Below are 71929 nucleotides of genomic sequence, written 5' to 3' on the forward strand. Positions count from 1 at the left end.
ACCACCACCAAATTACATCACACTAACAAAATAATACGAAAAGCGATATCCCCCTTTTTCCAGACAGCTTTTGCGAATTTAAATAATTCAGGGGAAAAGTTATTTTCACTTTATACGCTCCTTCGACACTTTCCTTGACTAATTTTGTTTGTTACTTTCTCTAGACACTTTCTAGTGCCACTTCCGGGTGTAGGGACTTGTTTGGAGACAATTAAACTTTTCCGGTTCAGTGTTTAGACAGGGAAGAGTTAGTTGACTTTCCTTCAGAAATTCTAAAGACATCGAGTGACAGACATTAATAGGAATTTGGAGCCAATCGAAACCACTTCAAGTGCCTTTACGTGGCTTTAAGTAGTTTTAAATGGCTTTAGGATCAGTTAAAGCATTAACAGCGACTCTAAGAAAATTTAAGTTCATTTAAATCTCTTTCTTCAGGAATGATAAAAACATATGAAATATACTTTGTTTTTATTTACATGTGTATTTATTATATCTGAACTTACAATGCTTCACGCTGTGCTAAACGTCATATTTGAAGTGGTTAAGTGTAATCAAATGCGTACAAATATAGTCAGCTCTTCTAACCTATAGTGTCCAATACTCTTTGTTCCACGGATCCGTCGATATTGCGGTGCTTTAAATTTGACTAAAACATCAAAATTTCGATGCTGAGGTCAGTATCGTAAAATTTGTGGCGCATTGTGTGAAAGGACTGATTCTAATGCTTATAAGCACCCAGACACTCGGGCACGTACATACGTGCATAGATCCATACACACATTCGCAAAAACGAAAAAAAATGTTGTGACAAATGGCCTCACGAGTTCAACTTTAGCAAATGTAAAGTAATGAAAATCAGTAATGGGTTCAGGAGGCACGAAATAAGGTACCAAGCGTGAATATATATATATATTCCAGGTATAAATTTCCTTTCCGAGGGTAGTGTGTGTGTGTGTGTGTGTGTGTGTGTGTGTGTGTGTGTGTGTGTGTGTGTGTGTGTGTGTGTGTGTGTGTGTGTGTGTGTGTGTGATATCTAACATCATACCAAACTGTTAAACACTACTTGAATTAAGATTTCAAGTTCACGTATTAACTCAGTAGGGAAAGAGACGTGTCTTAGCTACAAGGTACCGGACGAAGAGTTTAACATTGCGACACGACGGCCAAGCAAGAAACAACGATACATTTGTTTGGCATCGAACTGGCGTTTCGAGTTTGTGATAATGGCAAAGTCTTGCATCCAAGTTGTTGTTGTTTTAGATTCAGCTTCTCGGAACAAAAAGTTCCCAGTAGCACGGGCTATGGTGAGTCCGCAGTGGACTTACTTGGCACAGGAGCAGCGGGGCTGTAACTGCCTCCACCGATGATTGATTGATTGAAGATTAAACCACCCAAGAGGTAGCACGAGCATGAATAGCCCGTAAACATTATATATATATATATATATATTATATATATATATATATATATATATATATATATATATATATATATATATATATATATATATATATATATATATATATATATATATATACGTCTTACGTTTCCAGATATACTCCCTAAATAATGAGTAATCGGATTAAGGAGATCTGGTCTCTCATCAGCACCTATGCCCGAGAATCCAAAGCCGTCCTTAATCCTCTGCACAACCCAAATCATCCAATTTCCGAGCATCTAATGCGCCCCCCTGCATCCCATTTCTCATTTCCCGACCATCACATCATCTCCCACCTCCCGACCCCCTTCCGGTCGTGGGGGAGTATATATTCCGTCCCGTAGTGTCAAAGGTCAGGTCAGGTCGGAGCCCGCAACACTTTTATTTCAACCCCCCCTCTTGCTGGTCAAGTTTACCAGCCCTCTCGGCGTAGGGATTCATCCCTGAGGTAGCAGTATGCGTCCATCCCCTTGTCAATCCAATTCCAAAAGAAGGTCTGTTTCACAAACTTGGACCCCTGACGGCACCGCCTATTCTCGTTGGTGGCGTTCCTGGTCACCTTCCGGACACCCTCCATGGCTGCATTATTTGCTCGTGGCTTAACTTGTGGCCACACTCAGACGTCGTGGTTAACTCTATCGGATGGTGGTATTCCCCCGCTGGGTCACTTCCTAATGCTATGTGCAGCGGCGGTATTTCTGGCTTTTATGAGGTTGGCTTCGATGTGTTCCATTGTCTGGTTATTTTTATATTATTTTTAATTACTTTTATTTATATAGCTGTAGTTACAATTAGTTATGTTAATAACATTCTTATTTATAGTTATATTAATCATTGCTAATTTTTTTTAATTTAGTACAATATTGGCTTGTTGAATTTAGTTGAAATATTTTTGTGTGCAGGAACGTTCGGGCTCGTGAAAAGTATTTCTTAATGCAAATTACAAGACACATAAAGTTTCTTCTTGCCTTTCAAACTAAGTTGCAACTAATAAAGTTGACTGAATTGCAGTACCTTGAGCAGTTACCATATAATTACCAAGGAGTTAAAATACAATATACCATTATATCCTATTAAGTCTGATTATTTAAGGAAAGGTTACGGTAGTACTAGCAATGTTAGTTGCAGATTTGAAGAGAAGTGATGTCTAATTATTTGTAAATGTATACATAGCATTTACACTGAATTATATAATTGGTAAGTTTCACATGTTTGCTAATAGATTCAAGAAAAAGTATTGAATCATATATGTGAAAAGTTTGCCTTTAATTTTAAAGCCATTGTTTCAAATGATGTCAATGAAAATTAAAAAAAAAAAAATAAACTATTAAAGAATGTGACAATCTCGACCAATACCCTTAAACTGCTTTATATTCTTATTTTTTCAACGAACGAATAAATTATTATCTTTCAACGAGCTTCCTTTGACTTGTGTCTAAATCGACTTGAGAATGGTCCAGGACGGACCGAAACGTCGTCGTCCCTTCAATTTCTAGTGTGTGGTCTGGTCAACATACTTCAGCCACGTTATTGTGACTCATCGCCTGCTTGTGACTAAATCTTGGGTAAATTTGTGAAGTTCAGCGCTGAACTTCACAAAAACTTAATATGTGAGAAACAATTTATCATTGTTTCTCACATACGGTGACAAAAACCGTACGCAATATTCTACAACACGAAAAAATATAACATGAGATAAGTGATACAAACTACATAAGTTAAGTAACGGTTTGGGAATAATAGTGTAGATTTGTGGAACAGGTTGCCGGGTAGAGCACATAAAGAGACGAAGCGTCAGTATTTTGCAAGCGAAGGCGAGATATGTATGAGCGAGGGGGATGTAAACAGGGAGTCGCCTCACAGAGGTCAATAAAACCTTCTGTAATGTCGTCTGTTGTTGTGATCTTAAGGTAGTAACCGCAGCAGGACCCGGAGTTGAATCGTGGTCATGGTAACACTACAACACTACAACATGGAAGCAACATTAAAATTGTAATTACAATTTATATTATGACACCATTTTCAAAAATCTAATGAATCCGTAACTTGGGTGAAGTCCTCGTGTGCCGTTCTGTCTGCAGAATTTGTTCCCAGCTTCATATATTATTTATTTTCTAATACTCAAGAGACTTATAATACGCAGGCGATGAGTCACAATAACGTGGCTAACGTATGTTCACCAGACCACACACTGTTAGTCGTCCCTTCACCTTCTAGTGTGTGGTCTGGTCAACAGACTTATAATAATTTGATATATCTAACGAGACAATGACTAGAGCAAGACGAGGATCATACTAGCGTCCTGGATAACCCCTGACGAGCCTCGCAACCCACGTCGTGGTCCGTGGGTTGAGGGACGTGTCTGAGGTTACCCAGGATGCTCGTTCGATCTCCGTCCTGCTCCAGTGTATTTTTAATTATTCATTCTCTCTCTCTCTCTCTCCCTCCCTCTCTTACCCTCCTTGGCTTCCCTTGTTCACCCGTCCCCTAAAGAAGGGTCCTTCTTTGGTAGAGGGGAGGAACCACTGCATAATTTCTTCAAGCCAGTCTGACGCTCCATCTCTTTTGTAAATACTGACTCTGCACTTTCCCTGACTAACATTATCTAGTTTGTCATCACTGTGTGTGTGTGTGTGTGTGTGTGTGTGTGTGTGTGTGTGTGTGTGTGTGTGTGTGTGTGTGTGTGTGTGTGTGTGTGTGTGTGTGTTGATCTAGGGGCGTGGACGTTCGACCAAGATGTGCAAGTAGGGTTGAGAGTCCGGGCCCTGGCTTTCGGCCATCAGTAGTTCAAAGTGCTCTTTTCAGTCGTTCTACCCTATTTCCATTTATTACTGCGTATCTGAAATTTGTATCGAAATATGTGTGTGTGTGTACGTGTGTGCGCGTGTGTACGAGTGTGTGTATTTGTACATCTACGTAAATGTAAGTGTGTACATGTGCGTTAATGTATTTATGTATATGTATGTTCCTCTTCATCTTTACATGTCTCACTCATCTTTCTCTTCCCTCCTCCCTGTCTCACTTTCACCCCCAACTCACAAAAAATATAAACACCGATTTGCACTGCCCTCCCACTCTGGCCATCCCTCTCTCTCTCTCTCTCTCTCTCTCTCTCTCTCTCTCTCTCTCTCTCTCTCTCTCTCTCTCTCTCTCTCTCTCCTACATATACACACAACACTCACTCTACAACACTGTTTGTTCTGCCTGGATGTGTGTTGACTAAGTAAATAACGCAGATGAACAGTGCTGCGTGTTGCTGTGTTATGAGAAGCCATCGTTAACACAGAAGGGAAGGCCAATACAGCCACTCTGTTGAAGTTCAAGGTGATCTCCTATTGTGTCTTTAAATGGGCGATTATATATATATATATATATATATATATATATATATATATATATATATATATATATATATATATATATATATATGCGGAAAATCCACAGAGAAATATGAAATGAGGTGAACGTTTCGGCTTTGTTAAAGCCTTTGTCAACACCAGACTGACTCATCAGTCAGTCTGACTCAGACTTTGAGTCAGTCTGGTGTTGACAAAGGCTTTAACAAAGCCGAAACGTTCACCTCATTTCATATTTCTCTGTGGATTTTCCGCATAAAATGATCAGTGTTTTGTGATCGTCAATTGCATATATATATATATATATATATATATATATATATATATATATATATATATATATATATATATATATATATATATATATATATATAAAGAAAATTGAAGAGGACACAGTTGCTATCAGATTTTCCAATTCATCACAAGCCAGAAGAGAAACACCCACTTCATGTGACGACAGTGTTCCACCAGTTATTTTCGACAGAACAGAACCTCCGTGTGTGATGAATCTGTAGTCCTTAAAGCAACCTTGTCCTTTCCAGCAGGATCAAGAGGCAGCTTTACAGGACTGAGACCCAACCACAAGCAAATGCTCAGTCCCTGCACTAGATGACACTAGGCAGGGCCTCCTGGTAGAACCAACTAGGTTCACCGAAAAATGCTAGATTAGTATGGGTAAAAGTGCCACTAGATGTTTGAAGAATCTGGTTTCTAAGATAATCGAAATAAGAGAACCCTACGGCTGACAGTCTCCCTTTCATGCGCCTCAGCGTGAAAATATAGATGGGGCAACGCATACTACATATATGGTTCCTGTCCTCATTATCCAAGGAGTTTTAGGAACTCGATAGCCTATGACAACAAACTTAGACAACGAAACCCTTCTATGAATTAAGGAAAATGTATAAACACAATGCAGGCGATGAGTCACAATAACGTGGCTAAAGTAAGTTGACCAGACCCCACACTAGAAGTTGAAGGGACGACGACGTTTCGGTCGGTCCTGGACCATTCTCAAGTTGATTGTGAATAAGTCAATAAGGTACTTGTTTCAATAATTCTCTTTAAGGTCTTTTCATTGTTCCAAGTTCTTAACACCTTGTTCATATCATCTCTATGCCTTTCATCCATTTGGATACGTCACCATCCCTCGTCCTATGACGTTATCTCCCCCCTTGTTCTACACAATCTTCCCACAATCTTCACTTTCATGTCCCCTTGTTCCACATCTTTCCCCTTTTCACTACACCTTTCACAACCCAACTTCAGTGATCCTAATCTAACTCCTTGAAGACGATTCCCGACACGGAGATTTGCTTTGTTATTTCTTCATTCTCAGGTTATAAAGATAAGTCAAGTTCACGCTGTAGAACAGTGACCAAAATTTGTAAAATAGTGATAAAACTGTAGAATGGTGACGCCAAACGGATATTATGGGGTCATCTCTCCCTCCCGGCCACCATATTCTCCTCCCACCATGGTGGAACAGGTGGTAATACAATCCGGTGTTCCTTCCCATCCTCCACCCATCGTGGTCTGTTTACTGAGTAAGCGCGATGGTTGGCAGCAATGCGATGTCTGGAGGGTTAATGCAGCTCCACTTAAGTCATGCAAACATGTGAATATTGATCTTTATGCTGCTATAAAGGAGTCTAGTTCTCTTCCTGTATGTATTAGATTTGTCAATGTCTTTTGAAGGCAAGACGGTCGTTGTCCCCTCAACAAATTACTTAATATCTGGATCATCATTAAGCATCAACAATAATATTAACAATATTAACATTATAGTAATTCATATGTCGTTAATAATTACAATATGTAAATTGCATGTCATTGCAGAGAGGTGAAACGTTTCAATTCGTCTCTCTCTCTCTCTCTCTCTCTCTCTCTCTCTCTCTCTCTCTCTCTCTCTCTCTCTCTCTCTCTCTCTCTCTCTCTAACAAACACCTAACCCAAATATAGTACCCAAATGAGCCACAGGAACGTTAGAAAAAACTTTCAGTGTCAGAGTAGTTATCAGATGGAATGCATTAGGCAGTGATGTGGTGGAGGCTGATTCCATACACAGTTTTAAATGTAGATATGATAAAGCCCAGTAGGCTCAGGAATCTGTACACCAGTTGATTGACAGTTGAGAGTCGGGACCAAAGAGTCATAGCTCAACCCCCGGAAGCACAACTAGGTGAGTACACACACACACACACACACACACACACACACACACACACACACACACACACCTTCCAAACTAATGCCCTAAAACACAATAGATGCAAGACAAGCTAGAATAGAAACAAACAATCGTTTCATTACATTAAGAGTTTGAGCTCCTGAGAGAAGGAGGGTTTAAGAAGAGATTAACTGTGGTGCTGGTTAAGAAGAGAGTTAAGAAGCAGGGTTTGGACGGTTCAGAACCAGGGTCAAGAAGGAATGTTTAGACGAATTTGCGTTGCTAATACTTAACGTAGAAGGAAGCGTTCCAAGTTGTACCGTAATCCTTCCAAGTTAGGGCGAATTGAGAACTCTAACTTTCGAGGTTAGGTTGAAATGTTGCGGGTGTTTCACAGAGATCCAAGCTATATTGAGGTTAGTATAAGGGAGGGGGGGGGAGGCAGGGTCTGGAGGTTTGGCCTGGGGGTACGGGATTGGTCAGTGTTTTCAGGTTTAATGCTAATGTTAAGTGGATGACCTCCCTGCTTTGTTATTCACACACACACACACACACACACACACACACACACACACACACACACACACACACACACACACACACACACACACAAACACATTAGACAACAGGAGGTTAGGGGCTGGCTGGCTGAGTGGACAGCGCTCTAGACTCGTGGACCTAGGGATCGAGGTTCGATCCCCGCAGACGGCGGAAAAAACAAATGGGCAGAGTTTCCTTCATCCTGATGCACCTGTTACCTAGCAGTAAATAGGTACCTGGAAGTTAGTCAGCTGCTACGGGCTGCTTTCTGTGTGTGTGGGGGGGGGGGGAATAGTAGTTAGTAACAGTTGATTGACAGTTGAGAGGCGGGCCGAAAGAACAGAGCTCAACCCCTGCAAGTACAACCAGGTAAATACACACACACACACACACACGCACACACACACACACACACACATACACACACACACATACACACACACACACACGCACACACACACACACACACGCACACACACACGCACACACACACACACACACATTAGACAACATGAGGTTAGAAAGGTGGGATCCAAGAGCTAACAGCTCGATCCTGCTGGCAAAAATAAATGCAAATAGTAAATACACACATGCTAAATTGGATCCTTAATTTCAGAGATTGCCGATGATTCACTACTAATGAGAATAACAAATGAGGACAGAGGCATTATAAATTTAACTCTATAAATCTGAGGAAGTCAAGAAATGGTTATTGGCCTCTACCCAAACAGTTACGACGATAGAAATAAGAACTGGGAAATCATTAGAACAGTAAAAGATAAAGCGGAAACAGCTTTCTAGTTTCTGAAAAAAAAGAGGCAAGAGTTCGAGGAATATCTACCCCCACAGCATAACACCAGAGGCATACATGAGCTGGATATCGTCGACAGTATATATCAAGTTTGTTCAATGTTCAGATATCTTGAATGATGGAGTCTAACGATCACTTTATACATTCTATTTGAGACCTGATGATAGCCAAACTATAACTCAGATCATGACGAAACGCAGACGTTTCGGTCCGTCCTGGACAATTATCAAATCGTATAAAGCCCTAATTATCAAGTCCTAATTTTAAGTACGCAGTCCCGATATGGAACCCGCATCTAAATATACACAAGGTTTAGAAGGCTCGTTTCTAAGCTAACGGAACTAAGATACGAAGAAAGACGAAGGGACTATGACCTCTCCACACTCGAATGAGGCTATATTATATAATTAACGTCCATATGGGCGTATATTTGGCGTGAGTCTTGGTGAATCTGAACTGTCTATCAGGACTCGACCTATGCTAACCAGTGTCTAGAAGATGTTGAGAAATATGATGAGACTCAACTTGATTGACAGTGAAAAAAGCTTATACTGATGTCAATTAATATTCCAATTTATGAAAGATAGAGTTTTGGGAAGAGTGGTGTTGCATTGTGTTATTAATTTCACCTTGTGTTGCAAATAGCAGTTGTTCTTCTGTGTCGTGCTGGGAGTCTAAAAGATAGTTTGTCAATAGAACCAATACCTTAACTGCTGACGAGATCAAATGTAAGGTTTTGGCATTGCAATATCTCTTCTCTGATTATATATTTGTGACTGACGTTTATTGCTATTCATTATTTAGGTTTGACTAAATTTTCTTTGTACACGACGATGGGGAGCCGGTCGGCCGAGCGGACAGCACGCTGGACTTGTGATCCTGTGGTCCCGGGTTCGATCCCGGGCGCCGGAGAGAAACAATGGGCAGAGTTTCTTTCATCCTATGCCCCTGTTACCTAGCAGTAAAATAGGTACCTGCGTGTTAGTCAGCTGTCACGGGCTGCTTCCTGGGGGTGGAGGCCTGGTCGGGGACCGGGCCGCGGGGACACTAAAGCCCCGAAATCATCTCAAGATATAACCTATGATCCTACAGTCACAAAACGTAACGTTTTAGGAATACCGAGATGTCCAAGCGTTGCTTAGTTAGTGAACTTTACATGTAAACTAAACACTCAAAATGGAGAGTAAAATGTATACTCACAAAATTTAGCTCTGCATATAAAAAATTTCCATAAACTATTCATCCTCTCGTGAAATTTTCCAAGAGGCAAACTCAGCCACGCGATACCAGTAGTTAGAGATCATAAAAGTTTTGTTGGTAAAGGACGTCCACCTTCCCTATCCCTTCCTGCACGCAAACAGCAGCACGCCCACCTTCCCTATCCCTCCCTGCACGCAAGCAGCATAACGCCCACCTTCCCTATCCCTTCCTGCACGCAAACAGCATGACGCCCACCTTCCCTATCCCTCCCTGCACGCAAACAGCATGACGCTCATCTTCCATATCACTCCCTGCACGCAAACAGCATGACCCCCACCTTCCCTATCCCTTCCTGCACGCAAACAGCAGCACGCCCACCTTCCCTATACCTCCCTGCACGCAAACAGCATGACGCCCACCTTCCCTATCCCTCCCTGCACGCAAGCAGCATAACGCCCACCTTCCCTATCCCTTCCTGCACGCAAACAGCATGACGCCCACCTTCCCTATCCCTCCCTGCACGCAAACAGCATGACGCCCACCTTCCCTATCCCTCCCTGCACGCAAACAGCATGACGCCCACCTTCCCTATCCCTCCCTGCACGCAAGCAGCAGCAACCTTAACAAGTTCTTTCACGCAAGCACACGGTTGGAAGGAAGTGTTAGTCTTTATCGCTATTTTCTGATTTACGACTAGACAAAAGAGCCACGACGAAGCCCACACGCAAATAACAACTCAGACAATAATATTCCCCACTTTGCTCAGTGCAACTCCGGAAGGTGAAGCCTTCAAACCAGTTAAATTTAATTAAATAGTACACGAATCTTCTAATGTTTTATGCTGACAATAAATTTGTTAGGAATGTCGAAAATTTCAATAAAAAGAACATCTTTCACCAAAACTAATATATTTACTAATCCTTATTTATGGAATGTTTCGAGAGTGAATTGTGACCATATATCACTTTTATTAGAGTTAATCTGGTTGAGATTTGATGTGTTTTCGGTGTGGCCAAAAGGTTAAAAAAAAATAATTGTTGCGTTTAGGGATATTTTGAATAATTCAATCATATATATATATAAGTTTGTGAGGGTACCACCTCTGGTGCCAATGTGGGGACCCATAGCCTCGGAGAAGAAAATAAAAAGTATTCAGAGGATATATATATATATATATATATATATATGGGCTTGTAAGCTTTCACTTCATCTCATTTCTCGACCTTGCATATTCCGCCAGCGATGGCGTGAGAAAGTTATGATGTTCCACGACTTTCTCTGGTTTTCGCTCTTTTTTCTCGAATTGAATTTTGAATTTCAGTCATGAATTTTGCCAGTCAAAGTCAACAAATAAACAAAAGAATGAAATATTAACCTATTTATCAAAATTTATCTTTTCATGGACTTTAATAAGTATTATTTTCCACAAATTATTGGCCATTAAAACGTATGTATCATAATATAAATTTGTTTAATGTATTAATGCAGCATACTGTCTATAATACTATATAATAATATACTCCCATGCCTACTTTACTAGTCTCATTATTGAAGATATGAAATGTTTTCAAGACAAAAATAATTACGCAGTTTCACAATTCGTCGCACAAATATACTTTAAAAAACACTGACATAATATATAGAATATACACTATGTCAATATATAATATATGCGCATATGTTATATATTGAAACAAATATATATATCTTCTATACCATTTTCCGAGCGAGAGAGTATGCGATACAAGACTTCCTTCGGTTCACATCTGGCGAGAAACATTCCGGAAAGGCATAAAGTTGTTTATGGGTGGCGTTACGATGCTGGAGCTATAGTGGCCGTGTCAACATGCACGTGCCATGGTGCGTGACACCCCGAGGACGTCACGTACGGCGAACTGTGCCTTTTCCTATTTTCCTACGGACGACAAGGTACAAAAAAGCCAGTTCGTGGCTGGTATAGCACGGAGACACGGCGTGTTCTTTCCTCATGACAAGGGGAAGACGACGGGTTCTTGACGTGATCCGGTCCAGTAAGACCGCACGCGAGTCTAGACGGGGTGTTCGTGACACTGTTGGGGAACTTACGCGTGGTCCGTGATGCGAATTACTCCCTTTGGAAGACACGAATAGGCATTAAACAATGCTGCTATCAAGGGTGACACGAAGAGCCCGTAGCAGACTCCCCTGGTACCATACTGCAGATACACACACACACACACACACACATACACACCGTGGAGCCGGTGGCCAAGCGGACAGCACGCTAGACACGTGATCCTGTGGTCCCGGGTTCGATCCCAGGCGCCGGCGAGAAACGATGGGCAGAGTTTCCTTCATCCTATGCCCCTGTTACCTAGCAGTAAATAGGTACCTGGGAGTTAGTCAGATGTCACGGGCTGCTTCCTGGTGTGTGTGTGTGTGTGTGATGTAGAAAAAAATAGTAGTAGTAGAAACAGTTGATTGACAGTTGAGAGCCGGGCCGAAAGAGCAGAGCTCAACCCCCGCAAGCACAACTAGGTGAATACACACACACACACACACACACACACACACACACACTGCAGAGATGGTCAGAGAAATGGCTACTGGAGTTTAACACCAGTAAATGTAAAGTTATGGAAATGGGATCAGGTGACAGGAGACCAAAGGGACAGTACACAATGAAGGGGAACAGCCTACCTGTAACGATTCGAGAAAGAGACCTGGGAGTGGATGTGACACCTAATCTAACTCCTGAGGCACATATAAATAGGATAACGACAGCAGCGTACTCTACACTGGCGAAAATTAGAACTTCATTCAGAAACCTAAATGAGGAAGCTTTTAGGGCGCTTTACACTGCCTACGTGAGACCCGTCTTAGAGTATGCCGCGCCATCATGGAGCCCCCACCTGAAGAAACACATAAAGAAACTGGAGAAGGTTCAGAGGTTTGCGACGAGGCTTGTCCCAGAGCTACGAGGGATGGGATATGAAGAGCGGCTGAAGGAACTGAACCTTACGACACTAGAGAAAAGAAGGGAGAGAGGAGATATGATAGGGACATATAAAATACTCAGGGGAATTGACAAAGTGGAAATAGATCAAATGTTCACACGTAATAATAACAGAACGAGGGGACATGGGTGGAAACTGGAAACTCAGATGAGTCACAGAGATGTTAGGAAGTTTTCTTTTAGCGTGAGAGTAGTAGAAAAATGGAATGCACTTGGGGAACAGGTTGTGGAAGCAAATACTATTCATACTTTTAAAACTAGGTATGCTAGGGAAATGGGACAGGAGTCATTGCTGTAAACATCCGATAGCTAGAAAGGCGGGATCCAAGAGTCAATGCTCGATCCTGCAAGCACATATAGGTGAGTACATATAGGTGAGTACACACACACACACACACACACACACACACACACTCTACAAGCAGCTTTTTCGTCTCATAACACACGCAACCATTTTCTCCCATATCTATTCACTCGCAAACATTTGATCCACCCACCTCGAAAATCCTTGTTTTAACCAAACAAAACAGAACCGAGACACAACAAATATTCTCGTATTGACCCAAAACACTCATATAGAAAATCGTAGACACACATTGACAGACACATTAGGCCAGACCCACGCACTCTCAGTCCGAATTACAAGCCCACAAATTCCCAAGATCCGTCTCTTGTACCCATCAACAAAAACCTCAAATTTATTGTAAAAAAAAAATAAATTCCAATCTTGTCCCTCACCCATCCTGTCCCCATCCCACCCGCGCAAACACACTATCCTAACTACTTTCACATCCACAAACGCCCCATAAAACCCACACCTACAAACATGATTTCAATCGAATGAGTTCACAACTTCAGATTTGAAGGTTGGGTGTCGATGTTATCAGTTCGTTGGAAGTGCGCACCATAGATCATTCTTCAAACTGTCCACATTTCCAGGCTGTGGTGGGGGTGACAGAGAAGATGGTGGTGGTGGTGGTGACAGAGAAGATGGTGGTGGTGGTGGTGACAGAGAAGATGGTGGTGGTGGTGGTGACAGAGAAGATGGTGGTGGTGGTGGTGACAGAGAAGATGGTGGTGGTGGTGGTGACAGAGAAGATGGTGGTGGTGGTGGTGACAGTGAAGATGGTGGTGGTGGTGGTGACAGAGAAGATGGTGGTGGTGGTGGTGACAGAGAAGATGGTGGTGGTGGTGGTGACAGAGAAGATGGTGGTGGTGGTGGTGGTGACAGAGAAGATGGTGGTAGTGACAGAAAAGATGATATTGATGGTGACAGAAGAGAAAGTAATCATGGTGATAATTTGTGATAATAGAAGTAGTACATAAATGAATTACAAACTATTAAAGACTATCATAACTTCAGGTCAGAACGGGGGTGGGAGGAGGATAGTGATAGAAGTCAAAGATAGAAGTAAGAAAAAAGTATAAACGCTAGAAGAACATAGAAAATAACTTTCCTCCGAGCACAACTGCTACTGCCATCCACTACCACCCTCACCACAGTCACTATCAGTTATTACTAATGTTATCACCGTCACTATCAACACAGGCTCCTCACACCAACACCGTCGCCCTTGCCAGGATATCAACCCTTCGCTACACAAAACTCATTTTAGCGATAACACCCATTTTCTTATATATATATATATATATATATATATATATATATATATATATATATATATATATATATATATATATATATATATATATATATTGCGTACAGTATGAACGCAATAATTACGTAGATATTTACTAAAGGCGTCATTAATATATAAGGAAAAACTTGCTTAGAGCATTCTAAGTGTACGTTACTGTGTATGTGTGTGTGTGTGTGTGTGTGTGTGTGTGTGTGTGAGCGTTAGTGTGTGTGTTAAATATATATTATCTTTTCTCATATTTTCAACAAAGATTAAATCATGTCATGCTACAAGTAAATTAGTCGAATGGCAACGAAACAAAAATGAAACATTATGGGGGACTTAATAATAGGAACGCATTATATAATTCACAGTAATTAATAGCTTAATGAGGAATTCCATTATTAACGCTCACATGGGCCTAACCAGATGTTGGCGCCTGCAGTATATATATTATATGAGTGTATCACAATTACACCATGTACTAAAATGCGACTATACATCACAAACATCATTTGTCGCACTTTCCACCCACTTTGACCAGTATAGCGCCGGCCTTGCATCTTGCAGGGTCGTTGCTCGATCCCCGATGGTCCAATTAGTTAGTTCCAGTTCCGTCACAGCGTTCTCATCTCTCTCCCAAGCGCTACATAGTCATACTGGCTTACCACATTCTCTTCATAATTACTTAGCTATCACACTGACAGAAGGGAAGGGAACTATCAGGGGGAAAGCGCCAAGCCATTACGACTATATATAGCACTGGGAAGGGGTCAGGATAAGGATTTGGGATGGGACGGGGGAAAGGAATGGTGCCCAACCACTTGGGGACCGTAGGGGATTGAACGCCAACCTGCATGAAGCGAGACCGTCGCTCTACCGGCCACCCCAAGTGGTTGGGCCACACTGACAGAGATATACTCTCTACGGGCTATTCATGCCCGTGCCACCTCTTGGGTGGCTTAATCTTCATCAATCAATCAACTCTCAAGCCACATTGTTGTGACTTATTATCAGCGGATATCTTCTCAAGGAGTCCGCTTATCCGAATTTGTGTAAAAGTTAAGTACAATCACAAATCTACAGTGACAGTGGATATAAATGTTTCGTTAAGTCGTACCTTCGTCTGGACACGTACTGTCTATCTCTTTATCGCACCTGCTTCATTTAATATGCATTAGCTCCACTCACGTAATACAAACATGACAAATGCTAATTCATCATCTGGTTGAGTTTGCGATTCTTAAAATGGATTTACCCAGAGGACCCGAAGGATTAATTAGAATAAGCCTCCCATGTTACAATTAATGGTTTTATGATGCGGGAGCTGAGCTCTGGCTCTTTGGTCCCGCCTCTCAACTCTCAATCAACTGATGTACAGGTTCCTAAGCCTATTGGGCTCTATCATATCTACACTTGAAACTGTATATGGAATCTGCATCCATTTGTCAACTACTCTGACACTAAAAAAAAAAAAAAAAAAAAAAACGTTTTGAAGTCTCTATGGCTCATTTGGGCACTCAATTTTCACCTGTGTCCCCTAGTGCGTGTGCACCTTTTGTTAAATAATCTGCCTTTATCTACCCTATCAATTCCTTTAAGAATCTTGTATGTGGTGATCATGTCTCCCTAACTCTACTGTCTCCAGCGACATGAGGTGTGTGTCTGTGTGTGTGTGTGTGTAATTACCTAAGTGTAATTACCTAAGTGTAGTTACAGGAGGAGAGCTACGCTCGTGGTGTCCCGTCTTCCCAGCACTCTTTGTCATATAACGCTTTGAAACTACTAGTGTGTGTGTGTGTGTGTGTGGGTTTTATTAATTCCCAATAGCTGTATACTTGAGTACAAAGACAGAGATAAACAGATTATCAACACATAATATTTCCACCTTTAACCAAAACTGTCAAATATGCCAATGTGTGTCGAGGACAATAAAGGTGACAAAAAATATGATTAAAAAGTCCAATTTTCCTTAACATCATTGGACCGACATTTAATTTCTCCCAAATCAAGATTATATTACCCTTCAATTATGTTCATTGACATTTATATTTTTGCTTAAAGAAATGAATTGACATTATAAAAACCATATCCAATTCTTTATATATATAAATAATTTTTAAGCTGCCTCTTAAATGCGTTTCATTTATATATTTTTTATTTCTCTTCTGATTGAATGTATAAAATAAATTATTTAAGTTTTTTGGATTCCCTTGCAATATATTCATGGATAAAACACTCATTTGAAATATTCCAGGTCGTCGTTCACCCGGATAGGCCATGAACCTCACAATCAGGGGTTCCAGAAGAACCTTACTGTCTGAGTTCACCTAGTAAGTTCACGTTTAAGGCCTATCAACAACGGGAGGTTTAGTTTTACTGACACTATAATAGCTTACTGACCAGCTAACAAGTTTACTGTAGTTCTAATTAAGGCAAATATGCTGTACACTTCTCAGTTCTTGCATCTTTATATTATATATATATATATATATATATATATATATATATATATATATATATATATATATATATATATATATATATTATATAAAATCAGGCAGAAATTTGATAAACGTCGAGTTAATTGATTAAAAAACGAGTTAATTTATTAAAAAAATTATTAAATTTTATCGAGTTAATTTAAAAAAGAAGGTCAAGTTAATTAATTGTAAAGCTAAATGAATACCCATATTTCACACCATCAGACAGAAGTTTGAACCCCAGCCGAGGTTGGTGAAATTTCGAGCACATATGTATACATACATGTATACATATGTATATGTATACATATATAATATAAATCGAAATATATAAACTACTGTAAACCAGAAGAGTTTCCGAAGGAACGCCGTCAGACGTACTACGAGCCGGGGTAATTATCCACAGGGGTTTAACTACAGATGATGACTGAGTGCGAAGGGCAGTATACTCTCCGGCACTCAATGTCATAACAGCTTGGATTAAGCAAAAGCCTCTCAACGATCATTCCAATACCACACCAGCAACCATAATGTGCATATCAATACCGTAAATGTATGCTCAAATGCACGTACGTACGTGTGTGTGTGTGTGTGTGTGTGTGTGTGTGTGTGTGTGTGTGTATATATAATTACGTCTAATCGATTGAGACACGTACACACTCATACACACACACATACACAAATAGGCAGATACAAAAACACGCCAAAAGGCCATCATCTCTAATCCCTTTAACACCAACCCACTCACCCAGACCGCCATTACGAAAACAACATTTGCGAGAGCTAAAGTATAACAATATCTTGAGCAACAATAGCGGACTCGCGCCCCTCTCCCTCTCTCTCTGGGCGCCGGGGCAGCCAGCTCTAAAAATGTTAATATCTCACACGAACGACTAAAGCCCCTCAGTTTTATCTTTTAGTGCACGTTTTTCCTTAATATTACGAGTGTCTAAACGACCTCTTTATTATGCTGTTTGTAGACGCTAGTGATCCTTAAGCACACTATCAGCGTAACATTATATTGACGCGCAAAACAGTTACCTTACCCTGATTTGAGCGGATTAAAACATGGGGTCTGTGTCCGGTAATGGGTGTCTGGTTTGACATGCTAATGTGTGTTTTGTTAAAAGGTATAAACCATTTATGTCTCCACCATTATATCCATGCAACATTATATCACCGATTGACCCCCTGACCTCTTGCCTGATATAGGCTTATTATTATATAAACTTATATCAAATTTTTTTATATATCCACCCACTTTTATATCGATTTAATACTCCGATATCAGTAATATATTCGCGTCATTATTTTGACTTCCTGCGCCGATATCAAATGCACAAATAAAATACCTCATGTACACGTTCACAATCCTCCTTATAGCAGCTACTGATTTTCGCACGGATCAAGATATCCCTCGCACCTCGATATCGATTAAAGTCCAATATATCCTGGAATGAACTTCAAGTGATGATTTATATCACAAAGCTGTTATACTGTTTAAGTGTTTCCAAAGTGTCTACAAAGATCCACTTACCTTCAAAAGGGCCTCGATTGCCTGCAAAGTGCCCAATTAAATTGTTTACATCGATTCAATTATTATGTATTTTTATGCAACTAAATTTACTTGATTTTTAATTTTAAATGTCATTATCCGGTATAATTAATGGCAGTAAGCAGCCTATTGAATTCAAAAGCGAGTGAAAATGATTAATTACTTATTATATTTAATATTTGTCTGTATAATAAGCCGTTGTATTAGCTAAAGTGCCTTTGGTGTTTAATTATTTACGAGTTTTGGGACTTAGGATTATTATCTACAATAACAGGCGTCACTTTAATAGATAATTGTGCAAACAATTACCATATAAAGTGGTAATTACGTTTACCCATAAATTTACTTGATGGTATATTTTTACAATTTACGAGACACGTTAGACTGTAAAATACCATACACTGTACCATATTTTACCCCCATACACTGTACCATACTTTACCCCAATACACTGTACCCCACACTGTACCCAATACTGTACCATGCACTTCGGGGCACGGAAAATCCAAAAAATGTTTTTTTGAGATTTAGTTCTTGAGGGGTTCTTAAATCTGTCAAGTTTTAATACTTACAATTTAGAGGAAGGCTTCCAACACTTGGTCAAATTGTCTACTGCTCTATTTCCCACAGTAGAGTCCCTGGCTCTAAGGCTGATGTGTCTACGCCTGTTTAACCTGTCATCAACCAACAAGACAATTGCTGCAAGTTCACCAAATGACGCAAGTTCTGAAGATCGACTTATTTACCGAAACTTAATTCGCTTTACAACAAATAGTATTTAGGCAGTCTTGTGGTGTTTGGACTATTGATTGAGTCTATATATATATATTCGCCTTACGTTTTAAATTCTGCCAAATACAGCTCACTGAAAGTCCGTGTTGACTGCTCTACATAACCGAAGCCCTAAATCCGGTAAATAAAATGTAGATATTTACGGGTTAACTAATATCTAATTTGACTTACCTGATGACCTCTACAGTCTCGGGGAACGTAGTTTGCCGGAGTCGATTAAAAAGAGTTTCCGTCGTCCGTACAACAGAGTAGCTTGGGGGCCGTCACAGTATCTATACTCCGGTTTATAAATATCAGCGTAACTACGGAATAACGCCACAATCACATTGTTAATACGTTGTCTGCTTGACGTGGCAGGCGAGCGAATGGCCCTTGGAGCTGTGGTGTTCCCTGGTGACTACAGTGGTGTTGCAAACACATGTAATTCTTACTTTAAATAGTGTAAGAGGAATCGGGCCATTAATTATGATTTCAATAGATTATAATGATTAATTATATGTTCTGATGATCATTTGATAGCTAAATACGTGTTATATTTCGAAAATAAGTGAAGAATTGTGAATATTAACTGTCGTTATGGTATCAGCTGACAGTTCACCCCACTGACATAACCTGTCCTCAGGTCGGGCTCGTCAAACCCGCGGCCGAGACGTATTCCTCAATTTTATTATTTTGTGTAATAAAAAAAGGTTTGTTATATATAAATTAGTGTCATTATGCAATAAAGTTCGATGTAAAGTTAGGCGTAGGTTAGATTAGGTGTTAAGATTCTGTTGACGATTATTTGTACGTGGGTGAAGCATTTATAGAATTGTGGTTCGAACAGAGGACGCGAACGAAGCACTCGTTCCGGAAGTGTTCGGACGTCATCAGTTGTGAGTTGTGTGTAAACTGCTTTTCATTCATAAACAAGGAGGGTTTGGCGGTTGGATTAACGAGCTTAGATTTTTATATGCAAGGACGGGCTGAGTACGGGCTGATGAGTACGTGGGTGAAGCATTTATAGCTTTGCGATTCGAGCAGAGTACGCCAGCGAAGCACTGCTCGTGAAAGGTACATACGTCATCAGTTGTGAGTAGTGTGTAAAGTACTTTTCATTCGTAAATAGGAGGAGGAAGGGGGTTCGGCGGCTGGTTTAATAAACATTTGGCCTTTGTTGATAAGGACTAAGTGAAATCTTTTTTTCACAGCAATGTACCAAATATTGTACCCTACAATATATTCCCCCTGAGCCCTGCACTAAGCTATGCACTAACTTACACTGTGCATACAATGTACCATACATTCTACTGCACCATACAATATACCTTAAAGTGAGCGATGAGAATATTCGACTTGAGAATGATCCAGGACGGACCGAAACGTCGTCGTTCCTTCACCTTCTAGTGTGTGGTCTGGTCAACATACCTTAAAGTACATTGTTCCGGAAGCAAAGTATATAATACACTACCATACATTATTACAATGTATTATACACTGTACCATGAATACACTTCACATCTGTCAATGTAAAATAATCTTTAGATAATATATTTTTCAACTTCCTTCTCAAATGAAGAACTTGAAAAATGTTGATAATATCGGGGCTTGAATCACCATCAAACCATTTCTGTCATATCCAATAACATTATATATACACATATATAACTATTGCAATACCCGTGGTGTAGTGGTTAAGACGCTCGCCTCGTGTCTCGCAAGCACTTTGTCATGGGTTCGTATCCTGGTCGGGGAGGATTGACTGGGCGCAAATCCTTAACTGTAGCCTCTGTTTAACTCAACAGTAAAATGGGTACCTGGTTGTTTAAAGATTTTTCAAGGGGTCGCATTCCAGGGATCATAGGATTAAGGACTTGCCCGAAACGCTACGCGTGCTAGTGGTTGTACAAGAATGTAAGAATTCTTGTATATATATATATATATATATATATATATATATATATATATATATATATATATATATATATATATATATATATATATATATATATATATATATATGTCGTACCTAATAGCCAGAACGCACTTCTCAGCCTACTATTCAAGGCCCGATTTGCCTAATAAGCCAAGTTTTCATGAATTAATGTTTTTTCGTCTACCTAACCTACCTAACCTAACCTAACCTAGCTTTTTTTGGCTACCTAACCTAACCTTACCTATAAATATAGGTTAGGTTAGGTTAGGTAGGGTTGGTTAGGTTCGGTCATATATCTACGTTAATTTTAACTCCAAAAAAAAAAATTGACCTCATACATAGAGAAAAGGGTTGCTTTATCATTTCATAAGAAAAAAATTATAGTAAATATATTAATTCAGGAAAACTTGGCTTATTAGGCAAATCGGGCCTTGAATAGTAGGCTGAGAAGTGAGTTCTGGCTACTAGGTACGACATATATATATATATATATATATATATATATATATATATATATAATAAATAAATAAAGTAGAGATAGTGAAATGTAATTTTTCGGTGGAAGTCCTACCCAATTTTGTAGAAATATACATTTTACTTATTTTTAAGTTGGCATTACATAATTCATTATATAAGAATAATATCAAAGAATTTATTCAATCGTTACACCAAATATATGTGAGCTGCAATGAATAACGTTCCGAAATAATGAATGCAGAGCTTCCCCCCCCCCCCCTACGCTCAATACATATAACCAAGCCTGAACACTGAGCCACAATGGAACAATGAACTCCATTTGCATTACAAAAAAATAATTTCATATAACAATGCCACCGCAAATATAGAACTGACTCGTGCAGAATTGATACTTTTCTCGGTAATAAACTAACGTAAAATACTTCCCGTAAAAAAAGCTAATTGATAATACAAAGATAAAATATAGTTATAAAACGAGTTATAAAACGTTTCTCTTAAAATATAGGTGTTGATAATGTCCGGGTTGACGTGCGATAGTGCTGATTGGCAGTACCTGTATAAGGGCATATGAATATATGTATAATATATACATATGTATTATCTAGTCATACAGCACCCTATCTCTACAGACACGTATTAAGGGCTTCAGAGGATACCAGCACCGGACGCCGGACCCCCTGGTCAGCTAATTGTAGGTTCAGTTAATATTTACCTCTACGTCTGGAAGGGGGGAAGAGGAAGGGTTGTACCGTGAGGAGCAACAGTGGTGGAGAGGGGGAAGCACGGTGGAAAAAGGCGGGAAGAAAGTGGATGACGGCAAAGAAGGGAAAGACTGGAGGGGGGAAGTGAATATATGGGGAGTACATGGGGAGGGGGAGTAATGAAAATTGAAGTACACGGAGTGGAATTATAAACCGAGTGGAGAAGGGGGAGGAGGAGAAGGGAGGTGTGCCATTAACAAGAATACACGTCCTAACACACACACACACACACACACACACACACACACACACACACACACACACACACAAACCTTCTCCCCTCACCACGACGTTTAGACCTCATTGCGTCGGCTCTTAGCACCTCTTAGCAGCCTCTGAACGAGTATAACCTTATCTGGGTAATTTAAGAACCCGCAGCATCACGACTTGCTGGCTGAACGCTCCACCTAAGAAACACTTAACGTGATCGTATCACAACGGGGTTATCTGACGCCCAGCAGTCACGTGGTCCCAGAAGATGTCTTGAGTGCATCTGCGTGCATCTGTTTAGGTAAGTGTATCTCTCTGCGTCCCTTTGTGTCTCAGAGTCTCTGATGTCTCTGTCTCTTCCTCTCTTCATTCTTCGTTTCTCTTATCTCTGTGTCCCCGTCTTCGCTTCTCCCTCAGTATCTTTGTCTTATCTCTGTGTCTCCGTCTTCGCTTCTCTATTAGTCTCTTTGTCTCTGTCTCATCTGTGCGTCTCTATCTTCTCCTATCTCAGTCTATTTGTCTCATCTCTCTATCTCTATCATTCTCACTAAAATAAATATTTAAATATTCCAAATTTGCCACTAGAGATGTGCTTGAACTGCTGTAGTAGAGAGGAGCTGCAGGTGGAACTGTGAAGAAGTGCTTTCGCGTTCAATCTTGCAACATTGAAGAACAGAAAATACAGAGGGGAACATGATTACGGTATTGAAAATACTAACTGGGAAATAAGAAGGCTGAGAAAGATAAACTGTTTGCATGAATTTGGTCAGTAACAGAGGTCATGCAACGACTGAAGTCACTAACAGGGGTCACGCAACGATTGGGGTCACTAGTAACGTACAGACAAGTAGAAGAGGTGCCTAATGAGGCTCTCACAGGTAGTGGGGTCAAAAACAGGGGTCTCACAGGGAGTGGGGTCAGTAAATGAGGTTACGTATGGACTAAATGAATGAACCAGAGAGATATCGCTAGAAAGAATAGTGCTCCAGCGTGAGATTAATTCTCCAGCTAGAGAATACTTCTCTAACGTGAGGAAAATTCTCCAGCGTGTAGAGTGGGTGGAATATACGGAGAGTGAGATAATATGAGCAAATCTCATTACGCGAATATTCCACATATTGACCTGACGAAATCCAAAATAATTCCTATTTTCAAGAATAGAGAGAGCGAGGCAGAGCTCCTTATATAACACTACAATATCCCTGACATGAAGACTAGGCAAGTTGATTGAAAAGCTAATATTAAATTGGTTGGCGGGACATCCGAAGAAGTAAAAAAAAAAATCAATGAAGACGTCTAGGATTGGATAAGAAAGCACCAATCCTGACCAAGAGTCTTCGTAAGTCAGACCAAAGATTGTCTGAGATCAAACAGGAGAAAAAAAAAAAGAGAGGGTGGGCAGACAGATAGTGGATGGAGAGACGGGAAATTTGCTGCGAGGTTTAAATATAATAAAATCATTAAAGATAGAAGGTCAAGTGTCATGGTGAAGAACAAAAGGTCAAGGTTGGCAAGCCGTACACCAGGAGGCAGTCTTAAGACCTATATATATACTGTTTTAATATGCGTAAATAATCAACCACGGAAGATCGAATCTTACTTAATAACATGCGAGAACGTTGTAAAGTTGTTGTAAGTGATACGAACATTTGGTGACTCTAGAAGCATTCAAGAAGAATTAGACAGGTTGCAGAATGACCCCAAAAAAGGGGACTCCTGATGCTAAAATCTAGAAAACACATCATGTCCTGAAAATGAATCCAGAGATATAAGCTTGCGGAAAGACACGACCTGAAGAGAGGAGGAAAAACACAAAGTGGTCCAAGAAAAGTATCAGAGAGGGCGGGAGTATGGCTCATACAAAAACAATCCTTTTTAAACGCATCTAAACTCGGATGCATCAGAGGCGTTTGTCATGGTGGGAAAACATATACACTGTCTTCGGAAACTTGTTGAAGAAACCTTTCATAGCAATATTCTCCGCTTAAAAGTAATCTTTAAAATTAATTCCGAGTGTGAAACTCGAACTTATACAATCACAGAAACTAAAACATGCTCATGAATTAACCATTAAAATCGAGAGGCCTAAATAACAGATTTTACGAGCCGAAGATCATGGCACAAGAGAAGAGTATAGAAGGAGAAGATATACGCACGGCGTAGATAATACCCTGGAATACCGACATGATAGTAAAGGACAGATTTCGGCAAATAAATGGCAGAATATATCAGAAAACCCGTACAGTGTTTAGGTAGTGAGGAAGAATACCGATCTGTATATACCGACAGTAAAAGCTGACTTAACATATTTATCAAATGTTTTGCTAAAAGTAGACACGTCCAGTCGTTATCAATTTAATAACCGGGTTAACAATCTTCAGCTCAACACCCTCAAATATTGCTAGTTTAGTAAACACTGTAAGGATAGGCATTAACGCACACACACACACTGATTTAGGTAAATGTTTACATGTAAACACACACACATACACATACACATACACGTACACATAGGGGTCTCGTAGCCTGGTGGATAGCGCGCAGGACTCGTAATTCTGTGGCGCGGGTTCGATTCCCGCACGAGGCAGAAACAAATGGGCAAAGTTTCTTTCACCCTAAGTGCCCCTGTTACCTAGCAGTAAATAGGTACCTGGGAGTTAGTCAGCTGTCACGGGCTGCTTCCTGGGGTGTGTGTGTGTGGTGTGGAAAAAAAAAGTAGTTAGTAAACAGTTGATTGACAGTTGAGAGGCGGACCGAAAGAGCAAAGTTCAACCCCCGCAAAAACACAACTAGTAAACACATACACACACGCACACACACACTTTAGTGAGAACACATATTTACACACATCTAATGAAATAATATATCATGCACTTTTACTCTTTTCTGGCATTCATATTTCATGCCATTTAATAAATTTAAAGTTACTTGCTGGGGGAGAGAGAGAGAGAGAGAGAGAGAGAGAGAGAGAGAGAGAGAGAGAGAGAGAGAGAGAGAGAGAGAGAGAGAGAGAGAAATATGTGATTGTGAATTTCTTTCATCATAAATCAGGATTTCTTGCAACAAAGTGCTTCAGCTGCACTCATAAATCGATTTGTTAGTGTTGGTAATGTTGATTCACTGCACGCCGGTGGTCACTGAACCTGCTACTAAGTACGGAAGCAGCCAATTTATACTGAACAATTTTGAACACAAAAAACGGCAGAAAATTCCTTTGTGTGATGCTAGTGGTGGTGGTGCTCTAGATGGTGGTAGGTAGAGTTGTTGTCGAGTTGTTAGTGGGGCGTTGTAGTGGTGGTTGTAATGATGGAAGCATGAGAGGCAATTACGGCGATAACTTGTGTTAATTGTGGTTGCTACGAGAGGGATGACAGGTGGTTGTGGTGGTGTTGGACTGCATGTAATGCAAACCATACATCAACCAGAAAGTTATACTTATCATTATAGAACAGTCTAAGACCACCAGACACCGACACACACATTCTAACATTATTATGAACCGTCACTCATGCCCTCCACATACCTCATAACCCGTCATATATTCCTATAAAACCATCATGGGACGTCACACACATCAACCCGTTCTCGCAAATTCGTAAAGTCAATATTGACTTATTAACTACGTGCATAGGTGATATACTAAACATAATAGATACCCTTAAAAAGATTCATAGAAAACACCAACCTTACCTAACCTTGTTAGTATCTTAAGATAAGCATCTTATTGCTTCGTAATTACAATTATTACTTAACCTATACCTATTATAGGTTAGGTAATAATTGTAATTACGAAGCAATAAGATGCTTATCTTAACATACTAAGTAGGTTAGGTAAGGTCGGTGTTTTCTATGATTCTTTTTAAGGGTATCTATTATGTTAAGTATGTCACCTATGCACATATTTAATAAGTCAATATTGACTTATTAAATTTGCGAGAACGGGTTGCACACATTCACCCTTACATATTTAATTGTCCCTCATACAGTCCCAGGAAGCCATTACAGTCCGTCACATGCTTACTCACTGCCACAAGTCCCGTCACACATTCTCATATACATGGAGACCAGTCGATTACAAATTATAACGTCACAATGGCACATTCATCCAGCCAGCCAGCTTGACGTAACACAACGGTAAACAGAGATGGAGTCAGCCGGATAATCATCCTTCCGTCACACTGCAGCAGCTAGATGGAGCAGGCAAGGCCATCAGGACTCCATCATCAGGAAACGGACTCTCTTGTGACGCCGACAGAGATGTTGATAGTGTTTTGATGGCTGAGAGACGACCAAACTTTCTCTATTATATTCATACTGCTTTTTTTCCTTATTTTTCTTGGCTTAGCTTTTCGTTCGACTTATGGCTTTCATCAATGTCTGTCTGTCTGTTAACCTAACCCTCTGCTATGTCTGTTAACTTGCAGAATTCCTGTTTTTTCGTGTACGTGTTATCTTTTCTGAGACTTAAGATAGCCTGATCTTTTCATTGTATATATCCGTCTCCTGAATGGGATAGACACACCTTCAGGATGGCTCACGTCTCGGCGTATCCAAGGCTATAGACACATCAGTTCAATAGAGCTTTCAACTCTGGCAAAAATGTTTGCTGTCTTCTGTTATATTCAAGACAAGTGTTCTCGGGGTTCCACCTCGTGGTATAGCTTCTAAGACCAAACAAAAGTCAAGAGTTAACGCACAAGAATGTCTCAGTCAGAAGCTGTTCCATTCTTAAGAACATGACTTCGACAGTAATAGTTCACTCCTCGACTGACACAATTGGAGCATGTTCACTCTAGTAGGAAATATTTGAGAAATAAAGTTAACTGATCACATGAAGGCTCAGACACTCCTATACATCTTCAGCTTATTAATGTACCCATTTGAATGAAGCATAACTTTAAATTATCATCCAAGAAATCATTACAAGCAGAATAGATTAATGTTAATAGCCAGGCCTCAAAATAAGCCGATATGGGATGACAATTCCTAAATTGCAATATTCATTTTACGAGATAAAACACAGTCATGTTGAATTCTAGTCATAGTTAATTGTTTTAATATTGCGAACTGAAAGAAGTACCCGGCAGTGGCCGGGATAGTCTGTTTCTATCCCTCAATCACCTATTCCATCTGCCCCACCCCACTTTCCCACTCCCCTCCCCTCTATCCCCAATCTTCCCACCTTCCCACTCGCCCCACATCTCCCCTTCTAATCCCTCACCAACATCTCCCTACCCCTTCCATCTCTTCCCCCCCTAACTTCCCCATCCTGCTTCCAGCCTCGAACAAACAGATATTTTAATTGAATACCGATTTCACTTTCCTTTCAAGAAGTCTAGGGACTCGGCCATCCATTTTCACTGATTTTTGGTGGGGGACTGGGTCATTGGGATTTACCCCCTCTGAAAAGACCAATATGCTTGACTCTGACCAGCCTATGTCCGTATCCTACCTAAGACGGTTGCCCTTGCAAAGTTAGGCGAGGCTAGCCCTAAGCGTCTGGCCTCCAACGACAGACAGATAGGCGTACAGTCTCTTATATAAATAGACGAGTGTGAGTGAAAGAGGCAGAGACCAAAGCTATTAAATACTTTCGAAATCTCTACTTCAAACTTTTTTCATTGCCACTATCCACATCGCGGCTGAGAACCTCCTCGCGGATATAGTTGACTAAATCCCCTCTATTCAATTACGCGAAACGGTATCAGAGTGTCGGGCGACGCATGAAATTCCATGTAACACTTCTGGCCTCATACTGAAAGGGTATTGCAACGTTTTATATGTTGTTTTTCATTTGTTTTTATTAACGTGAAAGTGAAAACTATGCACCGTATGGTGTCTGGTGACGTATATTCCACCGTATATTGGTTTACCCTGTTTTCCCTCGCTTTAGGGAGTCAGTCATGATCAAAGGTATATATTATAGGAAAAAAATTAATAAAGAACATACCTTTCATACCGTTGGAGGCTCATCAGCTCCGAGAAAGATGGTGCAGCTTCATCGATTTCGCAACCTAGCAGACACCAGCAGCACCGCCAGTGTAATCAGCAGCAGAAATTGCAGTAAAATAAGCAGCAGCAGCAGCACCACCATCACGAGAACCCCGTTACCACCAGAACCAACAGCAACACTACAATCAACCTCAGAAACACCTACCCGGTCAAAACTACATGGAACAGGGCCAACACCACTTTCAGAATCAGCAGCTGAACCATCAACACCACCAGATACAGCACCTGAACCATCCACACCAACAGATACAGCACCTGAACCATCCACACCAACAGATACAGCACCTGAACCATCAACACCACCAGATACAGCACCTCAACCATCAACACCAACAGATACAGCACCTCAACCATCAACACCAACAGATACAGCACCTCAACCATCCACACCAACAGATACAGCACCTGAACCATCAACACCACCAGATACAGCACCTGAACCATCAACACCACCAGATACAGCACCTCAACCATCAACACCACCAGATACAGCACCTCAACCATCAACACCAACAGATACAGCACCTGAACCATCCACACCAACAGATACAGCACCTGAACCATCAACACCACCAGATACAGCACCTGAACCATCCACACCACCAGATACAGCACCTGAACCATCCACACCACCAGATACAGCACCTCAACCATCAACACCACCAGATCCAGCAGCCGAACCATCCACACAACCACCACCATCATCATCACCTGTTCGAATTCCCAATCCTTCTCTGACACGGCTCTGCCATAAACACCTTCACTATCACCTCGTCCAACGAGCACCGGAACGGCACCGTCCCGAAAACATTTGATCGTCAATGGTTGTTGAGGCGCCGGGAAGGTCGCTGGTGACGCGGGGTGCACAGTGATGAGGGCTCTCAAGCGGTGTTGTCTTGCTCAGAACAGACTTCTACAGTTACGAGAGACTAGACAACATGCGTATTGGAACACGGCATGTGTGCCTACATTCGATGCTTCATTGAGCTTGAGCGAGAGACAGACAGACAGAGACATTGGAAAGACAAAACAGAAGTATAGGTCTATATGCAGGCGATGAGTCACAATAACGTGGCTAAAGTATGTTGACCAGACCACACACTAGAAGGTGAGGGGACGACGACGTTCCGGTCCGTCCTGGACCATTCTCAAGTCGAAACGTCGTCGTCCCTTCACCTTCTAGTGTGTGGTCTGGACAACAAGTATAGGTCTAATATTTGGTTTATGTTCTAGGGAAGTAGACATCTACTGACACTAGTGAGTAAGAAGTCACTATAGTGCCAGTAGTATTTCAAGTCTGGCGTTCACCGGAAAACTAGTTCAACTAAACCTGGTCCAGCTATTTTCAAACTGATTAGTGACGAACTTTTGAGTGGACAGAAATCAGGATGACATGTAGTGGGATTGCAGTTTGTTTCAGGAAATGATTGAAGAAGATTATGCCACCCAAAAGGTGGCACGGGCATGAATAGCCCGTAAATGGTGGCCCTTTTGAGCCAATATCAAGTATCAAGAACCGATACTGTAAATCTGGAGGTGCGACTGCACCCTGCGTGACGGGAGATGTCTCCCATGTTCAGTAAATGTGTAAGCGCCTAGCTTATAGATGCTGTCATCCCCAATTACCAGCAAGTTGGGCTCTTCAAACTATGCACAAGCCCTAATTACTCCTTAATGGTGTGCGTAATCTAAGAACTTCACAGAGTGCACACACAACTTCCTGACGAACAACCCATATTCTCTATTGCAATATAATTATGTTATAATTGTGAGAGGGCTTGCCCATCACTCTCATGCAAAGGGACTGCAATGAGCTCTTAATAGTCAACCTGTAACACTAACTTTCCCAACTCACGTCTAAAAATCTTTTCAAGCAATCTAAGTTATAACTGACCAACGTGTTGCTATACTTTATTGTAGGCCTCTGGGATTTGTTGGCTCAACAGACCGCTATGCTAACGTCACTACATTGGTTATCCCGAAAAAAGCGGGTTGAATTTATTCCCACAACTTGGATATGAAACAAAAACTAACCAACCAGTCCTGTGCTAAGAACTTTAGCAATTCAATGTCATTTCTTGCTTCAGGGTATCGTGAAAAGCCAAAGGCCAATACAACGCACATTCTTTACCGGCAGAGCTTTTGAATGTAAGAAAACATTTGGCCTGAAAAGCGCATAAATGGAATGAACTACTGAAAGTAGGTAGGGCCAACACCCTCTGAATTGTACCATACATGGACAGACAGAGTCCCGAGAGCTAAAGTTCAGGTATTTGGCACACGTAGGCGAGCGCACGCGCACACTGATGATCAATATGGTCAAATAAACACGTCAGAACACCAGTCGATTAATAGTTTCGATTAGAGTTTCCCAGAGGTGAAGCCGGTGCCTATTAACTCATGGCGAGTGCATTATGTGTAACACTCGCCTGCGAGCACTCACAAACTCAAGATTTCTTAATAAAGTACACAACATAACTGCAAGATAAATCAATAGTATAAACACAGGTGTGCGAGAATTGCCTTAGTCAAAGCATAACAAGGTCGCGAAATTCGAGAGTACACAATTCAGTATTCCACTTCCGTAGCATTATAATTGTTCTTTACGGTGACGAACGATCACAAAAATACACTCAAAACAGTAACGCAGACAGGAACAGACGAACTGCACACACACACACACACACACACACACACACACATGCAGATTACCAAGAGAAGAATGGTAAACCGTCAGGAAAACGCGAATTTCGTTTAAGTTTCAGAGCGGCGACAAGGAGGAGTCCTGATGACAACAATGTTTCCCGGGAGAGACGAGCATCGGTTCGGGTTCGTGTGGTCGGGGAACAGGATGCTCTCAACAAATATGTGTTGCAAGGAAACATGCTCCAACTCCCTGCTTTACACTGGAATCTATCCCAAGACCATTTGGCTGGGAACCGACTGCGCAGACCACCACGCAACTGGACTCTGGTTAATGGGCAAGTAAGTAATTATCAAAAGAAGGCACCAAACCGGGAAGGCTATGTAGCACCGTCAAATACGCAAAATAATCAGAGGGCGCTAAATATCACCAAGGATGCCAATACGAGAACAAAAACGCGGTTAATGGGCAAATTGCATTTAATACCTTTACGTAAATTATATACAAAATGTAAAGCCTAAAAAGAATATTTTTCCTTCAGTTTCTTGAAGTCGTGCATTAACGTCTTCATTTCTTAAGAAACTGGCCCCGAGGGCTCTGCTATTATGTTGCAGGAGTGGTACTATAACTCAAGTTAGGGCTATGGAGGAGTCGTTCGTGTACCCACCTGTATTTAGTGTCCAATGAGGGAAAGCAAAGTTTTCTTTTTAAAGAAAAAAGAACCTTGTGGACGTCGGAAGCCGAAGTGGGATCCATTAATTTTTTTCTTGGGTCCAACTGGGTCTTGTGCGAGCAAGTGTTTAGATCCGCGGTAATTGCTCTCGGGTGTTTAGAAGTAGGGGATGGAAGGGCGGGCTTTATCAAACAAGCCGTTGGCTGGGTTGAAGCGGGAGACTTAAAATGTCTGACTTCCAGTAGTCGCATGCTGAATGTTTACTAGGTTATCAAACAAGTTAATGGTATATACACGCCTCAAACCGTTCAGTATTCCCTTTCCATGCACTAATAAATGGTTAAGTGAAATGGCAGCAATCTTGGGGTGGGGGATGGGGAAAAGAGGGAGGAGAGAGAATAGGTAGTCATCAAGATTCCTCCACTATAACGGAAAATGGAGGATTATCTGTACATTAAGCCTGTGAAACGCTTAAGAGGCGATGCCTCAACCAAGGGTAACCCAGACAATTAGCACATTCAGGTACACTTTACACTGCACTGCCCTTCATAAAGTGTAGGGACAGTCTCCATTTATGCGAGACGAACCAAAGCATCTTTCCTCCAGCCTGAGAGACGTACAAGTGGCACAGAAACTAAAAATCACGAGATTAAATTTGGTGGAATCAGAGGCGTTAAAAGTTAGCTTATGCCTGTGCTAAGGAAAATATTTAGCAACGTAAAGATATACTCTTATATCAAGACCTTCCAGCGGAAGCAGTTTGGGCAAAGGTCACCAAGTTAACACGTCAATAATAGAAGTTACCAATTCTTAATATTTTTATTCAGTGCGCAACTAATTAATATACTTTAAAGTCTTAAGACTGTCTGAAACCATAGTAGCCTCCAGGGACGAGGACAGTGTCGGTGATGGTGCGGTAGTCGGTGAACGCTGTGCTCTTCGTGTTGATGTTGGTCCGCACCAGCGTTGTGGTGTACGACAGCCTGGGGAAGGAATTAGTTTTTAGATTTCATTTTTACTTAAATCCAGCCACTGCAATACATAATCTGCTTTTACTTACACCTGGGTGGCTGTGGTAGTGTAGGTAGTCTGCACGATGATATATGAAGTGTGGGCGATGGTCACGTAGTCTAAAGACCTTTCAGTCACAATCCTGAAGTCTGACTGCACGTGTGTGACTGTTAGTGTTGAAGTTTTGTAGAGTACCGTTGTCTGGAGGGCGACACGGTCATCCACGGGTGTCTGCAGCACCTGTGTAAAATTATATTTAGTGACTAAGATCATCCCTCTTCCTCCCCCTCCCACACTTCGTTATGCCAATATACCCAAATACTTACCCCGCGTGTTCCAGTGGTGACAGTCTGGACGGTGAGGGAAGTGAGGGTGACAGCCACGCTCTGGAAAGCTTGGTCAGTGAGGGTGACGAAGCGGTCGACGGTGACAAGCTGGGTGACAGTGGGGTGGAAGACTGCGTCCACCCTGGTGACCTGAGGGCTGCCATACCTTGGACCAGCGTAAGATGCCGGTCCGCTACTGCTGCCCGCGGTGACGCGCGGTCCGCTGCCAGCTTGACCGAAAGTACCAGATGGACCGCCACCGCTGACTTTGCCGACATTAATACCCACTTGACCACTGCCTAGTACAGCGCCTCGAACTGTACTATCGCCGCTGCTGGTACCGCCTTGTTGACCAGAAGGACTGGTACTACCAGCACTTGTCCCTCTACCACGTATGTCCGAGAGGATGCCCGATTCTGCATAACTGGAGCCAGGCTGAAGTTTAGACGTGTCGATGAGGAGAGAAAATAAATTTAAACTTAAAATCTCAATGAAATGCGATATCAGTACAAGGCGTGGGTCATTATTTTACAAAGCTTGTTAATTAAAAACCTAAAGTCTTAGTTTTAAAGGTTAAGTATTTTAACGGAAAAAACTGAAGACATTTAAGCGTCATTAGTAGATTAAAATGTTACCATCGGCATGCTTAATTAGGAAAGTTTAGTCAAGGTTTGACTTATACCTAGGAAGTTTGTTGTGGTACTCTTAAACGGTTTAAAAGTATACCTAAAAAGGAAGTCTCGCCAGTGCAGCAACCGTAGGAAGAGCAACTTAGCCGCGCGTCTACATGGTTGATACTTTATTTACCCTTCTGAACCTACTATCAGACTTAAACAGGCCTGTAGATTTACGTATTTTAGCGTTCGCGATGCTGTAGCGTTTATCGAGACTGATAAAATTTAATGTTTAAAAGACGTTCTTTTTTTTAGAACTTTCTACGATGTCAAAACTATAACTAGGGTATGTCTGACAAAAGTTATGGTGCCAAGACAGATTTAACTGTTCGCAGTACAACTGAAGTGTTTAGATTTATCGAAAAAATACGGTCTGTGGGAGTCAGATTATCCTTCACCAAGTAGGAATGTGATTTTATAATAAATATTTAAGCTTTAAACAGCTTTAAAACAACGCTACAAGCCAAGAGTTTCAGACTATTTGAACAAGCTTAAATCAAACTTATACGCAAGATATTTAAAAGCATATGGAAAAAACCTATTCCACTTTCCATACTAAATTATGAATCTTCGGCCTAGTTGTATTACCGCAGAGTATAAATACTTAGGTTAACAAGCTAGAAGAGTTCACCGTTTTAGCACTTTAAATAGCATCCGAGCATTTTACATGAAACTTTTTAGGCCAGTTAGATAACACTAATGCAAAGCGTTTATGATAACATGCATTCAAGAGCCATCTTCAGTTATTATAGATTTACGTAAAAGTTTGAGTATACAAGCCAAAACATTTAAGATTACTAGATTTTTAGATTAGCAATTATACGTAAAAATAAAGCCACTATACTTTCACTTTATGATTGGTCTATATTACAACAGTAAGCCTTCAGGAACTTACCACGGAAGGTTGGGCAATAACCAGTACTTGCGATACAGCAACAAGTGTCCAGAGAACGGAAGCCATTGAAACAGACATCTGAAATTCATTTGACTTACATCACAAAACCCTATATCAAGTTTTATCATTATAAAATAACTAATTAATTGGCACCTTAACATTAAAAACCAACTACCAAAAACTTAACATAACGTTGACCAGTCTTAACATTATCAATCTTAACATTATCAATCTTAACATTATCAAATTAACAAACCTTCATTAGAAGAGACAAGTGCTGACAGTAGAGATGGAACGTCAGGAATGATCACAATACTAAGGTCGGCCCCCTCATTGACATCGCCACCCCATTCCCCCTCCTCCAACCCCCCTCACAAATATAAAACATCTGTGGACTAGCGTTTGGTTATAAGAAGGATTGGAAAGCTCCTTAGAAAACGTCAGATACCTCATTAACAGCGCCATCTATTGATGGAACACGTCACATACGAGCAAAAAGTAGCCATAATATTGTTTATCTGCTTCTCAATTATGTTATATGAAATAATTGTATAGATAACTTCCCTAATTTCAATGTTTACAAATTATTTCACGGTATTTGGGCTACTATTTAAATACAAATATTAAAGAAATGCAAGTTTATAATGGCTTGAACAAATCAGATTAGAAGCCCCGCGGCACTGACCTAAGCTTTCTAAACGATGGGTCATAGACAGAAATGTTTGCATTTTGTTAATATTTCTCATTATGACACTAATGAGGCGAAACTTGAATTTTTGTTTCCCACTGAGACCGTATATAGACACGATTATTCAAGCTTTCGCTTGGTAGAAATTTATGGATGAAATGAAAATGGGCACATATCCGTGTTTTACGTTAAATTTAAGAGAGCTTGTAATTGATTATTCGTATACACACACACATATATATATACAATATAGAACAATAAGAACCTAGCGGCCGAACCTAGGCCGCTAGGATAGCGGCCTAGGTTGCTATCTAGCCACTAGACTGTTATAAAACTTCATCTTGTTTCAGTTTTACTGTTAAATGCGTTACTATTGAAACTCTTGATATTTTCTAAGAATAGAAATAAGGTAAATAAAACGATGTGATTACTTCTCTTATTTGGATATGTTTACGATAATAAAATAATTGTATCTGCTCTCTTATTATCTGATATGGTAGTATTATTTACACAGAGAAATACCCATGTGATATATCAAAGATAAAATTCACTAGAGTAATGCTGGGCCTCAGCTTTGGCGTACATAATTTCCCCCAATTGATTTATTATTATTTGTATTGTTATGAAGTTTAATTTTTCCCAAGTGCGACTTAATTATCGTTTAGAAATATGAATATAGGCCAACAATGCTAATATATATTCATGTAGGCCTTCCGTGTTAATGTTTTTATATGCATATAGGTCTATTGTGTTAGAATTTTTCATAATTAGAGATAAAACGAAAGGCAATCTTCAAATCATTAATAATATTGTAAATAATAAAAAACGTGAAAGACATTCAGAAAAGGGAAATGAATATTATTTTAATTTTATTACCGGAATAATGTGCGATTTGGAAATCAATTTTGTTTTCCTTTTTATTTCAACTCTTTGAACCTTCGTGGCTCTTTTCTACGTTAGAAAAGCGTAGTAAGAAGCGTTAATGACAAGTTCAGGCTGTTATTGTTGTTTTAGATTCAGCTACTCGGAACAAAATGTTGTAAGCAGCTATGGTGAACCCGTAGTGGACTTACCTGGTACAGGAGCGCGGTTGCAACTTCCACGTTTAGGCAATAGATGGCGCTGTTATAGTGGTAGTGATAACTTTTCTGGGTTGAGCTTTCTAGCTTTCTCGTTAAGACTCTGGTGGAATGTTAACGAGGTGGCCGACTGTCCCTACGTTGGCAGTCAAGTGTCTGTGGTCAACAGCTGAACAAGTTTCTTGAGTAGACGATCATTAAACATCTATGGTATGGTTGGAATTAGTTTTTTCTATTGCATTTGTGGGTACATCTAGATTTGTTTAAGGAAATATTTATAGGTGTTGAAGGTTGGATATTAGTTTTTTTGGCTTCAGAAATTTTACTGAATATCTCGGTGTCGGGGGGAGGGGGTGTGTATGATGGTTAATGTTGTGGGTTGGGCGACTCCTGCCTTGTATTTAGCGTTTTAACTTTAATGTTTAGTGGTTTCCATTTGCCAAACTAGTTAAACTGGCTGTTGGATATTAATAAAACGGTCAAAGGAATGCTGTGGTAAAACTAAACCATTACAGTAGGTAGTTACTACCTGGTACACATAAAATTTTTAAACTTTCAACTAAACTCTGTAAATTTCTTTTTACAGATGGCGTTATTCACCATCTTCCTCCTCGGCTGCATTGCTCAGGTAAACTTTAAAATTATTTGTCCCATAGATTCTCTACCTCCTTAATACTGTAATAATGCTAAATTAACTACCCCAGGTGATAAAGGGTCAGGCCTACCAACCATACGGAACCCATGTACCTCTGCCAGTTGTCACGCCCACTACCTCCACCGTCACAGTTCAGGTTGGTAACTCTAGCATTGTATACATATAAACTGGTTTCTGTAAAAAATCTTGCTAATTTTGTATAAACGTTTCAGACAACCCTGACCCACACTCTGCGGGAGACGACGACCTCTGACGTGTGGGTTACAGAGCAGACGGCGATCACCCTGACAGTCACCCAGACAACCACCCAATGGGACTTTGTTCCCCAGTATCCACAGACGGTGACCTCTGTGATAAGGGTCACCTCCACACCGGTAGTGGTTGAGACGGCTACGGTGGGGGTCAACCCAGTGAGCACAATGGTGTCCATCTACAGTCAGTTCGTCACCACCACAGATACTGTTAAATACTGGCAGACTATAACCCACGTCGCTGTCACTCACGAGGTAACTAATGAGTTAACTTCAAGTAATTGGGGAAGCCGACTTAAAACTTCCTTAAACCTAATTGCTTGTTTTATATTTACAGATCCAGACGGTGCCTGTGGTGACTACACAAGAGCTCTTTCAAGAGATAGTAACTACAGTCACCCAGATAGTAACCACTACAGTTACCTCAACCACTGCAAGATACTACGCTTAAAACGGCTTTTGACTACTCCTCCCTCGCTTAATGACTCGTTATCACAAAGTACTATAGATTGTAATGTCAAATAAAAGGTATACTCGGTAATGTTGGTTTTGGAACTAAAACCTAAGATGTATGATGGCTTTGGCTTGCATTATTCCCCCAATTTAACTCTTAGTTTGTAAGAATCTGATGCCGATTAGAATCCACAAGCTTCCCTTCAGTTTTTAAGTGAACACGGGGGTTATCTAGTCTACGAGGACCTAGAGTTTTTACTTCAAATGTGGGGCTGTGGACTATTGAACAAATAAATTGAGGGAAGTGTGTATCATGGCGTATAAGAGTCGACACACTTGGGGCTCGCCTCACTACGAACCACAAGATACATAGATAATTCAATGTCATAAATAGGGGAGCGAGAGCTCTGAGTCGTCTCGGTGGATTGGAAAGGCCGCCCTTGAAAATGGTTGGGCCATAGCTCAAATACCTATTCGCTAAATTTGAGGGTTTTACATGGACCTTAACGCTAATAAATGGCTTTATTCACTAGTCCAGCTTTGTGTGCAACGTTTAGGTTTTGCTTACACTGCCTCCCTGCACTCTTATAGGTTGTAGGACTTAAGTAAAGACATTAACGGCGATGGGGGAATACTTCCTCTCCCCCCCCCCCTCCCTGTTTTGGACAGACTGAAGGTGCTAGATAATTAGCTAAATCTGGCAGAGCTTATTTAAACAAACTATCTAGGAACTAATTGTTAGCTTTACATTCGAGAAGAGCTTCAGTTTAAATACCTAGACTTGCACACCAGGTTCTCGTTGGAAAATATCCCAAATGTCACTAGATGTTTATCAAGATTAGTAACTTAAATCTTTTAGTAATAAGTGAAGCTATTTTGAAGCGAGTGGTAGGCTTAAAATTTCATTTAGTGTACCAGTTTTAGAAAATCTTCCTGCTGGCTGAATCGCGAAACTGCCTCTTGACTGCTAGTGTCAAATCCAAAATTTTAATCCTTCACACTGGTAGAAACCTCAAGACTAATGGTATACGCTATTGTTGGCTCAAGTTAGAAATCCGTAGTCTTCCAATTACATATTTGATTTCGAATATTGCGTTTTATCTAACGCCTCCGTATTTACAAAAGCAGACTGTCAAAAGTAATTATCAAAAAGCACCAAACCGGGAAGGCTATGTAGCACCAAATGCGCAAAATAATCAGAGGGCGCTAAATATCACCAAGGACGCCAATAAGAGAAAAACGCATAAGGCGAACGATATCGAAAGGGACTGTCAAAACTTAAGCTCTTGAAAGGCTCAAACTTCGGTGTGAGACCACTGGCCGGATACAGCAGTGCGCGCGCGGAACGGTGTAGACACTAATTAGGGAGATTCTTATTCAAATAAGGGGGAATGATCCATTTCATATTAGCGACTTTCACTCAAACCCAAATTAAACACTAAACCAACAGTAATGTACTTTCCACAAATAAAGTATAAAGGCTGTAGATTAACAGGGATGTTCACATTTAAGAATTTCATTATTTGTCGAAGAACTGAACAAACTTTACATCCAATAAACACATCTCTGGTATTCGCGGATGCAACTAGTTTCCATCGTCTGAAAGAACTTCGTGAACAATTCTCTGCAAACATTTATGGAACATGTATTTGTTTCACAATCTATTACTCCGCTAGCGAGAGCAAAGTTTTATGATCTGCCAGTATTTAACAGTATCTGGTGGTGACCCAACTGTACAGACACCATTGTGCTCACTGGTTTTACCTCCACCGTCACGGCCATTACCAGAGTGGAAGCGTCCCCTTTTCATAGGTCAGCTGCTGGTAACAAAGTCCCATTAGGTGGTTGCCTGGGCGACGGCAGTAGTCAGAACCCCCCCCATAAGTCAGAGGTCTTCGTCTCTTGCAGTGTTAGGTATCAGTGTAGTCTAGACGTCTGCCCCCACTTACACACATGGCGGTGGCTTAAGCAGAACGTTTATAAACTTCTTATATTGCCACGGGATCTGTCTCGCCTAGACAAAAATATAAACTTTCTCCATATGGCTTAATTTGACAACTGACTTCAGATCACCTTTAGACAATTGCGTAAAGAAACAAAGGTTCAGAGATATTAGTCTGGTATAGACATAGGAAAAATACCAAGGACTAAGTTCACATTTTATTGCCTGTATACAAAGTAAATATTACTCAATGCCAATTTTTTTCAAATTCAATACGTTAATACACTAGAACTGTCTATGACCATAGTAGCCTCCAGGGACGAGGACCGTGTCGGTGATGGTGCGGTAGTCTGTGAACGCTGTGCTCTTCGTGTTGATGTTGGTCCGCACCAGCGTTGTTGTGTACGACAACCTGGGGAGGAAAAGAAATTACATTAACCTCAGTTAAACGAAGCAAGCAATTAAGATTAACGGCAGTACAAGTACTTACACTTGGGTGGCTGTGGTGGTGTAGGTAGTCTGCACGATGATGTATGAAGTGTGGGTGATGGTCACGTAGTCTAAAGACCTTTCAGTCACAATCCTGAAGTCTGACTGCACGTGTGTGACTGTTAGTGTCGAAGTTTTGTAGAGTACCGTTGTCTGGAGGGCGACGCGGTCATCCACGGGCGTCTGCAGCACCTGTGTAATATATTTAGTTTCTGTAACAATCATCCTTCCACACCCACACTCTCATGGTTACCCCAATTTAACCAAATACTTACCCCGCGTGTTCCTGTGGTGACAGTCTGGACGGTGAGGGAAGTGAGGGTGACAGCCACGCTCTGGAAAGCTTGGTCAGTCAGGGTGACGAAGCGGTCGACGGTGACAAGCTGGGTGACAGTGGGGTGGAAGACTGCGTCCACCCTGCTGACCTGAGGGCTGCCATACCTTGGACCAGCGTAAGATGCCGGACCGCTACTGCTGCCCGCGGTGACGCGCGGTCCGCTGCCAGCTTGACCAAAACTACCAGAAGGACCGCTGCCAACCTGACTAGCGCTCCCAGCTGGACCACCGCCGATGATTTGGCCGAGGTTAAGGCCAAGTCCTTTGCCACTGGCAGCGCCGAAGCCAGCACCTGGACTACTGCCGACACCTGGGCCGGAACCTGCTGCTGGACCGCTGCCTTGCTGACCTGAGAGAGAGCCGGCACTGCCTGCTGTTCCCGTACCTCTAGTAGTAGGACTACCGTAACCAGAGCCAGGCTGTCATTTAAACAGTTATAGCATTAAAATCTGTTTACCACTAAAGTTTGAGATACCTACGAGGCACCAATTAAAGTATTACATAAAACTGTGAAACAGTGATCGAGTCTGAACATCTATGCAAGTTAACAGACTTTCAAACAAATTCAGAATACGTTCATAATTATTAGATTTCCTTTCACACCAAGTGGAGTGATAGTTAGTGGGGAAAAGGGGTAATATCTAGTAAAAAAAATTTAGTTCCTACGAATTGGAAGGGAATCCGCGAAGTTATTACGACTATAGCACTTTTGAAAGTGCTTCAGGTCAAGGATTTGGGATGGGGAAGGAATGGTGCCTAAGCACCGACAGTTTAACGCCGGCCCGTGTTGAACTTTTATATAGAGACCTGCGGGGTACTGTCCAGCCCAAATGGTGGGGCTTAAGAATCTCGGTTCACCGGATCTTTAGACCATGACATCTAATGCACTAAAATTAGAGTTACCGGGATAGGATAACTTAAAAATTTAGTGGTTAATGCTTTATATACAACTTTTACAAGTCATAAATAAACCCTTTTATTCAGTCTGATTTTAATATTCAAGTAATTATCCGGATTTATAATCTTTAATCTTGGGGGGGGGGGGGGGGGGAAATTACCTAAATTTACTAATCACGCTCCAGACAAAAAAAAAATATCCTGGTAAACACCAAGTTAAGAAGAAAAGTCAAGAACTCACAGTTGCAAGTTGAGCTATGACCAGCACCTGGGACACGGCCAGAAGGGCGAAGAAGAGAGACATGGCGACGTTTAGAGGCATCTGGGAAGCGATTCTGAGGAAAACAATTTTAAAATCACATTACTAGTCATAATAAACTTCTCAACCCTATCATTAAACTAAACACTTAACACACACGCACTGATAATAAAACTGAATTCTACAATACATTTAAAACCATATAACTTCATGTCATAAATACCGTGAATCCCACTTCAAGTAGTGTAAGCTGTGGTGGCAGCAACTGTAATGATAAAGGGAAGAAACGGGGTCCCCCTCGTGGCCTTCTCAACACAAAATAAATACACATACCAACGGGAGACTAGGGAAGAAGGATAGGAAAGTTCCTATAAGATATAACCATGTACTCTAACCCAACGCTCGCCCAACCTCGCACCTCGTTATTTATCTTTTCTATGTTACCATTTGATAACCTCCGCTGGTTTCTGATGGCAATGTGGCGACGTGTTTAAATGAGCTCAGTATGAGCATTTCTCAAGTAACGGGTAGTTTATGATTTAGTCTACAAGTTCATGACAGTCTAGCCAATGTTTACCTGCACATTAACCGCCCAGAATCTCTAGGTTTAAGCTACGCACATTTCAACTACGCTTTAAGACAAATTTACAGATTACAGCACGTGAGCTTGTAAGTTTTACTAATCAGAGACCGAATTTTGAAGCAGAGTAGTCTTATCACTAAAGAATGCACGTGTAGATTGAAATTTTAACCCGAGAGCGGCAATCAGGGCAACCACCAATGATTGCCTTTATTCCCCCCCCCCCCCCTCCTTTCCCAAGATTGACATTTTTCCCTCCAATACTTCACTTGTTAGGTTCCAAACATTGCTTGCAGAAAAGAACATTTATTGTCAAGTCTCATTGAAAAACCATTAGATCAAGTGAATCATTATTACAAAGAATATAGTTCGTAGATAATTAAGGGCCATAGTCTCGAGTCATTAAGCATAGTATCTGGCCGTGGTGGAGGTAACCGTAGTGGTTACTATCTGGGTGACCGTAGTTACTATCTCTTGATAAAGCTCCTGTGTGGTTACCACCGGAACAGTCTGGATCTGCAAAGGGAGAGACTTAATAATTTATGCTTATTAACTAGGAAAACTTTAGAATATGTTTCCAGTCACACACAGATCACACTAACGTGATGCATCAAATGAACAGCCTTGTGGATGTTATGTTTTCAGTCATTAGTTACCTCGTGAGTGACAGCGACGTGGGTTATAGTCTGCCAGTATTTAACAGTATCTGTGGTGGTGACGAACTGACTGTAGATGGACACCATTGTGCTCACTGGGTTGACCCCCACCGTAGCCGTCTCAACCACTACCGGTGTGGAGGTGACCCTTATCACAGAGGTCACCGTCTGTGGATACTGGGGAACAAAGTCCCATTGGGTGGTTGTCTGGGTAACTGTCAGGGTGATCGCCGTCTGCTCTGTAACCCACACGTCAGAGGTCGTCGTCTCTCGCAGAGTGTGGGTCAGAGTTGTCTGCAAATATGCATGCATAATCAAGATACCGTAGAAACAGCCATGACTAGAAAATAAAATTATCGACAGTTACCAACCTGAACGGTGACTGTAGAGGTTGTTGGGGTAACTACTGGCAAAGGCGCGTGGGTTCCGTAAGGTTGGTACGCCTGGCCTTTGGTCTGTCAAGAGATTAATGTGTAGTTAAAGAGAACCAAGTTACCTTTGAATATTTAAGCAGTGAAATTAAAACTTCCGTACCTGAGCGATGCAGTAGAGGAAAAGTAGAGCAAGCACCGCCATCTGTAAAAACATTAAGACCAAACTTAATTCAGGTTTGGTAGATATTCTAAATGTTTCTAATTCTAAAATCAGTAGACTAAAAGATTAATTGCAGACTGTAAGAAGCGTTTCTTTTAGTCCTCATAAATTTACGTAATTTTTCCGATAACCATTTTCTTTCAACGAATCTAAAGTTATAAAATTTACACAAATTTTATGGAATTAGCCGAACATTAGAAACATTAACGAAGTCTGAATGCTAGGGTAGTTCCATCTACCTTCCAAGGATGAGGGGGGGGGGGGGGGAGGGCCGCTATCTACGAAGTTAAAATGCATTACATTCGCTTCAAAATGTAAATTCTACAGACTACCCCTACCCCCCCCCCCCGGCACATACAACAATAGCCAATTTTACTAGTAAAATTAACCGATAGAATTGGCATCTAGTATCGTTGGGAAGTAGTTTCGTTATACTGGTTGCCAGTTATCCATTACTATACCGAGGGTGTTAGTGCTCGTTAATTACCATCGTCAGTTAGCATTGAGAACTAATTTTGCATTAGTAATCAAGTAAGTAAAGCATCTGTAGCTGCCTTTGACTATATAGGTATGAAGCAAAGAGTGAACAGTTTAAGAGTGACGCAACGGTCTTACATCTAAAGTCGTTACCAAGGTAAAGTTCTTTGAAAAACCAAAGGATAATTTAAGATTTAATTCAAGCATAGCTAGCTGCTATAAAAAAAAGTTAAGCTTTTAAAAACAAAGTGGGCATCAGCAAGTCCTTCCTTTACACCGAAAAGGAAGTTTACTGTAGTAACGAGAAGGCAGGAATAAATTAAAGATTTCATAGATTTAAGTTAACTAAAACCAAGTAAATTCTCATTTGGAGACAATTATAAAACTAGTTAAAAATTTGAAATTCTTGAAATAATAATTTATCAACGTCTTGAAATTTAAATTAAAGTTTAAAAAAAATAAAAAACCCTAAAGCTATTTTGTAATTTATCTTTAAACCCGATACGCTTTGCGAAATTTAAAGTTCAGCTTTTTGTAACGCCATTTCAACACTATCCTCAAAGACAAACTCAGCAACTGCTTTCTACACTACAAATGATAAATTCTTAAAACTAATATTACAAACAAACCCTTAGTAAAATTTACCATAAAAAAGCACATCTCTCGTATATAACAAAATGATTATCAATAACAAACCTTAAACGCAACACTCCAGGTAGGTTGATACTATGCAAACCACGTGTTAGTGAATGCCAGGTGACTGACAGCCGGCCACCTCGTTAACTTCCCACCAGCGACTGTATAAAAGAAAGGTAGAAAGCGCTTCTGAAAACCTGCCAATACCGCCATAATAGCGCCATCTATTGACTGAACAGTCAGCTATGCTTCGAGTGCCGGAAAAAACAAAAAATTGGGGTGAAGATTCGCGGAGCTTAAATTTGCATTCATTTTATGATTTTCAATACATCGAACGTTTTCTGTATTTTATATAAAAACAAACATTGATTTTCATTGCAATCTTTCCCTTTCATTACTTATTATTTACCAAGAATATATTAATGCACAACTATATTCTACCCACTTCAAGACTCCGCTCCAATATAGAAGCATCAAGAAATATGGGCCAATAAAAATAGACCTTCTGCAGTCACCTACCTTTAATACCCATTGTTTCGTGTTCTGTCTTGTGTAAAAAGTTTATTTTCACCTCATCCAAAACTATTGTAACATATCACCTCACCCAAATGTAGGTATAAAAAACTCGAAGATGTTTAAGCTCTATTCAGTTAAAGTTGTGTGTGTGTGTGTGTAAACTAAAGTCTTTGAAAATGTAATAAGTTTTACGAAACGCGCTCAAGTGTCGCGTCAAACTAGAAATAAAAATGAATTTTGGAGAATTGATTTTTGAATTACCATCAACAGTGAAAAGAAACGTAAGAAAGATCGAGAAAATTCGTGTTAGAATTATTAATCTTACTTTTTCAGTCATATTTAAAAATATATGTCTACAGGAAAGACTGCTACCAAAATATACTAATATATATATATATATATATATATATATATATATATATATATATATATATATATATATATATATATATATATATATATATATATATATATATATATATATATATATATATATATATATATATATATATATATATACATTGTTTAGTGGTTTACATTGTTCTTGTCTAGAGAAAATTCTGTGAATGAGCACCAATATATACACCTCGTTGTATATATCTTCTGTCCATTTGCCTTTAATTTTGAATGTATATTCTATACAAATAAAAATGTTACATTTAAAACTTTATTATAAAAATTCAACAAAGATATGCTCGGCTGTATACGACCCATATATTTTAAACGATAAAAAAACAGGAATAATTATGTCTGTATATACGCCCTCAACTTCGGAATTAAAATAAGCTGTGAGAATATTCCTATGTGCAGTATAATAATATATTCATTGAGAGTAAAATACAACAACAAATTTTGAATAATGATAAACGCTACAATTTTTTTTTTTCGAAATACTAAAATTTCTGCCGGATGTGAAGGGCCATTTAGAAAGGCTGAGGTCAGATCGGTCACGCTTGTAATTTGAATTATTTTATGTATTATGAATTCATATTTTATATAAATATGTACATTTATATTGTTGCCTAAATATGGTAAAATGATTTAAAGACATTGTAATTAGTGCAGTTATCTGCATATCCTTTTAACGTTGTTAAAGATTCGCTACCTGGAATAAAGTTCCAAGTAGCACGGGCTATGGTGAGCCCGTAGTCCTTTTAACACGGCAGGACATTAAGAAACAGAGATCTTAAACAACGATCAAAGATAGTGATATACTGTAATTGCGTAACGGACAAAGCAGTTCCACTTGCTCATGTACTTGACGCGCTCGTCAATAGATGGCGCTGTTAGGTTGAGAGAGAGCGGTGGATTGGGGAATACTAAATCTATATAATTAAGTGAGAGCTTTCTTATCCTTCTTCCATAGTTTGTCGTTAGTGCATGCGACGTGTGGCGAAGGCAATGAGGTGCACCTCGTTATTTCGTTCGACATACCAGTTCCTGGCTGTTTATCTGACAACGTTTAGAGCTTAACAAAGTTTGGGTATGTTAAGTTTTTTGCATGTTAAATATTTATTAATAGTGTTATACGATATGAATGTTAAGTCTTGTTCATAAAGATCTAATTATTTACTGTGGTTTGGCGTTTACTTTTTGTTTAACTTTTTGTCTGAGGTATATTGTAATGTCTTTCATAGTCTTAAGATGTCGTCTTCCTGGATGTGGTTATTGTGGACAGTCTTCACCGTGTCCCAGATGCTAGTTGTCGCTCAGCTTACTTCAGTGAGTTATTGGAAAGCATTAATGTTACTACTTTTATATATATACACACTGGCTCTGTTAAGTATCTTTAATTAGATAATGTTTATTTTATTCGGGTTTTAATTTTGATATTATTCTTTCTATGGTGGCTTGGTCGACACATTATACACAAATTTTCTAAATTATACGAAAAGTAAAAAATATTCGTCTAATTTATTCAGAGCATTTCCATTACTTTAATTACTAGTAAATTTCTAGATTAGTCTTATTAATCATTAAGTTTAAATTTGGGATGCCACGTTAATTTAGCAATTTGTAAGGTGCTTAATGTCTTCTCTCCACATTTCAGCCTGGCTCCAGTTACGACAGTCAAACGGGAAGGCAGAGAAGCGCAGGCAGTGCCACTCCAGGCATACCTGGTCAACAGGGCAGCGGTCCAATTCAGGGTGCTGGATTGGGTGTTGCCGTCGGTCAAGGAGTCGGTGGTTCAGCTAGTACTTCCGGTCGAGCAGTAGCCGGCGATGACAAGATAGATCTTGGATTCGGCGGACAGCGCGTCGCCGCGGGCAGCAATAGCGGTCCGGCATCTTACGCTGGTCCAAGGTATGGCACCCCTCAGGTCAGCAGGGTGGACGCAGTCTTCCACCCCACTGTCACCCAGCTTGTCACCGTCGACCGCTTCGTCACCCTCACTGACCAAGCTTTCCAGAGCGTGGCTGTCACCCTCACTTCCCTCACCGTCCAGACTGTCGCCACTGGAACACGCGGGGTAAGGACTTGCTTTTATTGTCTTTACCATGTGTCTGCAGGTAAAGTGTACGGTATCTAAAATATAATTTTACACAGGTGCTGCAGACGCCCGTGGACGACCGCGTCGCCCTCCAGACAACGGTACTCTACAAAACTTCGACACTAACAGTCACGGACGTACAGTCAGACTTCAGGATTGTGACGGAAAGGTCTTTAGACTACGTGACCATCACCCACACTTCATACATCATCGTGCAGACTACCTACACCACCACAGCCACCCAAGTGTAAGTAAAAGCAGATTATGTATTGCAATTGCTAGCTTATTTAAATACAAATGAAATGTAATAAAACCAATTTCTCCCCCAGGTTGTCGTACACAACAACGCTGGTGCGGACCAACATTAACACTAAGAGCACAGCGTTCACTGACTACCGCACCATCACCGACACGGTCCTCGTCCCTGGAGGCTACTATGGTTTCAGACAGTCTTAAGCCTTTTGGTTTAAAGCCTTTTGGAAGCCTGTGGACATCTTGTGCCAAATTGACGTACTTTTGTCTAAAGTGTTCTGAATAAACTTTACTATTTTTTTCGTAAGAAGCATTTATATTTTTTTGTCTACCTAAATGCTCCCCTCAAAAGGGCAACAAATGAAGATTTAAACGCTAATTTGTTCATTAAATACCCTCGCTCCTCCCTGTACCGTATCTCGCGTACCCGACATGAAACGGTTAGTCTTGATCGGGTAAGACTCCCTTCCTTCGGCTGTCTCGGTCACTGAGGTTTCGAAGCTTCGGCCTCCACCGGCTGGACCTACCATACTGGTGCATCCTGGGAAGGTGTGCGCACTGGCGTGGAGAAACTGCACTGTTCTTGCCAGCGACTTTAATGTCGCCTAGGAATTATTCTCTAAAATATCCATCCCACGCCATATAGTTCTGTCCTAGAGTATCTGTTGGCATGTACTCGTGGGGGGGAGGAAAGAGGGTTGCAAACAAAGACTAGGTAAAAAAAAAAGTTTGAAAAACGGGTTCCCCAGTGGGAACACTGTAGCAGACATCTGCTTTTTACGTAGAATCGGCACTACTACAGTCTTGAGCCGACTGGGGTTTATGGAACATGCTCGTATTGGCATCCTTGGTGATATTTAGCGCCCTCTGATTATTTTGCGTATTTGATGGTGCTACATAGCCTTCCCGGTTTGGTGCCTTCTTTTGATAATTACTTGCTTGCTTATGGGACATGCTACAAAAATAACGTGAGAAAATGCGTGCTGGTCTGATAGTGGGGAAAGTCTTATGCGGGGGTCTCCCTTATGGCAGATCTGTGCAGATTCGGTTTGTTCCTGAGGGATACAGGGTGGGTGGAGACTGCTGTTGTCGAAGCTTTAGTGCTTCTAGTTTCAACAAGATGTTATGGGGTGAGGTATGTAAAGAACTGGCGAGGGGGAATAATTGGTTAGCCGTAAGGATTATCGTGAGGCCGTAACATACTTTCTGACCTATCCAGCATGTATACCAAATTCCTTCGTCATGAATTCGTTGAACTGCTTAAAAAAAAAACCTGAAAGTTTCTACTGATATTTTGAAGCCAGGGGTTACTAGCAGCGATAATAGGTTCAGGTTATAGTACCTGTTAGCTATTAGTCTAGCGTTTTAAGTGTGTTATTCATATTGTGTGTTTACATTCGGTTCGTATCTAATCATTTTGCAGGAAGAGCGGTTCGTGGACCTTTGGATCCAAATAAATTCCGTACCTCTATATACCCTACCTTCGTGTCGAATTAAATGGTGTGCGTGTCTTTATCCATTTACTTTGTCCTCCATCCTAATTTTTGTTTAAACTTTCTTACCATTTTCATTCCTTAATATCGCCAAGATTGACAGTTCCAGCAATTGCTCTATTACTGATTGCTAGAATGTATGATTAGTTGCTTTTCCTGTTTATTTTAAGACTTTCTGCATAAAAATATAGCAAATGGACGAACAATGTATGTGACAAGATAAACTGAGCTGCTGTTAATACCATAGAGTAAAGTAAGACCAAAGTTACTACTCGAGTAAAAATCATTAGAATAAAGAACTACTGAAGATCAATTGGCTCGTACGAGGAGGCTCGTACTCGTATCCGGCAAAACTTTAAAAAGAATGTAACCAACGCTTGAACACCTCGCCAAATGTGGCAGTTTCTCTAATTTGTTCCAAAAAACGACCTTGTTTTGAATTTTGAAGTTACGCAGGTCTCTTACTAATTTACTCCCCCTCCCCGCTCAGCTCGTTGTCGCCGTGTGGGGGCTTAGTGGGCGGCTGCCGGAGTGTGATGCTCCTTGGGACAGTCCTCTGTCCTTTTCTAGCCTTGTGCTCCTACTGCCGTCCTCTCCAATTCTGCTGGGCATCTTTTCCTTTTCCTTCTGTTTCGTTTTTCTCCCCCCTCTTCTCCTATCTGCTTGCCGTTTCCTGCCGACCTTTTGCTCGTTCTGGTTCTTCCCTTGGACTTCTTCTATTTTGACGCCCGGGTGCTTGAGGAGGCATACTCATGCACCCGTAGAACTGCAGTACCCGACGTCGAGAGCGAGGGGAACCTTTTATTGTCAATCCCCACTTCGTCACTGAACCCGATCTCGACGGACTGTCGGTTTCTTAAGGTGGCGTTTGTGGGGCGTATACTCGCGACGCACCCCTAGGAGGCCCCGACAAGATCGGCGATAGCTTCTTGTTGGGTGTCCTGCCTCTAATTGTGGCTCCATGGTGGGTGTGGGGGCACATTCGTGAGTGAATTATTTCTTTCGTCAAGATGATTACCCCTGCTTCGGCTTCTTCTGGTTTACCTTCTCAGGCTCGTGGGGTGGGCGACCAAGCCCCCGAGTCGGTCCGTATTGGAAGACCGGGCTCTGTAGCCTCCGCTGCATTGGGCCCCGACCTTGCTCCTCCTTTGGCCTCTCTGACTCCTTCCTCTGGCTCCCCTCCCTCCTCTGTGGTTGGGTCGAGCCCCAAGCCCCCAGTGGTGACTACCTCGTCCCCTGGCGTGGCTCCTTCTCTAGTTGTAACTACTGCGCCTTTTAACCCCTCTCTCTCTGGGGGTTCTCACCGCCGTCTTCGTCACGGCCGCCCTCGCTCGATTCCTTCCAGTTCTGCTACCTATCAAGCCTTGTTTGGTCCCGCTTCGTGGGCCAAATATTTTGATCTCCTCCCTCTTGATTCTGCGCCTCCTGACGATTTCTCCCTCCATCGACATCTCATTGATTCCGTGGATGCCTCCATTACTTTCAACCCCACTCGTCTCGGTACACGTGTCGTTGCTGCTCCTTCTCAGGATGCTGCTTCCCGCTTGGCTGCCTTATCCTGCCTTGGCGAGACCCCCGTTCGGGTCTCGAAGAACGTTCAGTTGAATGCCAGTGTTGGCACTATTTTGCTCCCGCCCCATGTTGCGACCGGTGTTCGGGACCTACGCGACTGCCACGACGATATTCGACATATCCTCGCTGCCCAGGGCCATTCTATTCTCCAGGTGGACACGTTTACTCGTCCCCCTCGTGGTAGTCGCCGTCAACCCCTCCGGGTTGTGAAGATTACCTTTGATGGTAGGACCCTTCCACCCTCTGTCATTCTTGCTGGTGCCAGGTGCTCTGTCCAGGAGTACATTCCTTCTCCTCGGCTCTGCAACAAGTGCTGGAGGTTTGGGCATGGTGCCCTCCGCTGCTCCGGGACTGTCTCTCTCTGTCCTTTGTGTGGTGGCGAAGGTCACTCTAAGTCGGAGTGCGCTTCTCCCCAGGCTCGTTGCCTCAACTGCGGTGAGGCCCATCCTACCTTCTCCCGTGCGTGTGTCCATTACAAGCTTGAGGCAGCCGTCCTCAACTTGAAGCACCGGGAGCGTTTATCTTTTCCTGAGGCGAGGCGCCAGGTTCGCCGGCTCCCGCCTTATGCTAATATCTCTTATGCTCGCGTGTTGCGCTCTTCCTCTCCTCGTCCTTCCCGCCTTCCTCAGACTCGCAACCGTTTCCAGGCCTTGGACCCTGATGCGCCCACTGCCCCCTCCTCTGTCCCTTTGGGTTCTCTCCCGAAGGATCCTCCTCCTGGTCCTCTGTCTGGGGTTCCCCTTCCTTCTACCCGGTCTGTCGTGTCTTCTGTGTCTTCTTCCTCGTCCCCCTCCGATCCTCCTTCCCATCCTCTTCCTCCATCTATCGGCTCTCCCCGCCGCCTGTCGGTGCGGGCGGATGTCCATCGCTCTCCTAACGGCCGTCGTGTGTGCTCTCGTTCGGCTTCTCCTGTTGAGACACTGGAATCCGTTGCCCGGTACGTAGTTGCTGGGACACCGGTCTCTTTAAGTCAGAAGCGTAAGCCTGGCTCCTCTCCTTCCTCTTCCCCGGCGGGTAAGAAGGCTTCGCTTTCTTCCTCAGCTCCTCCTTCTGGCTCTGTTGCTCCTTCCCCTCCCGTTTCAGTGCTTGCGCCCCCTGTTCCTGCTATGGAGGTTTCTTTGGCCCCTGCTTCCCTTTCGGTTGCTGCTCTTGCTGGGGTGCGCTCCTCTCTTTCTACTCCCCCTCTTCCTGCTGCTGTCCTTGACTGCTCCTCTCCGTTGTCTCCTCCTCCTCCTCCTCCGGACCCTGCCCGCCCACCTCTGATCTGTTCTCCCGTTTCCTTCCCTCCGTCTTTGCTCAGTTTACCCATGCCCCCTAACCCTGACTTTGCTGACCCTGATCCCGACCCTGATATTCTTTAACGTGCTCTGTTGGTCTTTCGCCTTTGTTTCTTCCTTGTTCTCTGTTTTTGTCCTTTCTCTTCTCGTCGTTGTCCATTCTTCAATGGAACGTTCGAGGTTATTACGCCAATTTCCTCGAACTCCAACTTCTGGTTTCGCGGTTTTCGCCCCTTTGTGTCTGTCTCCAGGAGCCGATGCTTGGTGCTCGTCCTGGTCGTTTTCGTGGCTATTCCTTTCTCTCCCCCCCCCCAGCCATTGCTGGGGCTTCTAATTCTTCTGCTCTCTTGATTCGGGCTGATGTTCCCTTTGTTCCTTTACTTTTTCCTTCGCCTCTCCATTGTTCTGCTGCTCGTATCTTTGTGGGGAAATGGTACACAGTTTGTTCCATTTATCTCCCCCCGAGTGTCCCGCTCTCTCTTCCTGATTTGAAACACCTCCTAGACTCCTTGCCGGAGCCTGTGCTCCTGCTGGGTGACTTCAATTGTCGTCATTCTCTTTGGGGTGACGTTCTGACGAATACCCGGGGTCGCCTCCTTGAGCCGTTTCTCCTCTCTTCTTCCCTGTCTCTTCTGAATTCTGGTGAGCCCACTCATTTGGACTCTCGAACTCGCACCCTTTCTTGTCTTGATCTTTCTCTCTGCTCTTCTTCTCTTTACTTAGATTTCACATGGCAGGTTCTTGATGACCTCCATGGAAGTGATCATTTCCCCATCCTTGTTTCCTTTTTCTCTTTTCGCCCTTCCCTCTCTTTCCCTAGGTGGCAGTTTGCTAAGGCGGACTGGACCCTATTTTCCCTCAGTGCTACTCTCTCTGACCTCTCCCTTCTGCCCCTCTCTCGCGCTCTCCTCCTTTTTCATGACACTGTCTTCGACGCTGCCCTCCGCTCTATTCCTCGCTCTTCCTCTCGGGGTCCACGGAAGTGCGTTCCCTGGTGGAATGCGGACTGTGCTCGGGCTGTCCGCTGTAAGCGTGCAGCCTGGAAGAAGCACCGCCGTAGGCAGACGACCGATTCTTTTCTTTTCTTTCGGAAAGCGAGTGCGGTGGCCCGTAGGGCCATCCGTACGGCTAAACGTGAATGTTGGGCATCTTATGTCTCGACAATTACGTCCGAAACCCCTCTGGCCCAGATCTGGAAGCGTATCCGCAAGATAGCGGGTAAGTTCGTTCCCGATGTTTCACCGGTCCTTCACCTCCATGATACTCTTGTGGCGGACCCGTTGCAGGTCGCTTCCGAACTGGGTTCCCACTTTTCTTCTGTTAGCTCTGGTCTTCATCTTCCCCAATCTTTCCTTCTTCGTAAACCTGTCCTTGAGTCTCGTCCTTTAGATTTCTGCACTCATCTTCAGCTTCCCTATAATGATCCCTTCTCTCTCTCTGAACTTCGTTCTGCCCTGGCCCTCTGCGGTTCTACGGCGGCGGGCTCCGATGGTATTCATTATGAGATGCTTCGCCATCTCCCTCCGAGCACGTCTCAGTATTTACTGAGTCTGTATAATCGGATCTGGGAGTCGTCGTCAGTCCCTGAGGACTGGCTCGATGCCGTTGTCCTCCCTGTTCGCAAACCGGGGTCTCTGGGTACTTCCCCTAAGGACTTTCGCCCTATTGCTCTCACAAGTTGTGTCTGCAAACTCTTTGAACGTATGGTTAACGTTCGTCTGATGTGGTTCCTGGAACACCATCACCTCCTCTCCCCTTCTCAATTTGGTTTCCGCAAGTGCCGCAGCACGACAGATGTCCTGGTGAACTTGGAGGTCTATATTCGTACTGCTTTTGCTGCGAAGACCTCCGTTGTTGCCGTCCTTTTTGACCTAGAAAAGGCTTACGACACCACTTGGCGTTATCATATCCTATCTCAACTTCATTCTTTTGGCCTTCGTGGTCATCTCCCTCTCTTTCTCCGCAGCTTCCTCTCTCGTCGTTCCTTTCGGGTGCGCCTTGGTACCGCTCTGTCTCCCTCTTTTCAGCAATACGAAGGTGTGCCCCAGGGTAGTGTTCTGAGCACTACTCTTTTTCTGGTTGCCCTCAATGGTCTTCTTTCCTCTCTTCCTTCTGGTGTCTTCTCCGCTCTCTATGTCGATGATCTTACCCTTTGTTGTCAGGGTGATGATTCGCCTCTCCTTCAACGCCGGCTTCAACTTGCGATTGATGCCGTGTCGTCTTGGGCCACAGGTCATGGCTTCAAGTTCTCTACTTCTAAGACTTGTGCCATGACTTTTACGCGGAAACGGGTTGTTCTTCGTCCCTCTTTGTCACTTTATGGTCATCCCCTTGAATACAAAGATTCCGCGAAGCTTTTGGGGTTATTCCTTGACACTCGTTTGTCTTGGTCTCCCCATATCTCTTACCTCCGTGTTGAGTGCTCTAAGTCCCTTACCCTCCTTCGGGTCTTGTCCCATACTTCTTGGGGGGCAGATAGGCGCACTCTCCTTGCTTTACATTCCTCTCTCGTCCTGTCTAAGCTCGATTATGGTTGCCCTGCTTACTCGTCTGCTTCTCCTTCTACTCTTCGCCGTCTTGATGCTTTGCACCATACTGGGTTGCGCCTCAGTTCTGGTGCCTTTCGTTCGACTCCCGTCCTTAGCTTGTATGTTGACACTGGCTTCCTGTCTCTCCAGGACCGCCGTGATCGCTACTGTCTTCGCTATCTTGCGCGGTCCTTGCAACATCCTTCCTCTCGCCTCTGTCGTGCTTTAACTTTTACCCCTCCTGCGGTTCCTGTTCCTCTTCCCCACCTCCCTCTTTCTGTCCGGTTATCTCGCCTCCAGGATTCTCTTTCCATTCGTATTTCTGATGTTTCTCCTCGTGTTGTTCCTTCTTTGCCCCCGTGGAGGGTCCCTCTTCCGCGGTTTTGTACATCCTTGACTCGTATCACTAAAGCTTTTACCCCTCCTACAGTTCTAAAACGCCTTTTCCTCGAGCACTTTTCTTCTCACTCCCGCTCCGTTTCTGTCTTCACCGATGGGTCTAAGTCAGCGGACGGTGTTGGCTACTCTGTTGTTTTTCCTGATCGCACTTATATGTGTCGCTTGCCTCCGGAGACTAGCATCTTTACAGCAGAACTTTATGCTATTCTCTATGCTCTTCGTCTCCTGCTTTCTCGTTGTCAGTCTTCCTTTGTGGTTGTTGTTGACTCTCGTAGTGCCCTCATGGCTCTCGGGTGCTTTAATCCAGTTCATCCGGTAGTTGTCGAGATCCAGCATTGGCTGTTTCTCGTTCACAGTAAATTTAAGTCGGTTGAGTTTTGTTGGGTTCCCAGCCATATTGGCGTGTCTTTAAATGAGCGTGCGGATGCTGCCGCTAAGGAAGCTGTCCGCTCTTGTCCCATCTCTCGTAAAGGCATTCCGTATTCCGACTTTTACCCGGTTATCCATTCCTCAGTCCTTACCCGTTGGCAGGCTTCTTGGTTGTCTGTTACTGGTAACAAGCTACGTACTCTTAAATGTTGTGTTTCCTCGTGGCCGTCCTCCTTCCACCGTAACCGGCGGTGGGAAACAGCTCTGGCGAGGTTGCGTATTGGCCATACTCGCTTAACCCATGGTCACTTGATGGAGCGCCGCCCTGCTCCTTATTGTCCTAGTTGCATTGTCCCTCTTACGGTCGTGCATGTCCTTCTTGAATGTCCTGACTTCCAGGACGAGCGTGTGTCTTGCTTTCCGACCGCCCCTCGCGGTCACCTGTCCCTCGATAGAATTCTTGGTGACTCGGATACTTTTGATATCGTTCGCCTTATGCGTTTTTGTTCTCGTATTGGCATCCTTGGTGATATTTAGCGCCCTCTGATTATTTTGCGTCTTTGATGGTGCTACATAGCCTTCCCGGTTTGGTGCCTTCTTTTGATAATTACTTACTTACTAATTTACTTTATACAATACAATCATGTCTCTTACTTCTTGAAAATGAATATCTAGTTATATTTTTTTGACAAAGTTGTACTACATAATCTTTCCGGCTTGGCGCCTACTTTAGATGCTCGCTTGCTTTTGAATCTTGGGATTAACTTCGTCTTAATCTGTACGCTTTCAAGAAATTTGTCCTGAATATTTCGATCATAACTGAACTGCATAACCTAGATGGGGCCTAATAAGGTGAAGATATTATAGAATGTATGAAATGAAGGGTATTGTATGTGTGGCCGTGTATGACGTTCATTTACTAGTTGTATTTACTATTCGTGCCTGCTGGATCGAGCTGTTAGATTTCAGACCCTGACTGCAATCTGACTGATCAGTCTATTGTCTAAAATACAGATTCCCGATTTAATTTTCTCTATTTATACAACCTGTATTTCTCTCTAATCCCCAAAGATGCAGTCGTAACTCCTCGGTACCTATTTACTGCCAGGTAAACACTCATCATTTATTAGAAACTCTGTGTATTTGTTTCTGGCTCAGCCGGGAATCTAACCCGGGCCCTTGGAATGCGACCCTCAAACGTGTATGATACACGGTATGTGGGGATGCATTGTGTGGTTTATGGTGTACATGTCAGGTATGCGTATATTTAGTATTGTCTGTTTGACTGCATGTGTGTACAATTAACTTTAATTATGCACATATACTCTTCACCAATTTCAAAGTGATCTCATTATTTGAAATCCTATCAAACAAACACCGTGTTTTTGCATACATCATTACCTAAACATAGAGGTAATTACTAAATAAAACATCCACATACATTTTCATAATTTTTTTTATTATTCAACAACATGTAAAAAATATAATTCTGACATTTTAGTATGTACATCAAGAGAAAACGATTCAACATGTACACGGAATATGGAGATTGCCTTGGTTTGAGCTTCTCATCCGGCCCGTATTTCCTTCCCTTTGCTAATCCGGATGCGGCTTATCGAATCCGGATACGGCTTATCGCAGCCCACTGCGGTTTCAATGAATCCGAATACCCCCAATCGCCTTCGAATACTCAAGTTTCGAATCCGGATGCTACTTGTCAAGTCCGTATGGACCTTATCGCATGCGCATGCTCCTTTACGAATCCGGATGCGACTTTTTGAATCCACAATTCCCACCATACACCTTGAGGAGAGGGGGGGGGTGGTAGTGCAACAAGGAGATCGTGAAGACGCCTGATTCGGATTATAGGAGACCCCCTAAAATTAGGGTTCGGTGGAAATATGGAGGCATGGGCGTACAGACACACGCACGGAGGTTGGGATTAACGAGGTTTTTAAAAGGGAAAATGTCAATATTGTGATGAATATTATGATGATGATGATGATGGCTGATGATACAGCTGGTTTGTTAAGTTATTATCGCGAATAATGAGCTTTTTTGGGATCATCACTATATCATTATATTGATCATCAGTGTTATCAGCACAATCACCTTCATTATAACCACCATCACTATTGTTATGTACACTGACCTTACATCGTTCTCTCTCTCTCTCTCTCTCTCTCTCTCTCTCTCTCTCTCTCTCTCTCTCTCGTTTTCTCTTTCCCTCTGTTAGATTCCTAAAGAACGAGTAACTATCACAATTAGGTGCATCCACATTTAATCAGTCACACATACTGACGCAGTCACATATTTACGCAGTCACATATACGTACGAAAAGGGGGGTTTAGGATATGTGTGTATTCTGACAGCTCACAACAAACGCCTCAGATCTTTACTTCCACCACCATGATCACCACTCCATTCAAAATCAAGAGACAACATTCTCAAGAGATAACAATATTCTCAGCATTGTTAAAAGAAAGTTCACTCAATTTGTTATCAATTTGACATAAATAGTCTCCAAATTTAAGCTCCTCTTCATTGATAATCACGATTAAATGACTATACTGATCAATATATTTTCGTATGTCTTATAGTAAACACGTGGTTATCAGTCAGAGGCATCAATCATCAGCACTCATTAGCACTCATTCATCAGTCACGAGCATCAATACAGTGGGTGTTGGGTGGCACTCCACCAAACTATCTCCTGAGTCCATGGTCACTTTAACTACGTCTGAAGAGTCCGTACAGTCGCCACCAGCCCTAACACTACTATAACAGTTCAAACGACATTTTCACACGATTCGCTTTTTACAATCCCTAATTTGTGGAAAATTATTCGCTAATCGTTTTATCACAGTCTTTGACAGTCACCCTCTATCACAACGTTCTTCCACAGGACATTTCATATTTTATATTTATGATGAATGATACTGTGTACGCAACCCGTCCTCGACTCAAGTCCATTACATACAGCGGTCGCCCCCACAGACGCATTCATAAATTTTAACATGCTGTTCATTCAGAACAAGAATTTTCTCAAATATAAATTAATATTATAATATATTAGCATATTGTGCATATATAGGCATAGGTTAGGTTAGGTTAGGTGTTTAGGTTCGGTTGGCGATTATTTGCATTTGTAGTACGTGGGTGAAGCAGTTATAGCGACGTGGTTCGAACAAAACTCGTCAGTGAAGCACTTGTTCCGGAAGTGTTCGAACGAAATCAGTTGTGAGTCGTGTGTAAACCGTTTTTCAATCATGAACAGGGGGTTTGGCGGGTGCATGGAATCACTTTTGGGTCTTAGTTTGGAGGACGGGCTGTTATATGTGAGGACGGGCTGACTCATAACTGTTCATGTTCGAACACTTCCGGAACAAGTGCTTCACTGACAAATTTTGTTCGAACCACAACGCTATAAATGCTTCACACACACGTACTACAAATACAAATAATCGCCAACAGAACCCAAACCTACCCACCTAACCTAACCTAACCTATGCCTATATATGCACAATATGCTAATATATTATAATATCAATTTATATTCGAGAAAATTCCCGTATTGAATGAACAGCTTGACAAAATTTATGAATGCGTCTGTGGGGTCGACCGCTGGATGTAATGGACTTGAGTCGGGGACGGGTTGGAGTTCTCAAATGATTTATGGACTGGGGAGCATTCTAACTTTCACATATGTAGGCTCAGTGCGGAGCCTACATAGACAATAATTCAATGAAAAATTATGCCAAAATTGCACCACGAGAGTTGTCGGAGATTTGTTAGTCATGGGGGTTGAGTTAATAAGCCCCAGTACTAACTAATCCATATAGGCCATCGGTGGTGAAGTGGTTATGGTACCGTATACGCTAGGGATATGCCCTGGTAATGCAGGTTCGAACCCTGGTCAGAGTTCTCAATATTTTTCTTATATATTACGTAAGCCAATAACAAAGTTGTTTTTACACACAGGCAATAAAGTGTTATTTCAATCTCATCTCTTATCTGAAGCTAAATTAATATATTTTATCTTTCAGCAGGTAAGGATAACTAAGACGAACCTGTTCAACTTCTCCACTATTCCCTTATCTTCACCGGCGGTAATATTCCCAGACACGCTCGGCCATCGTTTAAGGCATTCCGATCTCTCAAGTCAGGTTTAGATCTTAAATTTTCATTTTATGATGAACGTGATTGGTTTAATACAAATCTTGGCCACAGAGAAGGGGGGGGGGGCTGAGAGGAATGATCGAGGACGCTTCCTGTATAATTCAGGACAAGAATAATAAAAATCATACCGGATTCAATTTATGAGGAATGATTTGTGTTTTCAGAATAAGCGGACTAAATAACAGACGAACACAATGTACCTCGTCTACCCTGATCGACTCACACAGTCACGCTCCTGTGCCAGGTAAGTCCACTACGGGCTCACCATAGCCCGTGCTACTTGGAACATTTTGTTCCCATTAGCTCAATCTAAAACAACAATAACATCCTTCACTCGGCAACACTTACGAGCCAAAGAGGCAAAACAAAAATAAGATAATTACCGTTTAATTCTGAGGAAGGTTCAGTACGCAAGATGTTAAAACGTGAGAAACGCGTCAATAACCGTATATCTTTATGGCTTCAAAACGGAAATGGTGAAAACAATTATATATATATATATATATAATATATATATATATATATATATATATATATATATATATATATATATATGTCGTACCTAGTAGCCAGAACGCACTTCTCAGCCTACTATTCAAGGCCCGATTTGCCTAATAAGCCAAGTTTTCCTGAAATAATATATTTTCTCTAATTTTTTTCTTATGAAATGATAAAGCTACCCATTTCATTATGTATGAGGTAAATTTTTTTTTATTTGAATTAAAATTAACGTAGATATATGACCAAACCTAACCAACCCTACCTAACCTAACCTAACCTATATTTATAGGTTAGGTTAGGTTAAGTAGCCGAAAAAGTTAGGTTAGGTTGGGTTAGGTAGGTTAGGTAGTCGAAAAACAATTAATTCATGAAAACTTGGCTTATTAGGCAAATCGGGCCTTGCATAGCAGGCTGAGAAGTGCGTTCTGGCTACTAGGTACGACATATATATATATATATATATATATATATATATATATATATATATATATGTCGTACCTAGTAGCCAGAACTCACCTCTCAGCCTACTATGCAAGGCCCGATTTGCCTAATAAGCCAAGTTTTCATGAATTAATGTTCTTTCGACTACCTAACCTACCTAACCTAACCTAACCTAACTTTTTCCGCTACCTAACCTAACCTAACCTATACAGATAGGTTAGGTTAGGTTAGGTAGGGTTGGTTAGGTTCGGTCATATATCTACGTTAATTTTAACTCCAATTAAAAAAAATTACCTCATACATAATGAAATGTGTAGCTTTATCATTTCATAAGAAAAAAATTAGGGAAAATATATTATTTCATGAAAAATTGGCTTATTAGGCAAATCGGGCCTTGCATAGTAGGCTGAGAAGTGCGTTCTGGCTACTAGGTACGACATATATATATATATATATATATATATATATATATATATATATATATATATATATATATAAACACAAAAATACCCACCACAATGGCAGTCTCTATATCGCATGACGAGTTCCAACACGATCTTTACTAAATATAAAGACGAGCTGAGCGCAAGCAACAAGAAAATTATATGCAAATATGACCAAACATGCAACGGTGACAGTAAAAAAATAAAACAGAAAAAAATAGAGTGGCCACTGTGAGTCGCATGACGGATGGCCCATCACAAAGTTGTCCAAATGAAAAGGTGGCTCGCTGAAACGTGGATCGCAGCCGTACAAAAGTCTTTCATATCCTTCTGTACCTACGGTGCCGTGGATATGTGGAGAGACGAGGTCTGTTAAGAGAAAAAATGAAGCATTCGCCTGCGAATGAACGCATTCGTCTGCTAATGAATTCACTCTCCTGCGAATGAATGCACTAGCCTGCTAATGAACGCACTCGTCTGCTAATGAATGCACTCGCCTGCGAATGAATGCACTCGCCTGCGAATGAATGCAGTCTCACTCGTGGATGTAGTGTTCGATGTACACTAAGTACTCACCCGTGAATGAAGTGCTCAAAGAAAGTGGGATGTAAATAGAATGTGAAAAACGATGAAATTATATTATACAAGGGTTAAAATACATAAGTATTTCATATAGTAACTCAAGACCATAGATGGCTGAACAGGACCATATAATTCTGCACAAGACCATAGCATCCTGCAAAAGACCATAGAATCTTGCACACGACCATAGATTGCTGTTACAGGACCAAAGATTGCAGTACAGGACCACAGATTGCAGTGCAGGACCATAGATTCAAGCAATGAACCAGAGAAGTACTAACTAGATTACTCTACTGATCCTCTACTGTCGTAGAGGATCTTTTCATTTGTAACATTGCATGTGGTAATGAGATTTCTGTGCATCTAAACATCCATTTGCCAAAATTTACGAGCTCTGATATTAGAGGAAGCAGGTAAGGAATCTGTAAACTTAATGAAATAAGTTTACAGATTTATTATGTAAACTGTGGGTCACTCCCCAGTCACATAATAGGCAGATGTGATCTGAATAATATTACCCACAGACAGGCAGAATTTTACCCAAAGGAAGGTATGAACTTGCCAACATGAAAGCAAGATGTTGACCACAGAAAATCATTACCGGTATTGCTCCTATACGTCAGGCTGCGAGCAGCCGCGTCCAAAAGCCTGGTTGATCAGTCCAGCGACCAGGAGGCCTGGTCGACGACCGGGCCGCGGGGACGCTAAGCCCCGGAAGCACCTCAAGGTAACCTCAAGGTATACTAAAGCATCAGATCAATAAACTCATGCAGATTAATAAACTCTTTTTTTGTGAGGAAACTAATCGCTTGACAATTACAAATGGGCGGGTTCCAACAGCCTTCATAGTTCTGAGGTCCAAGGTTGAGGTCTTGGTTACTTAGTCTATTGACCAGACCACACACTAGAAATTGAAGAGACGACGACGTTTCGGTCCGTCCTGGACCATTCTCAAGTCGAAACGTCGTCGTCTCTTCAATTTCTAGTGTGTGGTCTGGTCAACATACTTCAGCCACGTTATTGTGACTCATCGCCTGCTTACTTAGTCTATGATAAATTTTGTTTAAACCGAGCTCTGAAAGCTCGCACACTTTAGCAGGAATATCGTATTGCAATATAATTGCCTCAAACATTCGTATCACGAAATAAGTACGATAATGAAAAATCATGGCTTTCCCTTTATGGAGGTTTGATGAATAATACTGTAGGGACTTATGAATGAGTGATATGACAGCAGTATAGAGATGAAATATGCAAAGTTAACCCATGTTTTCTGCGGATAGTTTTGGTTGCTATCTGGTGTAATGGAGGCTGGAGAGCCAATGAGATGAGTTACATATCAGCCGATGAGGAGACGACGACGACGACGTTTCGGTCCGTCATGGACTATTATCAAGTCGAAACGTCGACGTTTCTTCATATTCTGATATGTGGTTTGGTCATTATATCTTCAGATACGTTATTGTGACTGCATATGTATGATGAGTTTCTCACAATCTGTAAAAATCATATTATCTTCGCACTTCAGGAATAATTAAAGAATCTGATGTCTCATGAAATCATCAGTTTGTGTTCTTGCAGGAAACTGACAACCATTTCCAAATTACATGTCAATTAAAACATTAATTATGGCGATTTGGATATAATAATATAATCCAAAAAACTATTGGAAAATCAAGCAATTTGCAAAAACTTGACAATGGTCTACAAGGGCTAATTGACGTCAGTTGGGTAACGCAGCTATTCCTGTGTAGGCCAGGTGCAGCAGGTAACGTTAAGTGACGTTTGTCAGGTTAGTGTGACTTGACGTAGGCCAGATACAGCATTAAATTCATCAAATACAATTTTGTCCTCTTGACTGAACTCAAAGCATGAACGCTCAATATGACAAGATTATTGAATTCCGATACATGGCGTCTACTGCATAATTTCGACTTGTTCTTAACGATATTCTCACTACATGTTCGTACGAGAGGTGTCTCACGTTAACTTTTGAGTGGGGTATCTTTACTCGTTAAGTTTCTCGTTCGTTAGCGATGTACGTTGCTCATTATCTAATAAAACCAATTGTTTTTTCCACGTATGGTACACGTGAAAACTTCCAAGGTTATTTTGCAGTGATTTCCTCTCACGAAAAGCCTGACACATTCGTTTACGATATCGCATAGCGATAACATATATGGGATCTCTTTCAGTTATGATATCGTTAACGCATTTCTGTACGATGGTTTGGACGTTTTTGACATCAATGAACACTTTCCACCCCAGATATTTCATATACGGTTTAATGTAGTATTCCATTAAATTTTCACAGCGTTCCCGTTTTAATTTCTCTCCCAATCCCACTGGACCTGCCCCTAGCCCCGCTGGACCTAATCCTCCTTTCTAACATCTTCAGTACCCACCTCATATCATTCCCCTTCTCTACATTTGCTAAGCCTCCTAATATCCTCCCCTCATTCCCCTTTTTTTTAACCTGCAAACGTCCCACTTCCAATACTCTCCTCTCTCTCTTCCTCACAAAGTTCAGTTACGTACAAAAATCCATATTAAAGATTATATCACTTATTTTCCTCTCAACAAAGGGTTATTGATTTGGCCTTCTGTGTAATTTTTAAGGTCTCAGGTTGATGTGATAAGAGAGACAAGCTCGGTTTGTTTTTTGAGGGCATGGAATGCCCACCCACAATACAAGTGGGTGAGGAGTACCGAGGTCTACTGTCGGTGAATTCGCTAGGAAAAAATATGTGGCTGTTGACAAACGGAAGAATCCGTATACCCATGAAGCAAGAACTACACACGTCCGAAATGCAGGAGGCAAAATCCATATACCCGTGAAGCAAGAACTACACACGTCCGAAATGCAGGAGGCAAAATCCATATACCCGTGAAGCAAGAACTACACACGTCCGAAATGCAGGAGACAAAATCCATATACCCATGAAGCAAGAACTACACACGCCCGAAATGCAGGAGGCAAAATCCATATACCCATAAAACAAGAACTACACACGTACGAGATGCAGAAACAAAATGCCATTAAGGCATTTTTCCGGCCGTTCGAACATACCCAAACTTTAATCCGTCATTCATATATGCCTGAACCTTAATTTTATCTATCATTAATATCACAATGGCACGATAATTAAACGGAAAAATAAACGATCTATGCCAATTTATAAACGTGCAATAAAGTGTAACACTTAAAATAGATTATAAATAGATCTTAATGTGCTTTTTTTGTTGATAAGGTTAAGCGCGTGGACTCATTTGAGAAAGGCTGATACACCATGATAAAAAGGAAAAAGGGTTGATGTGACAAAAATCAAATAAATTTGTAATTAAAATTTACATAACGTTTCGAATACATCGACGCATTCATCATCAGGTCTAAAACACAGGACCATTTAGGACGTTATATGCCACATACGATAGACCAATTCTGGAGTATGCAGCTCCAGGTGGAGCCCGTATCTAGTCAAGCATAACACTAAATTTTAGAAGGTTGAAAGGTATGCCACCAGACGGGTACTCGAGCTGAGGGGTATGAACTTCGAGGAGAGACTACAGGAACTAAACCTCATGTCACTGGAAGAGGTGTTGGGGGAGACATGATCACCATATACAAAATTCTCAGGAATTGATAGGGTAGATAAAGACAGTTTATTCCACACATGCGGTAATCGCTCAAGGGGGCCACAAGTGGAAACTGAGTACCCAAATGAGCCATAGAGACATTAGAGGAAACTTTTTCATTGTCAGAGAAGTTAAATGAAATGCATTAGGCAGGGATGTGGTGGAGGCAGACTACATACACAGTTTCAAATGTAGATATAATAGAGCCTAATAGGATCAGGAATCTGTACACCGGCTGATTAACAGTTGAGAGGCGCGACCAAAGAACTGGAGCTCAACCCCCATAAGCAAAGCTAGGCGAGTACATGAAAATCGTAAATTAAAATTAACGTTGAGAACAAGAAACTTAATGGGCTACTTACTACATGATAAGAGAAAGAAATCACACTAATTATACAAATAATAAAAATAAAAACTCAACTTACATGACCAAACAAAATAGGATTCGACAAATGTTTAACAAAGGCATCAAATACTAATTCGGAATTAAAATTGTATACCAAGTAATTCAAAAGTCTTATACAAGCACAAAAGAATTAAAGTCAATTACAGATTACTGATTATACTAGTTACAAAAAACAAAAATATTACACAATAATAAACACCAAATATTATTCCCAGTACATGAATTAAGTAGAAATAATTATAAAAAAAGATGACACTGAAAATGAGGTCAATAAACTCGAACAAAAGGGGGGACTAAAAGAAACTAAGTTCACCAGCAGCAAAAGTAAGGTAATCCTAAACCTACATAAAATTGACATAGTATTCAACTGTACAGCTGCAATATTATTATTCAACAGAGGCTGCAGCTTTCTGACATTTAAAGATTCCATTACACGCAAGTGAAACTTACCATTCATATATGTATCCAAGTTTTTAAAGTCGGACTTATGCAAAGAATGATTCGACTCCTAACAATTATTACTAATATCTGAGAATGATGGCTTAGATCGTAAGCCAGTCCACAAAAGTTATCCCTATGTACTCCAGTATCATAATTTTTTTATAGTTCCGAGTGGAAACTCCCAACATATCCCGCGTTAAAGCTGGAACATTTATACATATACATGATCCTGACATACAAATGAATGGGCACCTTATCATTTAATTCAAAACAAGATCCTATAGCACTGATGGAAATTAACCTAAAGTCCACTTTAGGATAATAATGTGGCCAAAAAAATGTCCTCAGACGACTTTTTATGGAGTAACGGATAAAGCCATAAAAGGGGTAACTTTATGTAGTTAAGATACTTTATACCGTAGTAATTCAATGTAAGTTTCTTGTACTGTGATTTAATTTTAATTCATGACTTTTCTGTATTTAGATCTGATGATTAAAACGATGTATTCGAATCGTTATGTAGATTTTAATTAAAAGTAAAGATGTTTGTCATATCAATCGCTTTCCTTTTGATTAAATATATATATATATATATATATATATATATATATATATATATATATATATATATATATATATATGTATATATATATATATATAATGTAATTAAATTAAAAATTTATTTAAATATATTTTTTATATTCATGCATACATATATCAAGAGTAGCCACATTCAAAATAAATTGATATTTCAATTTATATAAATAGTTTTCGGCTGATTTATTTTTTTGGGGGGGAAGTGAGCACTGAACCAGTTTCCAGTAGCACGAACTCTCACGGTAGACGCCCGTACTATCTACTGATGTTGTCGTACTTCCAACTCCCATGGTCGTACCGTGAATATCATGGTCGTACTTCCAACTTCCGAAACCTCCCTACACCGCCTTCCAGATTGCAAGTAGGAGAGTCTACTGCTGATAGGTCCGCTCTTGGAGACATGTTTATGGCAATATCTAACCAGTAACAGACCCACACACACACACACATGTACACATACTCACTCAAAAACTGCACCTACGAACTCGCACGCGCGCACAAACACACACACACACACACACACACACACACACACACACACACACACACACACACACACACACACACACACACACACACACACACAGGCACCCTCACACCTATAAGCACGAGCGCGCACGCACTTGCGTCAGGACTCAGAAATTTCCACAGCCTCTTCTGCCAAAATATATATATATATAGGTCTACTTATCCTGTACATTGGCTTGTCCTCCAGTTTAGAAGGTCGAAAAATATGATTGCACATGAAAATAGATTGCAACAATAAAAGCAAGATTTAAAAAAAATGCTGGCCCATTAATGATTTACATGAAGTACTTTTTTACAGTATAAATTTTAATTTTTTTTTACAATATTTATAAACCTATCATTCCAAAGGTTTTCTATTTTCAGGGAGTTGATGCTCGCACACAATTGATGAAAATGTTTTCATGATGTGGTTTCAACCTAAGTCTGTACAATCATCAATCAAATATCTTTATGAAAAGAGCACATAGACTGACAATCTCAAAGTTTAAAAATAAATGGAAGTCTAATATGTAGTTTTCTTCATATGGAGTAAATGCAACTCCCTAAATACCAGCAACCACCCCATAATAAAAACAAGTTGCCGCTCAAAATTCCCTGGTGATAAGACCCTCAAAAGCAGCTAAGAAACTGCATCAGCCACAGAGCGGGCACTCAAGTTGAAACTCAAGATCTGCTCATCTCACTTCACATACTCAAGAAGAGGTTCATAATGCTGAGAACGATTAGAGTATTATCAATGTGGCTCTTGAGCATTATGCCATTGGTTTTTTTTGGGGAAATTTTTTCACATTACCTTAAATTTTTCTCCTGGGAAATCGGTTTTCTCCTGATGATGGCAGCTGCAATGTTGCCATGACCATAGACGCAGTTACCACAGCAGAAAACGATCGAGGAAGAGCATTTGGAAATATTTGTGAACAGTGGCGTTGTGTGGGGCCAGTAATGGAATCACACCGACCCAAGTCTGGCAACGTTTCTTGGTAACGTTTATAGCAGCAACGTTTCTGGCAACGGGTCTTCGATATTTGACACGTTTTAAATGACGTCTTATTTACTGAAGTACTGAAGGAATAAACTCCATCAGATACTTGAGTAATATGGAACCCATTCAGTCTCCCATGTCAGAGGAAATGGACTGGTAAGGGAGACTTTAAAAGCCTAGAGTTTTGATAAAAATAAAATATCATATATTTAATCCTTTTCTACTTTTATATTTAAACCACTCTAGTTTCTTGTTTCTATTCTTTCTATATATTTTTTCAAGTATTTTCTGTTAAGATCCACGATAAAAATTATCTGGCCACTGAAACACAGGACAATCACTGTTTCAAGACGACCAAGACGCGTGTCCAAGTTCACCATCTTTTCTAACACACAATGAAGAATAAAAATCCCATATCAAAACTCCAACGTTAGCCAATAACACGCAGAAAATATCCTTTTAGCTTCGAGCGAACAGAAACGTGGGGCAGACGTCTTCACTAACCGAATAAATAGACCCACTCTAAGTAAAAAAAAAATTAAAAAATTAAAAAATAAAAATATTAAAATACTACACTACATGGCAATATTGAGATGTGGAGAAGCCTCCAGGAGGTAAAAAATGCTTCCCTCTCGTGGCCTAGTCTAAGGAAAGTGTGTTCAGAGAAAGCTCTCCTGCTGGTTGGTGAGGCCCTCCGCCCTCACGTAGAGGCGTGGGTGGGTCCTCACACTAGGGGAGAGGTTGTCTGAGCTCTCGCATGGGAGGTAGTCGAGGTGGAGGGCGGTGGGGGAGACGGAGTTGGGTGTGGGGCTCATTTTCTCGTCCGCAGGTCGGGCTGACGGCGACAGCAGCTGTGGGAGTAAATAATAACAGCTGCGATAATACATAGCAGCAGTTTTGAGAGTTTAAAACAACAGCTGCGAGGAAGGATCACAACAACTATGAGAGATCGTAACAGAAGCTGTTAGAGATCAAAACAATAGATGTAAGAATTCACAACAGCAATGTGAGATTACAATATCAGTTGTGATAGATCATATCAACAGTTGTGATAGATTATATGAACAGCTGCGAGATATCACAACAGCATTTGTGAGAACAAGAAACAGCAGTATGGAAAACTAAGCAGACTGTAAAATTTAATCAAGTTTTATAGGGCTCATACTAAAAGAAAAGTATGAATATGTATCATTTAATGGCTTTTGAGGCATACATACACGTAAATATGTATTATACCTTTATTCACGAAAATTAGCAAAACCAAAATTCTAAACCATTCGCCTAGTTTTTCATATGGAAAATGATATTGGAAATTATCATAAGAATGTGAATACTACAGTTTTTGAAGCTATTTAATAAGCATAACATTCAATTCAAGAAATGCTAAACAGAAAAAATATACATAAACATTTAAACCACAACCATTAAAACTCTCTCCAGTTCTGAAACGACAATACATCTATACCACCCAATGCTACTTCACAACAACTACCAATAATCAACTCCAATAACTTTAAACCCCCACCTCACTCATATTCATATAATACTAGCATATATAATGCAATATATACCAGTACATCTACTACAACAACCATTATCTCCCCTACCATTACCCCCCATGCACCACCACTACCTAAACTACCAGTCCCATCATCACTCCACGTCACACCATCACTCAAACCACTAGTACAACTATCACGTTCACCACTACTCATAATCCTCACTACTACAACCATTAAAAACAGCGCCCATTCCACTACCACCACCAACATCACTCAATACCACTGACACAACCACACGACCATCCCTACCAACTTTGTTAATTCTAACCCCAGCACCTCAGTCCTACCCCCCACTCCATCCCACAGTTACCACACAACCAAACCCCACATTACAATCAACAATTAACTCCACATAAACTCTAATTATACCAAAATCACCCCACCACAACCATACAATCACAAACACCATCACCACCACAACCACCAGCACGATAAAACTACCAAACAACTACCACCACCACGACACAGCCACAACCACAGACACACAATCACAGGGATGTAACCACCACACAACCAGTAACGCTCCCCCCACAACCACAACTACAACCACCACACAACCAATAACGCTCCTCCCACCACAACAACCACCACCACACAACCAGTAACGCTCCCCCCACAACCACAACTACAACCATCACACAACCAGTAACGCCCCTCCCACCACAACCACCACCACACAACCAGTAACGCCCCTCCCACCACAACCACAACCACCACACAACCAATAACGCTCCCCTCCCACCACAACCACAACCACAACCACCACACACTCACCGCCTGCGTGACCTCCGTCGACCGGTAAGCACCAGCCGCCCCCACACGACTCTCCCCTTCAAGAAGATCCGGATGATCCAATCCGGTTGAGTCGCTAGCGTCCCCAGGCGGTAGACGGGTAGTCTCTGTGGGCGTGCAGGCTCGCGGGCGTGTACGAGAGCGTAACGTGATGAGTATAGCGCCCACGGCAAGTAGAAGCACTACACTTAACACACCCAACACCATCCCCAGTAGGGCCGAGTCTCCTACTTCTTCCTCTTCTCCTGGGAAAAGAAACGATGGGAAAAATCAGAACAAAAATCTATATTTTTGAGGAATTTGACGGTTATTAGGTCAGAAAAGTTATCTATGTTAGTGCAAAAGTAAGTAAATCTATTAATTAATCTTCAGTTAAGCAAATCATATAACTATATTGAATTTACATAAACAAATATGCATTACAATATTACAGTGCAACCATCCGGTCTTCACCAATATACTCATCCAATATTAACGTTATTTCAACTAGCGTTATTCCCACCAGATTAACCCCTCCTATACTACCCGTAATTGGTTTACGAAGGGGGGGGGGGGGGGGAAGTAGTCTATTTCATAGTCTACTTCCACTTGTCTTGCACACATTAGTTTACTTCCACCAGTATTTCTACCAGGACACTTTCACTGACATACTTCCACTACGCTACTCTTAATAAGCTAATCACTCCTGGGTACTATGTATAGAAATGTATAACAATCTTCGTATACAGCTATATAACGCACGTACACGCAGCTATACAACCTTTATGCACTACGCATCCCTAGTACACAGTTAGGCAACGCTATTATACATATAGACAACCGTTATAAATAATATACAATCCAAATACACCAACAACATCACAATGAAACATTCATATTAGTGTATTTTTATACATCCTCCTAGACACTATACATCAATCTGCACCACTTTGCAACATCTGAACATCATTAGACTACCCTCTACACCATTACGTACAATCACATACAATATAACACCCCCAAAAAAACACTACGCAACCCCGAACCTCACTACACAATTTCCTACATCCACACTACATCCCGAAAGCGCGTCACACCCCCCCTCTACCCCTCCTCAATACACAATCAGAGGGGAAACTGACGCATCCTGTTTTCCGCCGTCCTGAGGGTAAAGGCTTCCAGTGTCACGTTAGAGGAACGACCATGGCTGTTGTAGCGGACCAGAGAGATTATATAGTCCAGCCCGGGCGTCAGACCGCTGACAGAGAATTTTCCTCGCTCACCTGTAACACAGAAGGACATTGGTGACATAGAGACACTTCGTAACACGAAGTGAGATATTTCTGAGGGATATTTGTATCAAGTAAACTCTACATGTACTTCTAACCTGTT

General features: G+C 41.4%; 7 protein-coding genes across 8 annotated transcripts in view; 3 read left to right on the top strand and 4 right to left on the bottom strand.

The window, feature by feature from the left end:
* The first annotated feature begins 28330 nt into the window (after positions 1–28330).
* On the top strand, positions 28331–29170 carry LOC123766294 (uncharacterized). Its single transcript, XM_045755365.2, has one exon. It carries the CDS (start codon positions 28331–28333, stop codon positions 29168–29170), a length of 840 nt encoding a protein of 279 aa, XP_045611321.2.
* A 3307-nt stretch (positions 29171–32477) lies between these two features.
* LOC138362706 (uncharacterized) lies at positions 32478–34937 on the bottom strand. The gene is made up of 5 exons (XM_069321194.1): positions 34835–34937; positions 34579–34656; positions 33010–33444; positions 32733–32923; positions 32478–32655 (listed from the first exon to the last, which is right to left on the bottom strand). Exons 1-5 carry the CDS (start codon positions 34838–34840, stop codon positions 32529–32531), a joined length of 837 nt encoding a protein of 278 aa, XP_069177295.1. The 5' UTR covers positions 34841–34937; the 3' UTR covers positions 32478–32528.
* A 1503-nt stretch (positions 34938–36440) lies between these two features.
* Positions 36441–37792, top strand: LOC123766204 (hepatitis A virus cellular receptor 1-like). The gene is made up of 5 exons (XM_045755173.2): positions 36441–36555; positions 36932–36973; positions 37050–37136; positions 37213–37506; positions 37589–37792. The coding sequence occupies exons 1-5, from the start codon at positions 36553–36555 to the stop codon at positions 37700–37702; spliced, it is 540 nt and encodes a 179-aa protein (XP_045611129.2). The 5' UTR covers positions 36441–36552; the 3' UTR covers positions 37703–37792.
* A 2059-nt stretch (positions 37793–39851) lies between these two features.
* On the bottom strand, positions 39852–41901 carry LOC123766203 (uncharacterized). Its single transcript, XM_069321193.1, has 5 exons — positions 41851–41901; positions 41610–41690; positions 40411–40890; positions 40137–40327; positions 39852–40058 (listed from the first exon to the last, which is right to left on the bottom strand). Exons 2-5 carry the CDS (start codon positions 41688–41690, stop codon positions 39932–39934), a joined length of 879 nt encoding a protein of 292 aa, XP_069177294.1. The 5' UTR covers positions 41851–41901; the 3' UTR covers positions 39852–39931.
* A 596-nt stretch (positions 41902–42497) lies between these two features.
* Positions 42498–44746, bottom strand: LOC123766334 (hepatitis A virus cellular receptor 1-like). The gene is made up of 5 exons (XM_045755404.2): positions 44631–44746; positions 43398–43439; positions 43235–43318; positions 42864–43157; positions 42498–42723 (listed from the first exon to the last, which is right to left on the bottom strand). Exons 2-5 carry the CDS (start codon positions 43437–43439, stop codon positions 42610–42612), a joined length of 534 nt encoding a protein of 177 aa, XP_045611360.2. The 5' UTR covers positions 44631–44746; the 3' UTR covers positions 42498–42609.
* Positions 44747–46437: 1691 nt separating this feature from the next.
* LOC123766335 (uncharacterized) lies at positions 46438–48142 on the top strand. Of its 2 annotated transcripts, none has more exons than XM_045755405.2 (5): positions 46438–46569; positions 46724–46808; positions 47137–47556; positions 47634–47824; positions 47907–48142. In XM_045755405.2, exons 2-5 carry the CDS (start codon positions 46731–46733, stop codon positions 48031–48033), a joined length of 816 nt encoding a protein of 271 aa, XP_045611361.2. In that variant the 5' UTR covers positions 46438–46569; positions 46724–46730; the 3' UTR covers positions 48034–48142. The 2 variants fall into 2 exon arrangements, with proteins under 2 accessions (XP_045611361.2, XP_045611362.2); XM_045755406.2 differs by having other exon boundaries at positions 46542–46563.
* An 18668-nt stretch (positions 48143–66810) lies between these two features.
* LOC123766205 (neural cell adhesion molecule 1) overlaps positions 66811–71929 on the bottom strand; it is a 163559-nt gene continuing 158440 nt past the window's right edge. The window contains exons 13-15 of the mRNA XM_069321195.1: positions 71680–71820; positions 70541–70803; positions 66811–69055 (exon numbers count right to left, since the gene is read on the bottom strand). Of these exons, the coding sequence (XP_069177296.1) occupies positions 68864–69055; positions 70541–70803; positions 71680–71820 (596 nt within the window). The 3' untranslated portion in view covers positions 66811–68863. The remainder of the gene's footprint in view (positions 69056–70540; positions 70804–71679; positions 71821–71929) is intronic.

This window comes from Procambarus clarkii, chromosome 9 (assembly GCF_040958095.1).
Source record: "Procambarus clarkii isolate CNS0578487 chromosome 9, FALCON_Pclarkii_2.0, whole genome shotgun sequence".
Taxonomy (NCBI): Eukaryota; Metazoa; Arthropoda; class Malacostraca; order Decapoda; family Cambaridae; genus Procambarus; species Procambarus clarkii.

Bases quoted from the DNA above. Each gene is read 5' to 3' on its own strand.
- LOC123766204 (XM_045755173.2), top strand. The intron at 37,137-37,212 runs GTTGGTAACTCT...TAAACGTTTCAG, and splicing joins CCTCCACCGTCACAGTTCAG to ACAACCCTGACCCACACTCT. The intron at 37,507-37,588 runs GTAACTAATGAG...TTATATTTACAG, and splicing joins ACGTCGCTGTCACTCACGAG to ATCCAGACGGTGCCTGTGGT.
- LOC138362706 (XM_069321194.1), bottom strand. The intron at 33,445-34,578 runs GTAAGTTCCTGA...TCTAAACTTCAG, and splicing joins TTATTGCCCAACCTTCCGTG to CCTGGCTCCAGTTATGCAGA. The intron at 32,656-32,732 runs GTAAGTAAAAGC...TTCCTTCCCCAG, and splicing joins ACTACCACAGCCACCCAGGT to GCTGTCGTACACCACAACGC.
- LOC123766294 (XM_045755365.2), top strand. From the start codon at position 28,331: ATGGTGCAGCTTCATCGATTTCGCAACCTAGCAGACACCAGCAGCACC.
- LOC123766334 (XM_045755404.2), bottom strand. From the start codon at position 43,439: ATGGCGGTGCTTGCTCTACTTTTCCTCTACTGCATCGCTCAG. The intron at 43,319-43,397 runs GTACGGAAGTTT...ATCTCTTGACAG, and splicing joins TCCTCTACTGCATCGCTCAG to ACCAAAGGCCAGGCGTACCA. The intron at 43,158-43,234 runs GTTGGTAACTGT...GCATATTTGCAG, and splicing joins CCTCTACAGTCACCGTTCAG to ACAACTCTGACCCACACTCT.
- LOC123766203 (XM_069321193.1), bottom strand. From the start codon at position 41,690: ATGCCTCTAAACGTCGCCATGTCTCTCTTCTTCGCCCTTCTGGCCGTG. The intron at 40,891-41,609 runs GTGAGTTCTTGA...TTTAAATGACAG, and splicing joins TCATAGCTCAACTTGCAACT to CCTGGCTCTGGTTACGGTAG. The intron at 40,328-40,410 runs GTAAGTATTTGG...TATATTACACAG, and splicing joins TCACCACAGGAACACGCGGG to GTGCTGCAGACGCCCGTGGA.
- LOC123766335 (XM_045755405.2), top strand. From the start codon at position 46,731: ATGTCGTCTTCCTGGATGTGGTTATTGTGGACAGTCTTCACCGTGTCC. The intron at 46,809-47,136 runs GTGAGTTATTGG...TCCACATTTCAG, and splicing joins TTGTCGCTCAGCTTACTTCA to CCTGGCTCCAGTTACGACAG. The intron at 47,825-47,906 runs GTAAGTAAAAGC...TTTCTCCCCCAG, and splicing joins ACCACCACAGCCACCCAAGT to GTTGTCGTACACAACAACGC.